The following is a 59,173-nucleotide window of genomic DNA, read 5'->3' as shown; positions in this document are numbered from 1 at the left end:
GAGCAGCCAGTGCTCTAACTGCTGAGCCATCTCTATAGCCCAATCTTGCTATTTGGGGGGGGGTGTTGTTGGAGGGGTCTCGAGACAGGGTTTCTGTGTAGCCCTGGCTGTCCTGGAACTCACTCTGTAGACCAGGCTGGCTGTGAACTTAGAAATCCACCTGCCTCTGCCTCCCAAGTGCTGGGATTAAAGGCATGTGCCACCACGCCCGGCCCAATCTTACTATTTTTAATATCTGGGTTTTTTGTTTGTTTGTTTTTTTGTTTTCACTTTGCCTGACACAGGGTCTCAAGTAATCTGAAAAGACCTTGAACTTTCTGTGTAGCTAAAAATGACCTTGAACTCTTATATTCCTGTCTCCTCCTCCTAAATGCTAAGATGGTAGTGGGCATAAAACAGACACTTCTGGGGAGTTTTGGTTGTTTCATTTAATTGAAACAAGGTCTTGCTGTAGAGTCCAAGCTGGCTTCAATATTGTCTCAGCTTCCCTCATCTGGGACTGCAAGCCTTACCACTATACTCATGTGATTATAACTATTTTTCTTATTGTTTTTTCTAATAGGATATTGCTATGTATTGCAGGCTGGCCTTGAACAGTTTCTCTGGTACTAGGATCAAAGGAGTGCACAGCATGCCTGAAAATATTGATTTATTGGAAATAGTCTTACTATGTAGCCTTGGTTTTTCTAAAACTCACTGCATAGACCAGGCTAGCCTCAAACTCACAAAGATCTTCCTGCCTCTATCTTTTAAGGGCTAGAATTAAATACACCATTGCTGGCACATACTGATTTTTTAAAAACTACCTGTATCACTTATATCATCAAAATCTAATTTTATGTACACGTTATATATGTGTGTATAAAAAAATGTGTACAGAGGGGCTGAGCAGATGGTTCAGCAGGTAAGAGCTCTTGCTGCAGACAAGCATGAAAACCCAAGTTCAAATCTCCAGCACCCACGTAAAAAGCCAGGAATGGTTGCTGAAGCAACACCAGACATCCTTCCCTGGCCTCTGCGTGTTTGTGTGCCTTATTCACACACAGTAAACTCATAGACATACATATATGCTCACAGCTCACGTAAACAACCATATATAATATAAGTACATACTCTACACATATATTATAATTTTCTTTTTCAAGGCTGGGGTGAAACCAAAGGCTTTGAAAATACTAAGGAAGTATTCTACTACTGATTGTACCCCATGACCTTGCTTGAAATCAAATGGAAAGTCCCAAAGGCTACAGTTTCCACAGGAGAAGCTGAAGGTGACATGAGCAGGAGGAACATTCTGGCACTATCCTCAGTGAAGGGAGAGACCACTGAGAGTGACAGCACTGGGCCAGCCTTACAGGAAATAAGACCTTTATTGATTTTTCATAACAAAGCCACTGTCCTCCTACACACATGGAAATTAGACTTAGAACTAAAAAACTGCCAGAAAAACCTCCCCCCCCCCCAGTTCAAGCCCCCACCTTTTTGCACTGACGCTTTAAGCAGTTGAAACATTAGCTCTCCCAACTCTGAGAAGTATTTCCTTACTGTTGAATGGCAGCAAGGAACTCGGGCAGGTCACGGAGAAGGCCTGGTCTGACCACAACCAACAGCGCCCCAGATGTTTAGCAGCCCACCAATCCCGCCTGCCTCCACACCCACCAAAGCCTGGAGACACACGCTCAGGCAGCCACCTAGGGGCTGTCCCTTCCAGCTAAGCATTTCCGGATTCATCAGTCACGACTTGGGAGAAATGCCTGGGAATGGGGTGGAGTATGGTGGGGGCTCCCCTCCTCCACTAACTCAAGAGACAGAAACACCAGTAAGCAGCCTTTGACAGGAGCTGGCTCACAGACAGGGCTCAAGGGGGCCAGGCAGAGCCTGCTGCAATGTTTGAGGGCTTCAGACTTCTGGTTGAAGTCTGGGTGAACTGGGATGCTCTGAACATCAGGCTGAGGGGATTATTCTAAGTACAGAAATGACTCGAAAGCTGTCCAGCCCTGAGGTTTTTGTTTGCTATTGGTCTTTGAGACAGGGCCTCTGAGTAGCCCAGGCTGGACATGAACTCCAGATCCCCCTGCTGAGATGTCAAGTGTGCACCCCCATACCTGGTTTCTGTGGTGCTAGGAATGGAACCCCCAACTTCAAACAAGCACTCTACCAACTCCACTCCAGTCTATGCACTGTTTGCTCATTAGTTTTCTTTCTTTTTGTGAAACAAGGTCTTAAAGAGCCCAGGCTACTCAAATTCACTATGTGTGTAGCAAGGTAACCTTGAACTTCTGATCCTACCTCTACCTGCTCAGTGCTCAGATGACTCATAACATCATGCTGTGTCAAGAAGTAATTTTATATGCATATACATATACATACATATTGTGGTGTTGTGTGGGTGTGTGTATTTGCACGTGTGACACAGAGCCCATGTAGAGATCAGAGGACAACTTTTGGCAGTCAGTTCCCAAAAACTCAGTTTGCTGAGCCATCTCACCTACCCTCAAGCACTCTTTATAAAAGTTCAAGGACAACCTGGGTTACAGTGCAAGACTTTGACTCCAAAACTAATCAATAAATAAATACAATAAAATGAAATACTAGAAATAAATTTAAAAGCCCTGTTAAAACAATAACAGACCAGATGGTAGCCCACACTTTTAATCCTGGCACTTGGGAGGCAGAGGCAGGGAGATCTCTGTGAGTTCCAGACTAGCTGGCTCAACACAGTGAAACACGGTTTCCAAAACCAAGCCACCACTCGCACTACACCGGGGACGAAAATAAAAAATTTAAAACCACAAGTTAGGTGGACTTTGCTTTGGGAGTGAAGCGATGGTTGCGCGACAGGGACGGGGAGAGGCACGCAGGTGCACGTGTGTAGCAGCCGCGTCCGGGTGGCACCCGAAGCTTGCACCCAAAGCGTCCACCCGGGTTCCGAAGGAGGGACACGCAGCGGGCTGAGGAAGATCAGGTCAGCGAGGCACGCATGTTGGGTGCGTAAGCGGCCACCTCGGCCTCACAGGGGTTGTCACTCGCAGGGCAGCTCGGTGTGAAATCAGGGTTCGGCCTGGCCGTAGGGACCCCGAGGACGCGCGAAACACAGGGTGTGTGAGGGGATCTGTCACCTCTCCACGCTCGCGACACTGCTGTCACAACGAAACGGCCCCATGCCGCGCTTCCTCCCAGCCCGGGCCGCGAGAACCCCGCCACCCCGCGTCGCCCCTTGGCGCCTGCGCTCCTTGGGTAGCGCTCACCTGCCCGGACGCGTCGCCGCCGCCGCCGCTGCCGCTACTGCCTCGGCCGCCTCAGCCGCCTCAGCCGCTGCAGCCCCGCCTCGCGCGGGCCCTAAGCTCGAGGTCCGGGAGGGGCCCAGGCCCTGCCGCCATTGGCCACGCCCTGTCCAATCAGCGCTGGAGACGGCAAGAATTTGTAAGCATGGCACAAACGGGCATCCTTTTAAACCAATCGCTAAAGGAAGGGGCGAGGCTACGTGGAGGGGTGGCCCTGGTTCTTCTGAGCGTTCTACACCGGGTACGAGGCGGAGAGGCCTGGTGGGGAGCGCTCAAGAATTGGAACCCGCAGAAAATGGGCAGAGCTCCCAGCCAATTGCCAAGGGGCATAGGCGGAGCTAAGGGGAAAGGCGGCTCTTGGTTTCGGAGAAATCGGGGCACAAGGAGACAGAAGCGAGGATTGGATTCTGCAGAAAATAAGCAACGCTTTGGGCCAATAACTGAAGGGAGGGGGCGGGGCCTGGAGACAGCCCTCTTAGCCAATCGCTGAAGAGCAAGGTCAGCGCTCGGAGTAAGCTGGCGCGCTGGGCAAGGGCGAAGCTCGAGGATCGGAGGGTGTAGCCCGGAGGTCGACGATGATTGACTGTGACACTAAAGATGTACAGGTTCTGGGACCAATCGCAGAAGCTGTAGGCGGTGCATCTTCCAGGGGTGGGCGCGCTAGGTACAGACCATAACTATCCTGTCTGCCCTGGATGATCTAGTATGTTCCGCGCAGACTCCTCAGGTTCCCATGGCGCGCAGAAGCTTTACTCTTTCCTGAATTTAGACTTTGACAGTTGAAACACTCTCAGTTAATTCTCAGCCCGTCCCTCCTTTACTGTTCCTCTGCAGATGATACAAAGGGCAGAAACTCAGATCACTCAGCCTTTCTCTGCTACTTGAGCTCGTGGGCAAAACATGGGAAGCAAAAGTGCAATCCTGCTGACGCGATCTGACTTTCAGAAAGCGACGTCTCTGGGTCCAAGCTTTATCCTTTACGAGATCTTATGACATCCCTGTGTTTGTGGTAACTCTTCGGTGAATTAACCAAACAATAAATACAACCACATGTCAAAGGGAACACAGAAACTAACACAGAGAGGTCAAGCTCTTTGACCAAGGTTACAGAGCACTTTAGCTGTTCAATTTGTATATTGAAGCTCTGAACCCCCCCAGAAAGGGTAGAAAAGCAGTGGGGAATGGAGTGACCTGCGTTACTCAGTCTGCTCAAGCCTTGGACAGAGCAATCCTTAGGTTCAATCTTGCCTCCTCGACCCCTTTGTGGAAACAGAAGGAGCCAAGATGGCTCAATGGGTAAATGTTAATCCTACAGATTCGAAGAGAAAGACCACCGACCCAAATCATGGCCAAGAAAATTAAAGCAAGCAATTAATTAAAGCAAGCTTGTGTACATGAGATGTCTCTTCCTAAAAACCAGACATCAATCAACATTGAAAGTGGGGAAGATACATTTGTTTTATTTGTTTTTGTTTTGAGACAGTGTCTCACTATAGAGCCCTGGTTGTCCTGGAACTCACTATGTAGACTAGACGGGCCTCAAAAACACAGAGATCCATCTGCCTCTGCCTCCCAATTGCAGGACTTAAAAGGAGAATGCCACTATTTGGGTTAGTAGATTAGGTCTTTATAACTCATGGCAGGGGGTTTCCAAATGAGGATCTGGCAGGCAAATAGGGTTACAGCCGCAGAACATAGGGTAACAAGTTGGTCATAACACCCACGGGAAACAGAGACATTGTTGCAAGGTGGCCATAACAGGGTAACAACCTTTGAAACTAAGACATGGTTTTTCATTTCCTGGAACAGGTAGTACAGAAAGAACCATTTGTAGTTAAGGTTACAGTGGGATATAGCCCATGTCCTGAGAAACAAAGATGTAATCATAAACAGGAACGAGCATGGTTTGTTTTACTATAAGATGCCTTCAAGCCCAAGATGGAAGCAGCCTGGGCCTTCAGAAAGGCTCTGACCTGGCCACCAGCCACAATGGCCTGCATTTAATATCCTAACCCACATGGTGGAAAGAGAAAACAGAGTCCCAAAAGTTGTTTTTTTGACCTCTCCACACCCATGCTATGGCATGTTCATGCCCAAGGTCCTGCCTCTCTGTGGAGCTGAGGACCATGAGCAGGCCCTGCAGTTGCCCACAGCTGAGGGGCACACATCATCCTATGCTTCTTGTCCCCAGAACCATCTCCTCTCTGACTTCCCAATAACATTTTCTTAACTTTCAGACATCAAGAAGACAGAAATGAACTCTTATTTCCCACATGTTTGGGTGGGGTCAGTAGAGATCAAGTTTAGCAGCAGAGGATCTTGGGAGGAAGCCAGGATAAGCTTAATATTACAGACTCAGGTTTCAGGGCTGTATAAAGCCCTGAACTCTTCATCTGAAATGTTAAAACGGGCAGGCTCACATCATGCAAGCCACTATCTGGCCACCGTTGGGACTCCCCATAGACTACTTCACTGTAAACTTCCTGGCAAGGATGAAGATATTCTAAAGAGATGACTCAGAGGTTAAAACCACTCTGCTCTTGCAGAGAACCTGAGTTTAGTTCTCAGTACCCACATGACAGCTCACAACTGTCTGAAACTCCATTTCCAGAGGATCTAATGTCCTCTTCTGGCCTCCACAGGTACCTGCACACACATTAATTCATCATAAATTCATATGGGTGTACGTACATACACAAAGGAGGCATCTTTGCCCTTCTCTTACCTATCAGAATATTTAAACAAGGGCCTCCAAAACTTTAGAATTTCTCCAGGGACCAGGTGGTGGTGGCTTATGCCCTTAATCCCAGGACTTCGAAGGCAAAGGCATGTCTATGAGTTTGAAGCCAGCCTGGTCTACAGAGTGAGGTCCAGGACAGCCAAGGCTACACAGATGTAGAGAAACATTGCCCCTCCCACTGACACCCACACAAAAAGAATTTCCCCAGGAACCTAAGCCTGATGCAGTCAACACTGAAGCTTAACTTGCCTCTGGCAAAGAGTCCACACAGTTCCAACATCCTGTCAGACTTGAGGAGAGACTGAAGCTGAGCCAGCAAGGTGACAGTGACAAGCAAAGAGCCGTGGCCTGAAGAGGACCACTTAGCTGTTTACAGCTCCTGCCTTCTGTTCAAATATGAATCTTGGGCTTGTGAGAATATGGCTCGGCTAGTAAAGGGGCATTGCTTCAAAGACTGACAACCTGAGTTCAATCCCTGGGCCCCACCGTGGAAGGAGAGAACTGACTCCTGAAAGTTGACCTCTGAGCCCCCCCCCCCCACACACACACGAGCTGTGTTGTGTGAGGTGTATACTCACAATAAATTGAATACATACATAAATAAGTGTGATAAAAATGTAATCCTTCACCTTGTATCAGGACCCTGAAACTGGACTTGGGAATCAGCAGACCTCTTTACTTGCTCCTCTTCACAGTGCAGCCCTTCCCTGCCTGTTTGTCTGTGTGTGTACCCTGTGCAGAGGCAGAGAAGGAAGCTAGTGTCTTGCTGTCGAGCTCTCTACCATTTCCTGAATCGGGATCTCAAGGCTGCTCTGACAGCCAGTGAGTCCCCAACATCCTCCAGTTTGTACTCGCCTGGAGCAACCTTACCATGACAACCATGTGCAGCCATGACCAGCATTTTCGTGCGGGAGCTGGGGCTGGGGATCCAGAGCCTTACATTTGCATAGCATAGCAAGCCATCTCTTAACCACCAACCCATCTTTTTCAGCCCACAGTGCCTTTGATGAGACAGGGTATCACTATGTAGCCGTGGCTGGCCTAGAGCTCATCACATAGACCAGGTTTGCCAGAAATGAATTTCTGTGATGGGGACCCACCTGCCTCTACTTCCCCAGACTAAGAGTGAAAGGCTTGCACTGCCATGCTATGCCTCCCATGTTTAATTTTTTTGTTTTTTTGTTTTGTTTTGTTTTGAGACAGGGTTTCTCTGTATCGCTCTGGCTGTCCTGGAACTCACTCTGTAGACCAGGCTGGCCTCGAACTCAAAAATCGGCCTGCCTCTGCCTCCCAAGTGCTGGGATTAAAGGCATGTGCCACCACTGCCCATTCCATGTTTAATTTTTGACACAGGATCTCATGTAGCTTACACTGGGCTCAACTTGTTATGTATCCAAGGATGATCTTGAATTCCTGATTCTCCTGCCTCCACCTCCTGAGTGCTGAGATGGCAGCTGTGTGCCACCATGTCTGCTTTATGTGGTGCTGGGGATGGAATCCAGGATGTCACACATGCTAGGCGAGCAACAGGCCAACAGAGCCCGGAAGTGCCAAATGGGGCGTGCACCCAGCCTGAGACTTACTTGTGTCTTCTATTGGACCACTGGGGATGAGTGACTTGTTATGGCCACCAGAAGCCAGACTCCACCCCTAACAGCTCTAGCAACAATAGGGTCAGATGGCCAAGCAAAGAGGATGATGTCCCTGTCAGAGAACAGAGAGCCTCACTGTGGTCCTACCAGGCTTTGAGGCAGAGAGAGGGAAAGAGGAGGGAGGGATGAGGGAGGGAGAGAGGGAGGGAAGAAGGAAAGCTCCCAGAAGACCTCATGGCACCCTACTGATGCCAAGTGAGGCAAGGGTCAGGCAGTGGTCCAGCACTGAGCTGCCTCTGCCAGAGGCACCAGCAGGGTCTGGCATGGTAACAGCAACAGCTGACACTCCATTATGGCCCCACAGTGTAGAGCACTTGGCCGGGCACCAAGCCTTTCTGCATGCTTGGACCCAGCCAAGACACTGTGTCCATTTCCCTCAGTTTCCTCTCCCTCTGGGAATCCCCCCGGGGGCAGGTGGGAAACCCAGGGCCTCAGTGCAGTGTGGCCTTTGGAATAGGTGCAAGTCTTTGTCTCATCTGGAAGACTGGGGAGGGGGTGTTTGTCTCAGAGATTTGTGGCAGGGAATGCTGGGATCCCAGCACTTGGGAGGCAGAAGCAGGAGGATCACTGAACTTGAGGCTGACCTGGTTTACAGGGGAAGTTCCAGGAAAGACAGGGCTACACAAAGAAACCCTATCTCACACAAACAAACAAACACACAAACAAAACAAACCTCAAAACAAACAAACAAAAATAAGGTCAGTGGCTAAGAGCACACACAGCTCTCCCAGCAGCCTCCAGTTCTGCTCCCAGCACACATATCAGGTGGCTCACAGACTGGACCTCCAGCTATACAGGCTTTGATGCCCTTAGCCTCTACACGTGTCTGCACACTGAGTGAAAAGAGACAGACAGACAGACAGGACTGCTCCCAGGTATGGTGGAGGAGAAGGTTTGTAGATATGAGGGAGAATGTAGCCAGCACAAGGACATCTGGCAAAGTTCAGAATGAATGTGACCCTAAGCCCAACCATGTGAGCAGAGAGGGGGAAGGAAACAAGAAAGGAACCCCTCCCCCAACAAGGATGTCCCAGTTATATAATGGCTGAGTTATACAGTGACCAGGAGCTTGGTGGAGAGGGAATCTCAGCCCAATGCCTGGGCTGCAGAGTTCAGGGTAGGGAATAAGGTATGCCAACCAGGAGGGCCCTATACTGTAACTGATAGGGACTGAGGGACACTGGGAGAATTTGGTGCTTAGTGTCTGCTTTAATATATTAATGGGCTTGAGACCTAACACACACATATGCACATAATTACTACTTTTTTTGTCTTTTCATTTTTTATTTTAAAAACAATTCCATTTGCAAAATATAAAAAAATAGGCTTATTTTCAAAGAACCCTTTAAATACAGCTTTGATCATAATGATTTATTTACAAAAAATAGAGGCGAGTGCAACAGTACTGACAGTTGCTCATCAGAAGAGTTAGCATCAGTCTAGCATCCTTCGGGAGCAGGCCTTTTACCTGGAGATCTACAATGACATAGAAATCAAACCAGTAATGGCCATGGACAAATGTAATTTGTATTTCAACCTGAATTTGAGCAACCAATGCAGACAAATAATTATTTGGAGTCTGGAACCATAAATCTAAAAATGAAGGGAAACTAGAATGTTTGTTTCTATTTAGTTTTTCAACAAACTTACAGCAAACATTCCATCTCTGTGAAACATGAGCCAGCATTTCTGATGAGTGATTTGTAGCCACACATGCTAAATAAAGGCTTCACCGGATGCTGGAAGTTCAGGTTTTATACACCCTAACCACACACTAATGTGATGGCCAAAATACAAGGTCTGTGTCCAGAATCTCACTGTAAATAATTAAGCAATGGAACGGCAAAAGGTGCTAGATATTTCTTAGAGAAATCCATGACTTCTCCAATTTCTGTACTTAGTGTGTTCCAGCTGGATTACAACTAAAGCACATCTATAGCAGACTTTTTTCTAACAAAAGTATCCCCATTCAAAATGGGCTAGTTAGATAATACCTTATTTATAAGTTCTCCAAGTTTAATTTACCCTTGGAATATAGTCATTCTTGTAAGAAGCCAGTTCCTCGCTATTGCACATGGTCAGTTTTAAAGCCAATCCAGGCAAGAGAGTTCAGAAAAAAAGAACATTCATCAAATTATTTACAAATATTGCAAATGAGCTTCTCCCTGAATAACAAAATGGAAGATTCTGTACATTTTTGCCGTGGCTATCAGTTGCAACGTCAGGCAGATGGTACCCACTCCAGGTAGGGGCAGTCAAGCTCCACACACACGAAGATGCAAAGAGCAGAAGACATCAAGATGACTTAGCAGTTCTTTAAAATAAATCCAAAGCTTGGGAGGCAGAGGCAGGTGGATCTCTGTGAATTTGGGCTATCCTGGTCTATATAGCAAGTCCCCGGCCAGCCAGGTCTACATGGTGAGACTCTGCCTCAATTTACAAAGAAAGAAAGAAAGAAAGAAAGAAAGAAAGAAAGAAAGAAAGGAAGGAAGGAAGGAAGGAAGGAAGGAAGGAAGGAAGGAAGGAAGGAAGGAAGAAAGAAAGAAAGGAAGAAAGAAAGAGAGATTCCTGGCTGCAGATACCCTGAACATAGCCAGGGCAGGGCATCTTTGGATCCAGACTATGAGAGGTGATTTCATTCTTCTTTTGAGACTCAGAGGAGGCTACTTCTCCAGCAACACAGAGAAGCCAAACCAGACACACAGGATCTTGTAGTAGATCCCCCTTCAGCCCATCTCTCCATGTTATTAAAGATAGCAAGTGTTAAAGAGCAGAAGGGACCCTCCTCAGAGGAGGGGACACCTTGTGAGGGGTGTCCTCTGAGTTGGGACTCTCTGAGAACTGAGGCTATGACACAGCTAGCTAAAGCAGGGGAGGTGTAGGTCTGAGGTGTAAGGCGACATGGAGGTGGTGTCTCCAGCCCTTAGTGAGGCCCCCCAGGCCTGGCTCTACAGAGCAGCAGGCACAGTGCCCTGCGGGGCTGCCCCAGAGGAGGCTACTGGAGCTGCCTCATGGAGGCAACCACAAGGAGTGGACAGACAAATATGGGAGGTCACAAGCATGGCAACCTCTGCTCTGTTTGTCCAGCTCCATGAGATTCAATGCCCTCTTCTGGTCTCCATGTCTCCCCATACACATACTCATAAATAAAATTAAAACAAACACAAAACATCAACAACAACAAACTGGGTTGGCTGAAGAATAAACAAAAGACTGAGGGGGAATGGTGTGAGGTAGGAGTCTGTGGGGTGCAAGCTGCAGTTTGGTTTTGAATGCAGGGCACAGGGAAGCCAGGGGCAGGCTGGGAATGTGATGGCATGAGAACCACAGAGTCAGCCCCTCCTGCAGTGTCCCTGCAAGTATCCCAGGAGCACCTATGCCTGAGGACTGAGGAACAGGGTTTGAAGTCTGCTCACAGTCACGCACATCACTGACCCAGACACCAAGTTATGCAATCTAGGCAGTATAAGACTAGGAGACCCTTCACCTACATCTTGTTGTGTCTGTCCCCTGAGAGTGGAGAAGGGCGAGGTGACCCAGTCCAAGGTTCATGTCTGTCCTTGAGCTGGCAGGGCCTCTCCCTGTCCATTGGGGGAAGCTCAGACATCTGAATGTCTGAGTCAGGATAACTCTCCTGCCATACCCCCCCTACCCCTCACACATACACTTTGCAGAGCTGCCAGAAGTAATGGCTGGTTCCCATGGAAACTAAGAGCCTTCTGGGAAAGGCATACCTGGTCCAGACCTACCAGAGGGGGGAAGGGAAAGTTCTGAGGTCACTCTGAACCCCACGGGTCACACAAGTTCAGGAGCAGCTAGCTGCTTAGGGGCCTGCAGAATGTTGGGTAGGTGGTGTGAGCATTTGAATTGGTGACAATGGTGTATGTTTCACATTGGGGAAACTGAGGCTCAGAGAGACATGGACTGCCTAAGACGGTAAGGGATGAGGGTGAGGCTGCTGTGAGGCAGCATTCCTGGGACGACGGGGCTAGAGCTGATGATCCCTATTCCTCTCCATGTCCGACACAACCCAGTGTTTCAGAAACAGAGAGGTGCCCACAAGTCAGGCTACCTGCTCTCAGCCACAGATCTCACTCAGAGCAGATAGATTGTCCTTGACCCCAGCCTCAGTGACCTATATAGACCAGACTCTGGCCCAAATACCCCTGGTGCCTGTAGCTACCTCAGGTGCCAAGTGCCCTGCTCTAGATGAGGACACAGCACCAACAGAGCTATGAAGAGACTCCTTTAGCCTGCATTAGCAGGCTGCAGTACCAGGGACCAGGGTCAGGGCAGACCCTGATGGATGAATTTGAAATCCCTGCCTCTACCAGCAGTGCCAGGAATTCTAGACCTATTTTACAGGTGAGAAAAATGAGAAGCTTTAAAATTACACTCACTTATTTATTTCTTTGTTTGTTTATTTAGCTAGCATGTATGTGTGCACCACGGCACACATATGGATTTCAGAGGACAAATTTGGAGGAGTCACCTCCCTCTTCCCATCATGCAGATCTTGGGGAATCAGTCTTAGCTGAAGCACCTCTACCCAGGGGGCCTGCCCAAGGAACAGGGTTATCAACTGCTTGGAGTGGTGCCCGGATTGCAGGCTGGCCCTGCTGGGACACCAGCTTGTGAAGGCCTCAAACTCCAGACAGAACGCTGCAGTTCCATGTGCCCTTTGTCCCAAAGCTGCAGAGAGCAGCTGTGGTAGAAGGGACACTGGCAGTGGTGGGCCACCAGGTCATCACTGCTTCTGCCCTCCCCACCCCTTGCCCTGCTAGCACACTTGTGTTCTGGGTAGCATGGGGAGGAGGACAGAGAGGCAGGGCCCCATAGCCACCCATGTTCTGGAGTCAGAGTTCTTTGAGCTAAGGTCATAGAGCCAGGTCACCCTTCTTTCCTGTCCACAGTTCACGAAGCTCCACACGGCAGCCTAGGTCTCGCAATGCGGCCTTAGCCACATCTTCACAGTCTGGGTGAGCAGCTCGGGCTTGCAAAATGAGCTCCTCTGCTCCCAGGTCCAGGATGGGCTTGGAGAAGACCTGGCTGCGGGACACCAGGTTTCGGATCAGCATGCAAGCCTGTTTCTGGAAGACAGAGAGGCTGTGACTAGGGGGAGCAGCCTAGGTTAAGGTCCACTCTGACCTGTGTACTCCTCAGAACATGAGGAGACAAATATTCAGTAGCCAGCTACACTGGACCAGGCCAGACCGATGGTCCCATGTGACCTTCTCATGTCCCACATCTCCCAAGTGAACACTCGGGACAGAATCTTGGACCCAAACAGCCAGCTACCCATGTCCCCTGAGGCAGGCTTTGGAGATGGTGCACAGAGGACATGGATAGAGGATTCCAAAGTCTATTTCTCAATGAGTCACCCATCTGGGTTGGTTCCAGGACCCTTCATCTAGTTTTGTTTTTTGTTGTTTGTTTGTTTTGTGAGACAGGGTCTCTTTGTGTAGCCCTGGCTGTTTCGAAACTCACTAGGTAGACCAGGCTGGCCTTGTACTCAGAGATCTGCCCATGTGTGTTTCTCTTGTACTGAGATTAAAGGTGTGTACCATTACATCCAGCCCTCCTTTCATGGATTTTAAAATCACTGATGCACAGGCACCATCTTCCACAGCTGGGTCTGCAGAGACCAGGTTTTCATGCTCCATGGACTGTCCTCATGGCTGGGTGGCTCAGAACACCTGACACAATGGGGAAGCTGTGTGCATGGTGATGTTTAGTAGTGACAGATGGGTAAGGTGGCACACGCTGAGGAGCCAGCACCTACGGGGCTGAAGACGTGGGACCCTGACCTCCATGCATGCAGGAGCTATAGATCTAGAGCTTGTTTCAAAGGAAAGCTGGAGTTGGGCTGAGTCAGAGGTCAGTTGGTACAGTGTTTGTCTCAATCCTAAGTGTGGTGGCACAGGCCTGTCACTCCAGCACTCACTGGGGAAGGCAAGAAGACCAGGTGGTGAAGGTTGTTCCTTTGGCAAAAACGCTAGAGGCCAGTTTGCTGAGCTACTCTGTCTCAAAAAAAGAAAAAGGAAGAGGAAGAAGAAAAAGGGGATAAACATACAAAGAAGAAAACTTTAGGCACATGTGCTTGTGTGCGTGCGTGTGTGCATGTGTGTGTGTACTAAAGTCCTTGTTGTGTATGAAAGTGCCCAGGCTGTCCTGTAATATAGGCTGCTCGGTCTTGAATTCATGCCTCTTGTGGGATTATAGCCACCACATCTGACTCAACATGCTTAGCTGATGAGAAGGAAAGGGCCCTGTGGGCACGGTGGCTTACTCACCTGGACACCAGCCTCTTGTGGATGAGCCTTCATGGCCTGCAGAGCAGCCAGAGCCCCGCCGCCCTCAATAATGACCCGGCTGTTGTCCGGCTTTCGAAGGGCTAGGACGCAGAGTGCGGCACAGCTTTGCTCACATACCTGTGAGTGTGGACAGGCAGCTGAGACTCTGAGCAGACAGATCCTCTCCCCATGTGTGTCAGCATGAGTCACTGCCACAGCCTGGATATTCTGCACTTCCCTTCAGTGGGTCCTGCAGGCTTATGTGTCACAGCAGTGGTGGGTTGGGTGCCCAGGGGTGGTAGAGCACTGACCCATGAGGACTCGATGGGGTGTAGCCTACCGTGGGGAACAGAAACTCCAGTCCTTCACCTAGCCTTGCTGACAGTGAGGAGGCAGCCCCTGTAAATCTGGCCATTGTCGCGCCCATGTGTTTGAGGTGGGTACCTGGGGGCTGGCCAGGTGCTGAGTCATAGCAGCCACAATGGACTCCGTACCACCTGCCCGGACAATGGCATCCTTTACGTCGTCGTTGCCTGCGATAGCCCTCAGGGCACTGAGAACTTGCTTCACGAGGTCCTGTGAGGATGGAAGGTGAGATCACCCTGGCTTGTGTGTTATCTGCAAGCCTCCTACTTGCTTGATGGTGGGAGAGGGCACTAAACAAAGCACTCTGACTGTTTCTCAGTTTGAACACATGTGGCCACCCCAGGGTCACAGGCCTGCCTGTGACAACAGGATAATGACCCACCATACGGAGGAAGGGCAGGTTGGAGAAGGGCAGGCCAGGTCTAGTGATTTGCTGATCCACCTCACATGAGTTGGGCATCAGACACGGCTCAGGGAGAGCACTGAGCGGCCTGAGCTGAGGAAGTTATTCCCATGTCCTCACTCCTGCTCCCTGCTGGAGAGAGTGTAGAGGTGGGGCCTGGGCAGCGGCTCAGGGAGTACTGTGTCTGCCTTGCACGCACAAGGCCCCAAGGTCTAGCACCCTGAACAACCACAGGGAACCTGGGCAAGGTAGCACAAGTGGGTTAAATTAAAGCCAACTAAGATTACACGGGCCCTTTCAACCTGTCTCACTGTCTGTCCATCTCTCTCTCTCTCTTACATACATGCACACACACAGTGTGGTAGCTCACGCCCACCATCCCAGTACTTGGAAGGCTGAAGCAGGAGGATTGTAGTATCAAGTCAGCCTGGGCTACAAAGACTAAAAAGGGCTGTGGTGTGATTTGGTGGCAGTGGGCTTGCATGCAGGAGGCTCTAAGTCTCACCAATATGGGGAAACAAGAAAAAAGGAAAGAAAAACCAGCCAAAAGAACCACGACCCTGAGTGTGGGCAGGCCTTCTTCATTCAGACTTTCACCCTTGCCTCGGTGGGGTCAGTCTGGCCAGCTGTGGCCTGAGGGGCCAGGAGCCCTGGGGAAGGAGGGAGACTCTGGGCTCCACCTGGTGGTCATTGCAGTCAGCCAGCAAGGTCACAAGGATGCCAAGGCCTCCGAGGTCTATAACCTCCTGGCAGAATTCATTCCGAACAGCCAGGCGGGATAGGGTGCTGCAGAGTTCGCTCAGGACCCCTGGGTTGTCAGAGAATGCTGTGCAGAGGAAAGAAGTGAGAATTAGAGCTGGAAGGGACCAGGGACAAGCAGCTGTATAGACAGGAGCCTGTCAGTCTCGGCAGAACTTCCCACTTCACAGGCTGGCTGCAGTCATCCAATAAGCCCGTGGGAGAATTAGCCCCTGGCTGGGCCTGCCACACCCCATGCCAGCAGCTACAGAAACTGACAGCACAGTGGCAAATAACTGCTAGACATGTTCCTGGCATCCCCTAAGCAAAGAAGTTAAGGGCTCGGCATTGTGCACACCTTAATCCCTGGCACTCGAGAGGCAGGGACAGGGGAATCTTTGTGAGTTCCAGGACAGCCTGGCCCACATAGCAAGCTCCAGACCCTCATCGTGAGACACAGTCTCAAAGAAAGGTAGGAAGGAAACCAAACAACCAGGGCAAGGCTTCCGACATAACTTTGAGGCTCCTGTCTGAAGTTTTCCACACACCACAGGAAGCTGGTGAGGAACACATGCAGACCAACCGGCGATGTCCTGGCGGTGATGGTCAGCAGTTACCATTTATAGGATCACTGTGGCACTTGCTACCTGTGCCCACCTGGCATTCTCTTTTCCCTGCACAGGTTGATATGAACAGGCTTTAAGTAATGAGAGGATGTGGTGGGTGTAGGTGGCCCATCCAATCAGGTAAAGGCTTTGTTTGGGAGGTGGGACACTGAGGTTTCTCAGTGGAGAAAGAATGTCTGGGGGCTGCTGGGAATCTCTGGTCTGCCCTAGGGCCTTCATACTACCAGAATGTGAGCCATTCTCTTTAAATAACTACTTAGGGGTTGAGGAGCAGCTTAAAGTTGGGGCCTGGGCTCAGCACAGAGTAGTTTGTGCTTAACATGAAGCACTCTGTGCTTGGTCCCACTGCAGCACTAGGAAGCAAAGGACAAGACAGACAAGGCTCCGACGTTTACACTCCTGCTCTATTTCTTTTTTTTTTTTTTTTTTTTGGTTTTTTCGAGACAGGGTTTCTCTGTATAGCCCTGGCTGTCCTGGAACTCACTTTGTAGACCAGGCTGGCCTCGAACTCAGAAATCCGCCTGCCTCTGCCTCCCAAGTGCTGGGATTAAAGGTGTGAGCCACCACGCCCGGCCCTGCTCTATTTCTAATTAGCCTAATTCAAGCTGCCACAAACAAGCCTATTCAAGAAGCTGACTGGCTTTACAGATGGTCAGGCCTCATTTCTCAGCCACTCTGTGGGTACAGAACAGGGCCTGAGAAAGGCTTTCCTATCTCTCAGATGAGTGGAGATCCCATGCATAGGCCCGCTACAGAGCTGGAGCCACGGGACAGGCTGGGAACTTATCCTCCCAGCTGAGAACCATGCCCACCCACCATCCTCTTCCCAGGGCAGCTCCTACCTCTGGCAGCCTCAATGAGCACCTTCAGGCCTTTGTTCTCCTGAACAATCATCTTGGCGTGCTCATGGGCATGGCCAAAGGGCACTCGGATATCATCATCAAAGGTCATGACCCGCAAGGCCCAGCAGGCCTCCCTGACCACATCGGCGTGCTGGCCATGCTGTGTAATAGCCGCTGTGAGCAGGGGCAACACGCCAGCTTTCACCAAGTCCTGCCGATTCTGTTCGTGCTTTAGGCAGACATGGCGCACGCAGCGAATCCCACAGCACGTGAGTTCAGTGTTGGCGGCATTCTGTGCTAGCGTGGCCACGAGAAGATGCAAGCCCTGGGCATCCAGGAGGTCAGGCTGGCCATCAGTCAGCACTGCCAGAGCATTGAGAGCCTGGAGCAGAAGACCCTGGTCACTAGTGGCAGCCAGCTGCCAGGCAGCCAGGAGGATTGGGTAGGCTCCCTTCTGGGCTGCCAGGTAGCGGCTGGCCTTCTGCTGCTTGCACTGGTCACAGAAGCGGCCAAGGTGGGCTGACACCTCCTGGAGCCGAGAGCCAGTCAGGGACTCCTGCAGATCATTGAGGGCCTGTGGAGAATGTCACAGTATTAGTTGCTGTTGATAGGCTCAGCACCACTGGCAGTCTCAACCCAGAATCTGGGACCAGGATGGAAGGTAGGGCCAGATCCATCTGACATTTCTACACCTATACTGATATTTTAAGATACCTATACTATTATTTTAAGACAGAATCTTTTTTTTTAAGTGTGTGTGTGTGTGTGTATAAGACTCTCAGAAAAGGAGGTAGGATCCACTGGAGCTGGAGTCACAGGCTGTTGTGAAGTACCATGTGGATGCTAGGAATTGAACCTGAGCCCTCAGTAAGAGCAGCACTCATAACTGCTGAGCCATCTCTTCAATACCAACATAGGGGCTTGATTCATAGCCCAGGCTGGCCTTGAAATTATGTTGTCTAAGCTGGCCTTGAACTCATAGGAAAACTCCGGTAAAAGTGTCCGGAGTGCAGGGACCCCACCTGTGAGCCATCATATATGTATAATCAGCCTATTTAAAAAAAAAAAAAAAAAAAAAAAAAAACAAAAAACTTTGAGTGCTATTTTATGTGTATGGGTGTTTTGCCTGCATGTCTATCCAAGAACTGAACCACTTAAAAGTGCTTGACACCAGGGCTGGAGAGATGGCTCAGCAGTTAAGGCACTAACTGTTCTTCTCGAGGTCCTGAGTTCAATTCCCAGCAACCACATGGTGGCTCACAACTATCTGTAATGGGATCTGACGCCCTCTTCTGGTGTGTCTGAAGACAGCTACAGTGTACTTATATACATAAAATAAATAAAATCTTTTTTAAAAAAATCTTAAAAAAAAAAAAAAGGTGCTTGACATCGGAGGAGGCCAGAAGAGGGTGTCACATCCCCTGGGACTGGGGTTAGAGATGGTTAATGAGCACCTGTGTGGATGCTGGGAACTGAACCCAGATCCTCTATAAAAGCAGTCAGTGTTCTTAACTGCTGAGCCAGCTCTCCAGTGCCTATATTTTTCTTTTTCTTTTTTGTTTTTTGTTTTTTCAAGACAGGGTTTCTCTGTGTAGCCCTGGCTGTCCTGGAACTCACTCTGTAGACCAGGCTGGCCTTGAACTCAGAAATTCGCCTGCCTCTGCCTCCCAAGTGCTGGGATTAAAGGTGTGCGCCACCACTCCCGGCCAATAAATTATTTTTTATCACAGTGAAAACAAGTAAATCCAGCCAGGCATGGCTCCGTGGGTGAAGCACGGTAGCTGGCAACCAGTCTGATAAAGGGAGGTTCAGTAGAAACCAGCAGCCTGGTGGGGGGGGGGGGGGCGCGCAGGGAGGTAGCGGGTAGGGAGTGGGGTGTTGGTTCAAATTCAGCTACCAGAACAGGCAAAGACATTTGTTGGCCAGCCCTGCCCAAACAGGCCTCAGAAACCTGGCAGAGCATGCAACAGTAGAATGGAACATTAAAGAAACCAAGGGGCAGACTGGAGAGATGGCTCAGATGGTTAAAAGCACTGACTGCTCTTCCAGAGGTCCTGAGTTTAATTCCCAGCAACCACATGGTGGCTCACAACCATCTGTAATAGAATCCAATGCCCTCTTCTGGTGTGTATGAAGACAGCTATATTGTACTCATACATAAAATAAAGAAATCTTTAAAAAAAGAAAAAAAATTAAGCCAGGGGCCAGGGAGGTGCAGCGCTTCCTACACAGGGCTCATGACCTCGGTTCAATCCCCAAGACCTACAAAGGGGAAGGATGTAACACTCTGACCTCCATATGTGCACCTCAGCATGTGTGCCCCCCCCAGTTAGAATTTTGCTGTTGTTGAAACAGGATCATATTATGTGGCCCTGACTAGCTTGGACTCAACAAGCCTCCTGAAAGGGTGGGGGTGGGGCATATATTCAAAGCATGTGTCATTGTTTCTATAAAAGTCAAGACTGGGAAGGGGCTGGGTGGGGGCCATGAGCACTTGCTGTGTAAGTACAGACCTGTTTAGATCCCCAGAACCCACATAAAGCTGGGCCAGAGACCCTTGATGTACGTGTGCCCGTGACTTGGGCAGTGAGATCATGTAGGTACTTGTATGTCTCAAATATCCTCCAAGTGGCTCAGCTGTCCCGCAGAGGCTGTGCTGCCCTCACATGAATTTGGGACACATGGCTGTAGACTTCCACTGGTCACAAGCTGGACAGACCACTGACATTTAGATACTGACTTCTGCCATATGGAACCCAGGGAAGAGACACCCACCCCTGCAGTCTGTTCCACCAAGGTGGTGGAGACGGAGGCTCCTACCTGCAGGACACTATGTGTGGGCTCCTGAAGGCCATCCAATGATACTTTTGGTGTTGCCTTCACAATGTTGCTCAGATCAACCCCTGCAGAGAGGAAGATGGGACAGTGCTGGAGTCAAGTGACAACTATCCTTCCTCAAGTCCCCCAGGCAGGAGGTCCCTGCTGGAGGCCTTCCTTCCAGGGTTCTTCCCAGTATTGCCCAGCCACAGGCTACAAGCAAGGCCATGCCACAGATGCTGTCTTTGAATAGTGAAGTAGCAGCTCTTACCTGCAGAAAGATGGGAAGGGGACCCCACGGAGCCTTTCTCACAGCCCTACCGGTCCCTTTTGGATCCTGCCTCCTGAGGCCTCAAAGACATCCCCTCTGTGATAAGTATTTCATGCATGCATGCGTGTGTATGTGTGACTTAGAAGAATTTTGGGTTTTTTTTGTTTTGTTTTTGAGACAGAATCAATGTAGCCCACGCTGGCTTTGAACTCACTATGTAGCCCAGGCTACCTCAAACTTATAGAGCTCTACCTTCTTACATCTCCCAAATTCTGGGATGACGAGAGTGTGGTTAAGGTGTGTTTCAGGTAGTCTTGTTATGAAGCCCAGAATGACCTAAAATTCACAGTAACCCTCCTACCTCAGCTTCCCAAGTCCTGGCTCAGCAGGTAGTGTTGATGAGCACTTATTTTCCCAAGAGCAGGAAACAGAGGCAGAAAGACCAGCATATCTGATACTAGCTAGCTACATAATGAGTTAAGAGGTTAGCCTAGGCTATAGGAACCAGTCTTGATACAAATAAATAAACAAAACCCAGTAACAAAGATAAAGAAGAGTTGGGAATCATAGGCTTTTGCTCCTGGGCTAAGCCTTGTTAGGTACTATGTGTGTGTTTGTGTGTGAATGTATTTGCGTTGTTCATGTGTTAATGTGTATGGATGGTCATGTGGGAGGATATTCATGTGTAGGGGTGATGGAGGCCCAGACCCAAACTCACGTACCATTCCTCAGAAGGTGTACTCATTTCTGAGACAGGGTCTCAGTGGAACCTGAGGCTCACTAATTAGGTTAAGCTGCAAACCAACAAACCCCTATAATCTCTATCTGTCTCCACCTCAGTGCTGGGATTACAGACACACCTTACTGAACATGTACTGCTGGTTGTGTGTCAACCTGAAGAAGCTAAAGTCATCAGAGGAGGGAATCTCAGTTGAAGAAATTCCTCCCTGAGATCCAGCTGTAAGGCATTTTCTTATAAGTGCTTGATGGGGGAGGGCCCAGCCCAGTGTTGTGGTGCCATCCCTGGGCAGATGGTCCTGGATTCAATAAGAATGCAGGCTGAGCAGCACGAGTCCATAGCTTCTACTTCAGCTCCTGCCTCAGGGTTGGTGTCGAGCTTGAGTTCCTGTCCTGACTTCTCTCAATGACAGACTGCAGTGTGGATGTGTAAGCCGGATAAACCCTGTCCTCCCCAGCTGCCTCCTGCTCGTGATGATTCACCACAGCAACAGACATCCTAAGATGCCTGATGGGAGGGGAGCACACCTTTGAGCCCAGCACTCAGTAGGCAGAGGCAAGTGGATCTCTAGGAGTTCCAGGCCTACCTACCTGGTCTACAGAGAAAATTCCAGGATAGCCAGAGCCACACAGAGAAACCCTGTCTTGAAAAACCACAAAAAGGGGCTGGTGAGATGGCTCAGTGGGTAAGAGCACCCGACTGCTCTTCCGAAGGTCCAAAGTTCAAATCCCAGCAACCACATGGTGGCTCACAACCATCCGCAACGAGATCTGGCGCCCTCTTCTGGAGTGTCTGAAGACAGCTACAGTGTACTTACATATAATAAATAAAATCTTTAAAAAAAAAAAAAAAAAAGAAAAACCACAAAAAGGACACACACACACCCCAAAACTCAAATACACCTCATTATGGCTTGCTTTTTACATGGGTTTTGGATCAAACTCAAGGCAAACTCAGCAAGTATTTTAGCAAGTGAGTTACCTCTCCAGTCACATTCCCAGTGTTACCTGATTGTCCTCTAGGGCACACATTTGTGTGTCCTAGAGGTAGGGCCTTGTCTTTCTTCCCTTCTGGCTGGCTTCACTGGGCCTATATTCAGAGTGAGGCATAGACAGGAATGGGCTTGCCGATGACGAGCGCCCTGTCTCTAAGGGCCTGCTGCACGTGTGCTCACTCATCCTGAGCCTCTGCTCCTGCCAAGTGGCTCAAGGTCTCCAAACCTTTGGTCTCCTGCCATTGCCACCACCATCACTCAGCAGCCCTACCACCCACAGTCCTCCATGACTTTCATGACTGACTCCTGGACATGGCATATGCCATGTGGCGTTGTGGCTGAGGACTGCCATGCCTTTTTTATTTTGAGGTGAAATAGGATGCTGGTGACAAGATGGAGACAGGCAGCAGGGGCGAGGTCAACAGCACGTCACTACTGTGTTAGGCTGAGGGCTGTGGCCTCTAAGAGCCAGTACTGAAGTCACTGCCCTACCTTGTGATTCAAACTGCTCCACAGCCTCTCGAATGGCCTCCTCAGTGCCCATCTCAAACTCCTCAATGTTCTCCCGCACTGCAGCATCAAAGGTTTCCTGGGTGATGCGCTTGGAAGCCATCACTGCCTGTTGAGTGGAAAGGAACATTTGGTTAGGGGACAGCAGGCAACTGGGAGTCTTCTACCTTAGTAATCCCAGCACAAGGGAGGGCAGAGACACAAGGCTCCTGGCCAGGAGGGGACCAGTCTGGACTACATAGTGAAACACTATCTCAAAAAGTTGAAGAGATAAAAGAAAAAGGCCAACTGGATAGCTCTGTGGGTAAAGCCTTGCTACCAGGCGTCAGGACCTAAGTTTAGTCTTAAGAACAAACACGGTAGAGCCTGGACTCCTGACAGTTGTCCTCTTACTTGTGTATGCAGGCTTGTGCATTTGCATGCCCACAATATAAGATGAATAAAACTTAAATTAAAAAAAAGAAAGAAGAAATGGGCACTTAGGGCACTGTCTACCAGGCCCCAAATAACTATAAGACTGCTCTTCCCACCTACTATACCTGATCTATCTGCACAAGAGCTCAGGCCTGCTATCCCAGCACTGGGGAGCTGAGAGGCAGGTGGATATCTGGGAGTTCAAGACCAGCCTCATCCACATACAAAGTTCTAACCCGGACAAAGCTACACAATGAGACCCTAACCCAAAACAAACAAGACAAAGGCAAACAAACAAACAAACAAAAAAATCCAGGCTATGTGAACCCTGGTCTCAATAAGCAATCCACCAAGATGAGGGAAACGGGTGGTATTCGATTAAACACCAAGGCATAAACAAAATACAACAGATGGCAGTGTTACTTGGCAGTGGGGGATGGTGCCCAGGGTCTCACTCATGCTAGCATGTTCCCTACCAAGCCTGATTGTTCTACAACACTATTTTATTTAACTTTATTTAAACTGCATTTTATCCACTTGCAAGTGTTGGCTTGCATTTGCTGTGTCACAGGCGGAAAAGAGTCTGCAGCTCTCTTCAACATGGAGATCCTGGGGGTTGAACTCAGGTCCTCGAGCTTGGCAGCAAGCACCTTAGCTGCTGAGCCAGCTCACTGAGCTGAGCACTATTTTCTACTGCACAGTCCATAGCCAACATTATCAAAGTTTTCTGATGCTCTTCTTTACAACAGTCTAGAATCACAAATCGGGTGTGGTGGCATGCAACTGTCATCTCAGCAGCAGAAGGCTTGGGGCAGAAGGATGGGAATTCAAGGGTACAAGAGATTGTCCAGACAACAAAAACAAAAATTCCAATCCTGAAGCTCACAAAGCCATAGGAGAAAATTGACTCCCACAAGTCCTCTGATCTTACATGAAGGCCACAGTACAAATGACACATAAATGTATAAAGATCGAATTTGTAAAAGCCACACTCTGGTTAGGGTCTTATGGTACAAGCCTGTGATCTCCAGCCCCAAGCCAGCCTAGGCTACAGAGTGAGACCCTGTGTAGAAGGAACGAGTGTAAAGGCTGAGGTGCTGAGGAAAAGGTGTTCAGTCAGCAGGTGAAGGTGTGCCGCTCCATCATCACAACTGAGTTCAGTTTCAGCACACACATCTGGTAGTTCACAACTTGTGCATACATATGAACATACAATAGTAATGATGATGTTAAATAATATTGATAACAAATAATTTATTAATAATAATAGTTATTAAAGCACGAATGAAGCAGAGGCAGGCTAACCTCTGAACTGGAGGCCAGCACAGTCTACAGTGCAAGTTCCTGGACAGCCAGGACAACACGGAGAAACCCTGGCTTGAAAACAAAAACAACAACAACAAAACAAGAAACACTGATACCAGAACAACTGAGGCAGAAATGGTAGACCTCTGTGAGTTTCTGGCCAGCCTGATCTATACAATGAGACTCTCCTGACCCCCTCCCCCGTCCTGCCCCTCAAGTAAACAAAACCTGTCTAGTTCAAGCAGCCTTACTGTCACATAAAATAATTCCCTGTTTTTGTTTTTTATAAGTTAGGGATTCATGTAGACCTGACTGACCTTGAACTCCTGATTTCCAGTCTCCAAACAACCCCCTGGCTTATCTGTTGTTTTTGAGGCAGCGTCTGGTCTTGTAGCCCTGACTGGTATCAAACTCGCAGCAATCCTTCTGCCTCTGTTTCTTGAGTGCACCACAACGTCTGTTCATTCTTTTGACTGTTTTTATTCTGAAATATTGGCTGGCTATGTAGCCAAAGCCGGTCTAGAACTCATCAATCCTTCTGTCTCTGTCTCCCTAAAGCAGTCATGACAGGTGCAGCAACCACGCCCGCTCCATCACTACTACATGAACAGCAACACCAGCGTCCCCTGAACCCAGAGCCACACCATCTTGAACCTCCTGTACTCCTTCCTGGCTCCACTGCCTAGAATACAGCCGACCCCGTAGCAGGTGCTCAGGTGCACACAGGCACAGCACGAATGAATAAATGAATGAAAGAACCTACACGACAAGAAAGGCGAAGCATTTGCTTCCCAAGTATCTTTGGTACGATTCTCTCCTTCCCCCAAACCAAGTCCGCGAGAGTCGTGCAAACACCACCACCCCGACCCCGCGGCGCCCACTCCCCACTGCGCCAGCCACAAGCACAGGCGGCCGGTGCTCCTCACCGGGTCTAAGCAGCCACGTGGGGAAAGGGTGGGGCTCGCAGCTGTCACCCGAGACTTTGCCTTTGGCTCCTTCGAGCCACCATATAAGCGCAAGCGCAGAGGCGCCGCCTCGCCTCGGCGTCCCTCCTTCGGCTGAGAGGCTCCTTCCCGGGGCAACGAGGGCGACCGCGAGCACAGGTAAAGCGAAGGGAGCCACAGAATACGCGTGAGCCTGAGACTCTTGCAGTCCTCTCAATGCTACTCCTAGGTGTCGCTTCCCCTCAAAAGAAATAGTTTTCACCTAGGTAGACTCGGCCCTGAGACGTGAGCAGCGCGCCTGCGCGAAAGAGCGAAGATGGCTGCCCTCGACGCTTGCGCATGAGGACCTAGGCGGTGGCAGCCAGCGCCTGCGCACCAAGGCAAGGCAGAGGCTTGCGCCTGCGCGACGCGGCGCTGCGGAAACCGTTGGCTCATTTGCATCTCCCCGCCTCGCCAGGCTGTGGATAAGGGGCCCGAGGCGGCGGCGGCAGCGGCGGGGGCGGCACCGCACGCGGCAGGCTCCGGGTGAGGCCCGGGCCCTGGAGACCTGGGAGGGCGGGCCCAGCGGGCCCGGGGTGGGAAGGACTCTGGGTGTCTCTGGGGCGAGCGCGCTCCTCCAGCCTGTCTGGCGGGTCCATTCATTACGCTTGAGCCCTCAGTCGGCCGGGCGAGCTGGGCGTAACGGCGAGCGGGCTTCAGGCCTCCAGCTGCTGGCAATCACTGCAGCCCCCGAGTCTGCCAGTGCCATAGACGGGGAAACGGAGGTGCAGACAGATTAGGTACCTTGATTAAATTTCAGGATCAGCTGACCCGGAGGAGTCCCTGCTCTTAAATGACAGAGAACAAGGGACGTCCTATCGCTTTCCCAGGGTGTGGGGAAACGGGGTGATGGTTATAGAAATGACCAGAAGGGAGGTTTACCTCTTGAAGTTGGAAGTGTCATAGGAAGGCTGTCACTCATATATATGCTGCCTTATTTTTTTTGAACATACAGAAAGTGCCCTCACAATGAATGCCTTGTTGGTCAGGCTCAAGATTAGGATGCCTAACCTCGTGGTTCACTTCTTCAAGTCTGCTTTTCTCCCGTGTGTGAACATTTTTTTCTTTCATTCCTTTTTTTCTTTTTCTTTTCTTTTTTTAGGCAGGGTCTCAAACTGATTATGATGGCTCACCCCTGTAATCCCAGTTCCCAGGAGGCAGAGACAGGGTGGATTTTCCTTTCAATGCCAACCGTGTGTGTGTGTGTGTGTGTGTGTGTGTGTGTGTGTTTGAGGCCAACCAGAGGTGTGTAAAGAGATCATTTGGAATCCCTCCTACTCAACCATGCTACCAAAAAAAAAAAAAAAAAGTAAAATAAATAAAACTAAAAAAGACTGGGTCTGCAGAACCTGGCAGTGCACCCTGGCAATCCTAGTTCTTGGAAGGCAAAAGCAGGAGGATTAGAGTTTAGTGCTCATGCCAACGTGGGCTACTCTGTTGTAGTTGCAAAAATCCAAACAACAACAAAACAAAACCCTCACGCACACACAAAACTGGGTCTTGCTATGTAGCCTAGGCTGGTCTGGAATAAACTAGGTAGCTCACACAGGTTTTAAACCTGCAGACCTGTTGCTCAGCCTCTTAAATGGCTGAGATTACGTGCTTGTACCACCAGATCCTATCCTCTGTGTGTGTATGTGTGTGTTTGTGAGAGAGGGAGGAGAGAGAGAATGAGTGAGTGTGTGTGTGTGTAAGCCAAAAATTGATGTCTGGTTACTGATTGGCTAGTCTGGCTGATCACCAAGCTCCAGTGATCTTTCTTCTTCCTTGTCTTCATCAGAGATTACAGGAACATATGTCCTTATGTCCAGCTTTTTTCCTGCTTCATTTTGGGTATTTCTGGGCATGTGTTTGCCACAGCGCATGGGTGGAAGTCAGAAGACAACTTGGCCAGTTTTGAACACAGGCCATCTTGTTTGGCCCCTTACTGAAACCAACTCAGCCTCTATTCCCCTTTTAAGATTTTACTTGTTGGTTGCCCAGTGTGTATGCTGGGTTCTGAACTGAGGCTCTCTGCAAGAGCAGCAAGTACTCTTTAAACACTGAGCCATCTCTCCTGTCCCTCACTGTATTTTCTTGGTTGCCCTGGAACAGGAAATCTCATTGCCTCAGCTGGAATCTCTGCCTGCAGCAGCACACCCAGCTCCTTCTGTGCTATAGGGACTCAGCTCCTGGGTGTGTTGCTGAAAGAAGCAAAAGACATCTTGTACTGAGACTAGCCCAGAGTATACAGTTGCTAGCTTATTATCCTCTTGTGAGAGTGTCACTCGCTCTTCCAGAGAATTCTCAGAGGTGAAGAGCTCTGGGAAACCCTTCTCTAAACTGTGAGTCTGAGTGGCTACACCTTTCCCAAATACTTTTTTCTAGGGTCATTCTTCCAGTTCTGTTACCCTGTTTTGGGTGGTGATTTTTGACCTGAGGCAAGCTGTCTTGATTAATGTGACTTCTCTCACTATAGGAGAAAAAAACCATGGCAGCAAGGCGGATGGCGCAGGACTCTTTGGACAGCGTATTACAGGAGAAATCTAAACGGTATGGGGATTCCGAAGCTGTTGGTGAAGCTCTCCATCTTAAAGCTCAAGGTAAGTTAAGATGTTTGGCCTGTGCAGGAGGAGTTCTGTGGACTGTCATGCTTTGGGTGCAAGCTGAGCTGCTGGGATCCTTGCTGGATTTGTCAAGAAGAGATCATATTTTCTTGTGGCCCACTTGCCAGCTATGCAGAAGGTACTGTTGTCATTAAGTAGAGTATGTCAGCCAAACATCCTCCTCACCAAAGAATTTGAGCATGGCCTTACTTGTGCGGAAGCACATACTCTGCCACTGACTATCCCCAGCCTCTGCAGAGGGTTCCTTTGTGTGTGTGTGTGTGTGTGTACATGCACCTGGAAGTAGAGGTTCCAGGGACTGAACCTAGTTATCAGTCAGGCTTGTGGCAAGTGCCTTTACCTTTACTCACTGAGCCATCTAAACAGCTGTGTTTCCCCCCCACACACCTTTTTTTTCAAGACAGGGTTTCTCAGTGTAACCAAACCTGACTGACCTGGACTGGACTTGCTGTGTAGATCAGGCTGGCCTCAAACTCACAGACATCCTTCTCCCTCTACCTCCCAAGTACTGGGATTAAAGGCATGTGCCACCATGCCTGGCTAGCTATCCCCTTTTAAATGACACTCCTCAGCCTCCAGCAAACTGGCTGAACTGCAATCTTAGTTCTTTCAGGCATATCTAAACCACGACTTGTGGATTGCTATGGAGTAGCCTTATACAAAACTATATATAAACTTACTGAAAACATAAGAGGTTGTTGTTTAAAGGGTTTTTTTTTTCTTTTTTTCAGCTTGATTAGTTTTCCAGTGTAAACTTTATAGATTACAACCTAACATTGCAATATCAAAAGATTGAACATGCCACGATACTCAAGTGCCACAGATCACGTCTGTGTTTTCTGATGGGTCTTCAGCAACTCCTCTGAAAGAGGTCCTTACCTACAGGTTCAAAAACACTGCTATATGTAGTCCTACCTGTCATGGAGCTTGCTATGTAGACCAGGCTAGCCTTGAACTCAATGAAATCCTCCTGCCTTTGCCTCTCAAGTGCTGGGATTAAAAGCCTGACTAATCTACTAGTTTTTGTTGTTTTGGGGTGGGGAGAGGGTGGGGGGGACACACAAGGTTACTCACTGAAGCTGAAGCTCCCTGTTTATCTCAGCTAGACTGGCTGGCCAGTGACCCTCACTCTAGTGCTGTGGCTGCAGCTTGTTCAGACATGGCTGGCCCTTTTGTGGGTGGTAGGAATTTTAACTTGCTTGCACAGCAAGCATTCTTAACCATTGTGCTATCTCCCTACACATCACGTCTTAATTTCCTCAGGAAGACTAGTGAAGGCTTGCGTTCTGATACATAGTAAGGAGCATGAGGCAGCATGATCCCTGTGGGTTTGAGGTCAGCTTGATCCTGCCTCAAAAAGAAAGAAAACAAAACTGATTGGCAGAGAAACAGCAGGCCTTACAGAGTGCCGCTTGGTTTTGGAACAAGGCTGTATGTTATCAGTCATCCTTTCTTTGGCTTCTGCTTGATCCTGGACATTTCTCTTTTCTGTAAACCTGGCGTAGGAAATGCATGATACAGCCATGATTCCTGCCTCTTTTTTTGTTTGTTTGTTTTGTTTGATTGATTGATTGTTTTTGTCTTCTGAGACAGGGTTTCTCTGTGTAGCCCTGGCTGTCCCAGAACTCACTCTGTAGACCAGGCTGGTTTCAAACTCAGAGATTCTCCTGCCTCTGTTCCTCAAGTGCTGGGATTAAAGGCATGCGCCACCACTGCCTGGCTCTGTTCTTGCCTCTTAACTCTGCCACCTTGACTGCACCAAGACCACAGTCATGCCCAAGAATAATTTCAGTTTTGCTGGTGGGGCTCTATGTCTGCCCCCACCCCTCCCCTTCACACATGATGAGAGTGTCTTAGAATAGCATTTCCCACTGTATTCCTGCCCATTGGATCGCCCTGCTTGGCACCCACCTTCCACCAGTGTATGCATATGCATGGGGGGTGGTGTTCTTTTCTGAGCTCAGAGTGAACTCAGGACCAGATATGTACTAGACAAGGGCTCTGCCACTGAGCCACCTCTTTCCCTTGGTAATGGCAATGCCTACTGTGTACGCTTCTGTGCTTGCTAAAGAAGGGGACTTGTATTTGCCCATGAGTGTGGGTTTTTGTGTTTTCTTCAATTACTCTAATACATAGTACCTGTTCATTTTCTTGCCTTTTTATTGGGGGGGGGGCAGGGGGTATCTTAGTCAGGGTTTCTATTCCTGCACAAATATCATGACCAAGAAGAAAGTTAGAGAGGAAAGAGTTTATTCAGATTACACTTTCCATATTGCTAACCAAAGGAAGTCAGGACTGGAACTCATGCAGGGCAGGAAGCAGGAATTGATGCAGAAGCCATGGAGGGATGTTTCTTACTGGCTTGCCTCCCCTGACTTGCTCAGGTTGCTTTCTTGTAAAACCCAAGACTACCAGCCCAGAGATGGTCCCACCCACAATGGTCCTTCTCCTCATTTGATCACTAATTGAGAAAATGTCTTACACTTGGATCTCATGGCAGCATTTCCTACTTGGCACCTGAAGCTCCTTTCTCTGTGATAGCTTGTGTCAAGTTGACCAAACCAGCCAGTACACTTGACCCCTTGTCAAGTTGACACACAAACTCATCGCTATTAAGCCTCAATCCTCACTTTCTTATTCATCCCCAAGATCTAAATAACTTTAAAAGTCCCACAGTCTTTGCAAATTCTTAAAATTTCAATCCCTTTAAAATATCCAATGTCTTTTAAAATTCAAAGTCTTTTTACAATGAAAAGTCTCTTAACTGTGGGCTCCACTAAAATACTTTCTTCCTTCAAGTGGGAAAAATATCAGGGCATAGTCACAATCAAAAGGAAAATCAGACTCCAACTGTCCAATGTCTGGGATCCACTCACGATCTTCTGGGTTCCTCCAAGGGCTTGGGTCACTTCTCCAGCTCTGCCCTTTGTAGCACACACCTTGTCTTCTAGGCTCCAGCTGCCTGTACTCCACTGTTGCTGCTGTTCTTGGTGGTCATCTCATGGTACTGGCATCTCCAAAACACTGCTGTCTATTGCTGCAACTAGGCTTCACCAATAACCTCTCATAGGCTCTCTTCATGGTGCCAAGCCTCAACTCCATTGCATGACCCCTTCAGTCCTGGGCCATCAATTGCAACTGAGGCTGCACCTTCACCAATGGCCTTCCATGGCCTCTCACAGTGCCAAGACTCAGCTGTTCTTCATGACCCCTTCATGCCTTCAAAACCAGTACCACCTGGGTGACTCTTACACATTACTAAGTCCAGCCACAGCACAAGGTACAACCTTGGCTGTCTCTGGAACATAGCCTCTGTGCTCTCAGAAAATACTTCCCAGAAAATTTCACCTCAATGATGCTGGTCTCTTCTTAATCACCACTAATTTCTTAGCTCCAGTTAGCTAGCATCAATAGCCCCAGTAATGCAAAAATTTTGCTTTAGTTCTGATATCTTGTTAATCACAGCTGATTCTTCAGTCCCACCTAACCAGAACCACAGGATCTTCACAATCAAAACAGCAATGACCCTGATAAGAGTCTCTAATCGTCCCTCTGAAATTTCACAAGCCAGACCTCCATCTTCTGCACTGTTCTCAACATTATCTTCCAGGCTCCTACAGAACATCCCATAGAGCTCTTAACATCCCAATGGCTCTTCTAGCTCAAAGTTCCAAAGTCCTTCCACAGTCCTCCCCAAAACATGGTCAGGTTGTCACAGGAATATCCCACTTCTGGTACCAATTTGTTAGGGTTTCTATTCTGCATAAACATCATGACTAAGAAGAAAGTTGGGGAGGAGTTTATTCAGCTTACATTTCCACATTTGCTGTTGATCATGAAAGGAAGTCAGGACTGGAACTCAAGCAGGTCAGGGAGCAGGAGCTGATGCAGAGACATGGAGGGATGTTTCTTACTGGCTTGCCTCCCCTGGCTTGCTCAGCTTGTTTTCTTACAGAATCCAAGACTACCAGCCCAGAGATGGTACCACCCACAAGGGGCCCTCCCCCCTTTGATCACTAATTGAGAAAATGCCTTACAGGTGGATCTCATGGAGGTATTTCCTCACTGACTCTCTGTGATAACTCCAGCTTGTATCAAGTTGACAAAAAAACAGCCAGCACAGAGGGGTTGTGTACATATGTTCATGTTTTTGTGCATTCATGTAGGGATGCACAGGTTGACATTTGGTATCTTCCTCAATCACTCACCACTTTGTTTTGCTTTTTAAAGATTTATTTTATTTTTAAGGTACGTTTTGTGTGGGTATATGCACCTGAGTGAAAGTACCAGAAGAAAACGTCAGCTCTCTTGAGCTGAAGTTACAGGCAATTGTGAAGCTATGTAATTTGGAGAACTGAGCCCAGGTCCTCTGGAAAAGCAGCAAGTGCTCTGGCCATTGAGCCATCTCTCCAGCCCGCCTTGTGTTCTGAGATACTAGGTGCTTACTGATGTGGCTAGATAGGCTAGCCAGTGGGCCCTGAGATTTCCTGTCCTGCCTTCCCACCACTGGGGTTACAGACTTGTGCTGATACATAGATTAATATGGGTCCTAAGATGGGCACAGGTCTTCTTGCTTGTTCAGGCTAGCCTGAAACTCAGCCCTATCTCCCTCAGCTCCTGAATGATGGCCTTCCTTCCAGGTGTTTGTAACCAGTACCTTTTTGTCAGATTTTTTTCTTTTTTTTTACTTTATTGTAGGTTTTGTTTTAAAATCCAACTGCGAGAAAGATGCCTGGGCCCTGCTGCCCCCATGGATAGCTTTTGGGGACAGCTTCTTGCAGCGTTTCTTTTTGTGTCCAGACGGAACTCCAATGATATCTGTGTACCACCCCCACCCCCCTAATCCCTGAATGACACTTGACTCTCTGACATAGCCTTACTTAGTGTGCCTTCTACTTGCCTCTGGCTCTATTTCAGCCCCAGAGAGAGGAGGGTTAATGCCAGGCAGGCCTTTCTACCACTTTGGGGTCAGGGGTCAGACCATGGCCTGCTCAGCTGTCCAGCGTGTGGGTTAGGGTTAGGCTGCTGCTGCCTCCCAGTGGCAGTATGGGATAGGAAGTCCTCCAGGAGGCAATAAGAGTGGCAGCCTTATAAAACTTCTGAGACAGAAGTGGCGCATGCCTTTAATCCCAGCACTTGGGAGGCAGAGGCAGGCAGATTTCTTGAGTTCGAGGACAGCCTGGTCTACAGAGTGAGTTCCAGGACAACCAGGGCTATACAGAGAAACCCTGTCTTGAAAAACAAAACAAAACAAAACAAAACAAAACAAACAAACAAAAAAGAAATGAAAACTCTGAAGTGGGCCAGGCACAGTGAAAGATCCAGGCTTCATAGACCAAGTCCCTTCTCTAAAGTGTGGGTGGAGTGACGTTGGGGTGGGGGCTGGTGATGAGTTTGGGAGCCTGTGCCTGATGCTAATGTGTGCCTCAAGAGTCACCCACTGTCCTGTCTTGGCTAATGGCCACAGCAGGTAGCAGGTAAGCACAAGCCTGGTGCTTACAGACACATAAGTGTGATCAACTCCTCAGTGCCCATAGGACATGGGTGTGGTTCTCAACCTCCTGTGTACACAGATGTTGCTGGGAAACTCAAAGAGTTGAGAACAGGGGCTCCCATCTTCCTGTTTACCCAGGCATCGCTGGGAACGGTGACAAGTTGGGAATGAGGCCCTGAAGGCCTGTGATGAGCCCCTGCTGTGTGTGTGTGGGGGGGGGGGGGGTTCATGGTAGATGAGGATGCCTGGGAAGGGATGTTCATTGGCTACACTTGGAGGCCCCTGGATCCCTCATTAACATGGAGAACTCTAGGTACTACACTGTGTGACCATTTGTCATGCTCCACTTACTGTGGTTCCAGGACAGGAATCTGATCAAGAGCTAATTTGAACTCCTGCCGTTCTCAGTTATGAGCTTTATCAGGGTTCTGAACTTTGCCACTACCTTACATGGCCTCCTGTCTGGTGGCCCCACCCAGCCACTGCCGCACACATGGATTTCTAGCCCCTATATAGTGCAAGCTTAGAAGATGCTTCCCCTTAATATGCAATGGCATGGCGGTATCTGCACAGCACAGAGGTGCGCCTCTTCCATGTGTTTTGAATCCTCTCAAATATAACCAGGAACTGTGGGTGGCAGTGCTCCCTGCTGTTGTATAGGGAGAATGCTGGGAAAGGCCATACTGATGCAGGTACAAGTTTCCCAAGTGTTTTTACTCTGGCTTGGTTGAATGTATGACTGCAGTTCTCAGTGGGTCAGTACAGATTGTCCAGTGGAGAGCTGGAGGTGGCACCATAGACATTTTCTTATTGGGGTGGGGGGAGTGGGGATGTGCGTGCGCATGTTGTCTGTGTACACCTGCGTGCTCAGTGTGTGCAGGTATCTTCCCCAGTCATTTTCCACTTTATTTATTGAAACTGTGGCTCTTCCTGAACCTGGAGTCACCAGTTTTGGCCACTGGCTGGCCAGCTTGCCTCAGGGATTCCTTGTCTCTACTTCCTGAGAATGGGAGATTACAGGCACCCACGCCTGTTTGGTTTTACAGTGGGTTCTGATCTCATGTCCTCACACTTGCGTGGTAAGCACTAAGCCATCCTGATGCCTCTCTACCCATTTTAAGCAATATTAGAGTAGACTGTTTGCACCTCACACCTGTCTAGAGTCCATGCTCTAAAGTGCCTTCTGTTTGTCTGGCCATCTATTTCAGATCTCCTAAGGACAGGCTCAAGAGCCAGAGCAGATGTCTATGAGGACATTCATGGTGATAGCAGGTATTCTGCCAGCGGATCTGGAGTGTATTCACTAGACATGGGAAGAGAGGGTCTGAGAGGTGACATGTTTGTGGGACCCTCCTTCAGATCAAGCAACCAGTCTGTTGGCGAAGACAGCTATCTTCGTAAAGAATGTGGCCGGGATCTGGAACCAGCCCATACTGACTCCCGGGACCAGAGTTTTAGCCACCGGAATCTGGGACATTTTCCTTCTCAGGACTGGAAACTTGCGCTCCGTGGCTCTTGGGAGCAAGACTTGGGCCACTCAGTTTCTCAAGAATCCTCCTGGTCACAGGAGTATGGTTTTGGGCCCTCATTGTTAGGAGACTTGGCCTCCTGCAGGCGGATGGAGAAGGAGAGTCGGGATTATGACCTGGACCATCCTGGGGAGATGGACTCTGTGTCGAGAAGCAGTGGGCAAGTCCTGACCAGAGGCCGAGCTCTTAACACAGCTGACCAGGAAGGCACTCTACTAGGAAAGGGGGACGCCCAGGGTCTGCTTGGAGCAAAGGGTGTTGGGAAGCTTATCACACTGAAAAGCATGACCACGAAGAAAATGCCTGTTGCCAGTCGTATTACTTCCAAACCTCAGGGCACTAACCAAATCCAGAAACCCACCCCAAGTCCTGATGTAACCATTGGGACAAGTCCAGTGCTAGATGAAATCCAGTTCGCTGCTCTGAAGATTCCTTTGGGGCTGGACCTTAGGACCCTTGGCTTGCCCAGAAGGAAGATGGGTTTTGATGCCATAGACAAGGCAGATGTGTTCTCAAGGTTTGGCATAGAGATCATCAAGTGGGCAGGATTCCACACTATCAAGGATGACCTGAAGTTCTCCCAACTCTTCCAGACTCTGTTTGAACTGGAAACTGAGACCTGTGCCAAGATGCTGGCCTCCTTCAAATGCTCCTTGAAGCCGGAGCATAGAGATTTCTGCTTTTTTACCATCAAGTTTCTAAAGCACTCTGCTCTGAAAACGCCCCGAGTTGATAATGAGTTTTTAAACATGCTTTTAGACAAAGGTGCTGTGAAGACCAAAAACTGCTTTTTTGAGATCATCAAGCCCTTCGACAAGTCCATCATGCGGCTCCAGGACCGGCTGCTGAAGGGCGTCACGCCCTTACTCATGGCCTGTAATGCCTATGAGCTGAGTGTCAAGATGAAGACCCTCACTAGCCCATTGGACCTGGCTATGGCCCTGGAGACCACCAACTCTCTTTGCAGGAAGTCCCTGGCCCTCTTAGGCCAGACCTTCTCCTTGGCTTCTTCCTTCCGGCAGGAGAAGATCCTAGAGGCTGTGGGCCTCCAAGACATCGCCCCATCTCCGGCCTACTTCCCAAATTTTGAAGATTCCACTTTGTTCGGAAGGGAGTACATAGACCACCTGAAGGCCTGGCTTATGGCCAGTGGCTATCCCCTCCATCTCAAGAGAGCTGTGCCCCCAGAGTCCCGAGAACAGAAAACCACAGCTCAGACCTGGGCTTCAAGCACTCTGAGCCAAGGTAAAGGTTTTATTTTTTTTTAACAATGTCATCATTACCAATGCTACAGTACTTTTATTCACTGTGTGTGTGCGTGCATGTGTATGTGTGTAGGTATGAATGCCAAGGCACATGTTTAGAGGTCATCAGAGAACAATTTGAAGGAATCAGTTCTTTCCTTCTGCCAGAGGGTTCCAGGGACTGAAATCCAGTCATCAGGCTTGACTTTAAGCACTTTGACCCACTGAGTCATCTTGCTGTCCTGAGGTTTTGAAAGAAGTGTGCAGGGTGCAGGCAAATGCTTATGTCTGAAGGCTACAAGACAGCCTCAAGTGTTGCTCTTCAGGAAGGCTGTCCACTACCTTTAAGCCATGGTCTCTCACTGAACCTGAAGCTCACTAATTAGGCTTGACAGCAGGGCCCAGTGGGCCTCCTCTCTCCACCTTCCTGGTTCTCCTATATGCATGCATCGCCTCACCTTGCATTTTTTATGTCAGACCTAAGATCAAATACAGGTCCTCACTGGCCCTATCCTCTCTTTTGAGATGATATATATGTATAAAACATTTGCTTTTTTACATATACTTGCCTGAGTATGTACACTACATGTGTAGGAACTGATGAAGATCAGAAGATCCTCCAGCTCCAGGTTCTGTGGAGCTGGAGTTACAGGCATTTGTGTGCTGCCTAACGTAAGTGATGAGAATAGACCTTGATCCTTTGCAAGAGTAGTAGCATGTGCTGTTACCTGCCATCCCTCTCTGAGGTTTTTATACACCTTTTTCAAATGTTGAGACTAGAACTCAAGGACCCAATTATTTTTCCCTTTGTTTTGAGGCAGTCTTATGTAGACCAGGCTGACCTCAAACTTCTGATCTTTCTGCTTCTACTTTTGAGTTCTGAGATGACAGAATGTACTACGCCCCCTGCCCCTACTTTCTGGGGTCCCAGGGATGGCGCCCAGGGCTTTGTACATGCTACACAAGTGCTGTATCCACTAAGCCCAGATCCCCAGCTTCAAGATTACTTTGAAAAGAGACTCATGTGGGAAGGAGGTACAAAACTGGCTGGCCTTCACTAGGAACAATGTATGCATGACCCCTTCAGCATGGGATGGAGGTTAGGATGCTGTGTGTTCCTAAGTACTTTGTCCTAGGTGTCACCGACGGGAGAGAAAGCAGGACGTCAAAACCTAGTGGATCCTGTGCCTGGGTGGTGGGAGGGGTGGTTACTGGGGAGGCTATGATTGGGTACTGAGGGGTATCAAGGAGCAGCTGAGTCATTCCAGGTGGTATTGGTACCTTTCACTCAATTCCTTGTAGACAGCATCAGTGGCAGCTCTGGTGTTGGCCAGAGAGTAGGATAGAAAAGCAGCTTGGCTACTCTCTCCTCCTGTGATCCCAGCATGCTGTCACACCCAGCCTTCCCAGGCATCAGAGGACATGATACCCATCTTTTCTTTCCTGGAACATTACCTCTAGCCCAGGAAGTGTCACTTTTGTCCCTGCCCTTCCCTTTATGGAGCCCTGATTGCACCAGGCAGCAGATGTCCCAACACAGATGAGTGACCACACTACTTCTAAGAAAGGTTCTTTCTAGAAGCAGGCTGGATGCATTTCCTTTCCTATCCTCAAGTGCTGGAAGGGAAATGAGGAGAGCGAGCATCGGGTGCTATGGGAGGCAGGGCTACAGGGCCTTGGGCTTACCCGTCTCTCCAGGCAGGGACCAGGCACTGCAGCAGCACACACACTGTCCTGAGGGTGCAGCTGCCTCTCTTCTCTCTTTTTAGGTGGTGGTGGTGGTGGTGGTTGTTGTTGGTGATGACGTTGTTGTTGATGTTGTTGTTTTAAAGAATCCTTTTATTTAGTAACCCCAACTGACCTAGAATTCACTGTGTGACCAGGCCTGTCTCAAATTCAGAGAGCTCTACCTGCCTTTGCCTCTGTGCTAGGTTTAAAGGTGTGTGTAGCCCCACTCAGGAAGATAATTTTTTTATTTGTGTGTGTGTGTCCATCTATCTTTTGAGTGTATGAGAACAGAAGCCTGAAATGGGTATAGGTCCCTTGAACTGGTGAAGAGATTGGCTTGTTACTTGGGTGCTGAGCTCTGCGCTCTGGTCCTCGTGAGCACCAGCACTCACTGCTAACCAGCCGTGCCCTTCTTTGCCTTTTTTTTTTTTAGTTGGAGTCCTGAGGCTAGTTAGCCTGAAGCTTTAGATCCCCTGCCTCAGCTTCCCCATATGCTGAGAGGTCTGATACCTCAGCTTATCTGAGTTTCCACAGCACTTGTTACAGCATGACACTGACCATGTGTAAATGACCCCACTTTCCCTCGGGCTTCCACTGCCTGGTAATAGTAGAGGTTTCTGAAGCAGAGCTGGGCATTTTCTTGGCGGCCTCTACTCAGAGTGCACAGCTGTGTGGCCAGCCATAGCTGCTTCAGCTAGTGTTACCTGTTCCTCTACAAATGCTCAGTGCTCACTGAGTTTGGCATGATGGCACGGGCCCATCATTCTAGCCTGGGCCAAGAGAGACAAGATTGCTGAAAGACCTTGACTCGGAAAGCAGAAGGAATGCTGAAGAGATGATTCACGAGTTAGAACACTAGCTGCTCTTCAGAGAACCCATATGCTAGCTCACAACTGTCTGTGACTCAGTGTAGGGTGACCTCCACAGTCATCAGGTACATAAGTAGTACCTAGACATGTAAAGAAAGCCCCCATACATGTAAAATACAAATTAAAACACTAAAAGAGGACCTGGTAAGACGGGTCTTTGGTTAAAGACACTTGCCACCTAGTATGACAATCTAAATTCAATCCCTATTTCCCATATGAAAAGGGGAGATACAGGGCCTGGTGAGATGGCTCAGTGGGTAAGAGCACCCGACTGCTCTGCCGAAGGTCCGGAGTTCAAATCCCAGCAACCACATGGTGGCTCACAACCATCTTTAACAAGATCTGACGCCCTCTTCTGGAGTGTCTGAAGACAGCTACAGTGTACTTACATATAATAAATAAATAAATCTTTAAAAAAAAAAAAAAAAAGCCTGGCATTGGAGGCGCACACCTTTAATCCCAGCACTCGGGAGGCAGAGGCAGGCGGATTTCTGAGTTCGAGGCCAGCCTGGTCTACAGAGTGAGTTCCAGGACAGCCAGGGCTACACAGAGAAACCCTGTCTCGAAAAAAAAAAAAAAAAAAAAAAAACAAAAAAAAAAAAAAAAAAAAAAAAAAGAAAAGAAAGGAAGGAAGGAAGAAAGAAAATGGGAGATAACTGACTCATGTTGTCTTCTGGCTGCTACCTGTAGGCTTGATGCACACGTCCTTTCACACATTAATTAGTTATATATAAAAAGGGGGGGCCAGGACTGGAGAATTAGCTCAGTGGGTAAGATCACTTACTGAATTAGCCTGAGGACCTGAGTTTAGACCCCAGCAACTAACTGTAGCCGTACCCATAATCGCAGTTCTGTAGGACCAGAGACAGGGGGATGGCTGTGGTTTGTTATCCACTGAAGCTTGCTAGCTGCCAGCCTAGCTCCATGTTCAGTAATAAGTTCAAGGAATAAGGTAAAGAATGACATCCTCTGACCTTCACATCTGGGCACATGTGCACATGCACCACATACATTTACCTGTGTATAGATGGTCCTGGGTAAGAGGCATGCACGAGGGGTCCTCCGAGTTGTGCAGCAACTGCTCTAAGTGACTAAGCCCCATCAATGATGTCTTTTGTATTTTTTTTGTATTTTCAGGTATTTTGTTGAGTTTGTTTGTGTGTGTGTGTTTACATATGTGTGTAAGGGGAGAGTAAGAGTGTGTTCTATATGTGTGAATGCACAGGCTCTTAACACTCTCTGTCTTACTCCCTTGAGACAGGGTCTTAGTTAATCTGGAATTAGGCTGGTGGCCAGCAAGCTCTAGCTGTCCTCCAGTGCTGCCTCCCACAGCACTGGGATTACAGGCATTCACTGTCTGTAACACCCAGATTTTTATTTGGGGATTTGAATTTAGGACCTCAAGTGTTCCCAGCCACTGAGCCATCTCTCGATCGCAGGGTTTTTTGTTCAGGCCAGTGACTCTTACTACTTACGGCTCAGGTGGGACATCTTTCAGCAGGACACTTTGTTCCTCAGCCAGGCTTTCCTCTTTCCAACACTAGTGTTCTATGATTGAAGGTTCCAGCCGATGGCCTTGTGGATTTCTGCTGCCTTCCAGTTCACTGTTCTGGTCTCCAGGCCTTTGTGGTCCACCATTCTTTACAATATCCATTCTGTATATTGCAGCAGTTCCCCAGCGGGCGGATCACAGGGTGGTGGACACCATTGACCAGCTTGTCATGCGTGTCATCCAAGGAAGGCTATCTCCCAGAGAGAGAACACTTCTCCTACAGGACCCTGCTTACTGGTAGGCATGGTTATTTTATCTTATTTTTTTCTAATCATTTATTTTTTTAAAGGACATGTTCTTATTTAAGACATAATTATATTATGTGTATGAGTATTTTGCCAGCATGTATACCTGTGCACCACATTCATGCAGTGTCTGAGGAGACTGGAAGTGTGTGTCAGGTCACCTAGAGACAGTTTTCAGCTGACATTTAGGTGCTGGAAATTGAATTGAGGTCCCCTGGAAGATCAGCAAGTGCTCTTAAACAGCTGAGCCATCTCTCCAGCCCTATTTTATTTTTTGCAAAAAAGTTGAGCAGCGCTCACCTTCTCTGCTGGACTGACCTATTGTGCAAAGAGACAGGTACCCAAAAGCACATGATAATGAGGGGAGGGTTTTTGTTTTGTTTTGTTTTGTTTTGATTTTTGTTTTTTGTTTTTTAAGATTTATTTATTACTTATTTTTATATGTAAGTACACTGTAGCTGTCTTCAGACACACCAGGAGAGGCCATCAGATGTCATTATGGATGGTTGTGAGCCACCATGTAGTTGCTGGGATTTGAACTCAGGTCCTTTGGAAGAGCAGTCAGTGCTCTTAACCACTGAGCCATCTCTTCAGCCCATGAAGGGAGTTTTACAGCCCTGGGAAGCAAGAAGGTCAGAACTGGCAACCAGCCTAGACTACAGGATAAAGACTCTCTGTAAAACACTTCATGCTAAAGAGTGTTTTGCCTGCATGTGTACCATATGCCTGGTGGCTGGAGAGGTCAGAGGTGGCATTGTATCTTCTGGAACTGGAGTCATGGATGGTTGTGAGCCACCATGTGTTTGCTAGGAATCCAACCTAGATCTACTGCAAGAATAGGAAGTGCTCGCAATCACTGAGCCAACCCTCCAGCCTCTCTGGTTTTCTTTATTGTTTTTAATTATAAGAGATAGGATATAAAGTTGTGGCTCAAGCTATGCCGAAACTCTCTGGGCTGAAGGAATCCTCCTGGCCCAGCCCTGGTTGCTATTGACTCTGCACTGCTCCCTGTGAATTTCTCTGTAGCTATCCTTGCTTTACAGAGAAAGGCACGGTGCTTGCAGGATGCATAGCTAAAATGAGCAGAGATCCAAAAACAGGGGAGGAAGCTGGGTGGCCTTAGATTGCTGAGGTAAACTGAAACCACTTGATAAGAAGGCATCCTGCCCGAGGTGGCGCACTCCTTTAATCCCAGCACTTGGGAGGCAGAGGCAGGCACCATGTCTAGCAAGTAATAAAAATTTTAAACACGCTGGGCTGTGGTGGTGCACACCTTTGATCCTAGCACTTGGGAAGCAGAGGCAGGCAGATTTCTGAGTTTGAGGCCAGCCTGGTCTACAGAGTGAGTTCCAGGACAGCCAGGGCTACACAGAGAAACCCTGTCTCGAAAACCCAAAAATAAATAAATAAATAAATAAATAGACCCTGTCTCGAAAAAACAAAAAAAAAACAAAAAACAAAAACAAACAAAAAAAAGGCATCCTGGTATAGAGGCCTAGGGGTAATGTCACCAGAGGGACCTGATCTAGAGAGGACTGCCTCTGCCACACAGACACTGGGTATAGCCTAGCAGCTGATGGTTACCACTAGAGGTGACAGATAGAAGCCATACTTGGTAGTGTGTGGTGGAGGAGCTGGCTTTGAACTCTGGCATTCTTCCTGCTTTAGCCTCCACTGCTGGGGTAGCAGGTGAGGCAAGGGCACACAGGTGCTAGCCTCGCTTCTATTTTCTGCTGGCTCTCTCTCACTTTGTAATTTGTAAGGGAAGTAGGGCTCTGCTCTGCCAGTTGTTCTGTTGGCCTTTAGGGACCTCTCAATCACTGTTCCAGGGACTTTTAATTGTCACCTCCAGTATCAGCAAAGGGCTGGGCTCAAGACCATTGGGCCCTAAAGTCTGGGTGTTCAGTGTCCCGTGCAGAACAGAGTCCTGTCTGCATGAGATACATGACTTCCGGCATATTTTTTGCTTTGAATTTTGAGAGTCTCTTTGTAGTCTGATCTGGAACTTGACATCCTCCTGCCTCAGCCTTCCCAGTACTGGGGTCGTATGAGTGTGCCACCTCATCCACTGTCGTATGCTTTACATAGTCTCTAGCTAGCTGGAAACACCCGAAGCAATGTGACTTGTCCATAGCATCATAGATAAGGAAGGGCAGCAGCAGCAGGGGTCTGTCCCTTCTCTGTGTTACATCCAAGCTCAGTTGACTCCCAAGCAGCAAACTTGGGTGTAGAGGGCCAACTGTGACAGTTGTTTGGGTTTTCATTGTTGCTGTTTTGGTTTGGTTGTGGTTTTGGTTTTGGTTTATTAGCTGGTGAATGCCAGGGTCCAAATGGAGTACACAGGTTCCCATTCCTTCTGTTCTTCACAGCCAGCAGAGATTTGACATCCTTGTACCTGAGGGAGGTGGTGAGGTGACCACTTCAGCCTGGCTTATTCAGCTGTCCCTAGTACATCTGCAGGTGTCTCAGACTCCCCCTCAGTCTTGTCATACCTCCCTCAGTGGCACAGGGAAAGCCCACAAAACACTTGACCAAGTGGCCATGTAAGAGGCGCCCCACTCTTGTTTGCTGTGGTACTGCAGGGCAGTGTGAGCCTGCTGCTTCCTAGGCTCTGAGCTCCCTCATGGCTGCTCACCAAAGTGGGAAAGAAATCCAACAGATGTTCGATTGCACACCTTTAATCCCAGCACTCTGGAGACAGACAGATCTCGATGAGTTTGAGGACAGCCTTGGTGTACATTGTGAGTTCCAGGCTAGCCAGGGCTACATATCTATATAGTAAGGCTACCTCAAAAACAAAACAAATAAAAAGATAATGTCTCACCAGGCAGTGGTGGTGCACACTTTTAATCCCAGCACTCTGGAGGCAGAGGCAGAGGTGGGGAGATCTCTGAGTTCAGGCTATCCAGGTGTACAGAATGAATTCCAGGACAGCCAAGACTACACAGAGAAACAGAAAGAGAATAGCTCATTTTGTAGTCCAGGCTGCCCTTGAATTCTTTGTAGTTCTCCTGCTTTGGCCTCCCCAATGTTAGGACTAAGAATAAACCTCTCTCTGCACCCAGCTGGATCAAAGCTCCTGACTTTTTTAGGTTACCTGGGCAGAAGAGGGCAGCAGGTGCCTCACTCAGGAGGGAGCTGTGCCTTGCTGAGCACAGTACTGTTTTCATAGTGCTCTGCCCTGTGTCTGCTTGGCAGGTTTCTGTCTGATGAGAGTAGCCTGGAGTATAAGTACTACAAGCTGAAGTTGGCAGAGTCACAGCGACTGAACCACAGCTGGCCCATCGTGGAGCGGAGGCCAACACCCGCACAGTGTGCGGTGCGTGCCATGCTGTATGCACAAGCTGTGCGAAGCCTCAAGCGCAGACTTCTCCCATGGCAGCGCAGGCGGCTGCTTCGCTCCCAAGGTCCTCGAGGCCTGAAGGCCAAGAAAGCCACCACTGCCCAGCAGACATCCCTGTCCTCAGGCACTCGGCAGAAACACCATGGCCGCCAGGCTTCTGGCTCCTTGAGGGTGAAGCCACCACCACGGGATTCAAGTGATGCTGCCCAGGACTGCCTATCAGAGCCTGCCAAACCCTGTCCTCAACCCTCCAGCCCTGGAGCCTTGGGCCCGTCTCCTCGGCCAACTGGAGGGGATGACTCAGAAGCCCTGCCGGCCTCTTCTCGATGCCCCTCTGCTAATAGTAGGTGTCCACCCTACCCCATCCTGTCCCATGATCATCTGGGTCCCTTGGGGTAGTAGGAGTTGGGGTGCTAGGTGCTCAGTAGTCTGGGCAGATAGCAAACTAGAGTGGACAGAAGAACTTAGACAGGATGGGTACATGGCCACACTGTCCTTCCTATTCCTCCTGAGCCCTGACTCCTCATAATACGTCCTTGCTGGGTACTTCCCATGGGGTGCTGATATTGGGGCAGCCAGGCCAGGCCTGAGTCTCCATCACACCACCATTACCCTCATGTATACCAGAGTCCACGGAGGTAAAAGTCATGGAAAAAGACAGTTTTCAGAGAACCTTGCACACGCCCTCTTATTACTTTGCTTGGTTTGGGTTGTGTTTATGAGGGGTTTGAGACAGGATCTCTCCATGTAATTCTGGAGCTCACTATGTAGACCAGGCTGGACTCAAAACTCACAGAGATCTGTCTGTGTCTCTGCTTTTAAGTGCTGAGGTTAAAGGCATGCACCACCATGGGCTGCAAGAGCTCAGACTCTGTCTGAGACAGAGTCTCTGCATCCCTGGTTGGCCTGGCATGTGCTGTAGCTGGGATTGGGCTGGAACTTAAAGCCACTGACTTGCTACATCCTTGTCTCTGTGCCTGGCCTCTACTACATTTTTATCCTGCCTGGGTTGCTTACAGCACCTAGCAGCACCTACTCTACATGAAGCTGGCTGTTTTGGGGCACACCTGTCACCCCAGCACTTGGAAGGTGGGACTCAGGAGGACCCAGACTTGCATGGTCAGCCTCACCTATGTGAGACCTTGCCTCAAATAATTATTCCTGTATTATTTGGGGTGGGTGAGAGTGAAATATGAACAGAGGCAGCTGCTATCTAAGTGTCTTCATTAGTCTGGGTTCAGCAGTGCTAGCCATTGAATGCAAGGCCACAGGTCCGCTCAGCAGACACCACCAAGCTGTACCCCAAGACCATTTCAGGTATTTCCAACCCGGCCAGGGTACATCAAACCCTCCATAGTGTTTCCTTAGATGCCTCTGTGTGCACTCTGCCTCTGCAAAGCTGCACTGCTGCTGCTGAAGTCCATTTGGTTGCCACCAGCTTAGCCTTTTCTCTGCCCAGGGATCCCATCCAGCTTTAGGTGGGGACATGCGCTGACTGCACAGTGCTCAGGCCTCACCATACACTGCCCACGCTTCTCTGCTCCTGACTCCAGGAGTGTCCTGAGCTGTTGGCTGGGTGTCTGCTGACCTAAGTTTCGAGAGTCTGAGCCACAGGTCGGCTGAGGTGATGAGAGTGATGGCCTGTTCCCACACAGCCACCCCAGGTGTTCATGCGGCTGCTGATGCTTCTGCCACAATCTGCCTATAGGCTAATTATGACAAAGAGAAGACTCCAGAGTCACACGATACAGAAGGGTAGACAGCTTGAGTCAGGCTAAAGAGCCACAACCACTGCTTTCTGTTTTGTAGTGGATGCAAAGACCATGGAGACTGCTGAGAAGCTGGCCAGATTTGTGGCTCAGGTCGGCCCTGAAATTGAGCAGTTCAGCATAGAGAACAGCACTGACAACCCTGACCTGTGGTACGTGCCTTGGACTCCACCATAGCCCATAGCCCACATGCTGTGAGCAGAGAGCAGGCAGGATGGTTCCACCTTCAGCTGAGCCTAGCCCAGAGCTGTCATCTGTTGGGTCAACCTTCACCCAGATCATCAGGAAATGCCTTGCCCTCTTTTCCATCCACCCTCACACAAGACAAAAGGGCTGGGAACTCCAGCAGCACTTGTGCATGTGCCTCACAGGTTATCTAAAAGAAATCCAGAAACCGCCCCTGAACAGCCACAGGTGCTGTAGAAGCTCTAGCTTGTGGTGGAAGGCCTCTGTGATGAAGATGCCTCAAGGCTCCTCCACAGGCCATTCGAGCCCTCCCCACCTCCAAGCTTAGCAGGGAGAGCTGTGTCATAGTCTGACTGAAAATGTAGTTGAATGTTTGCTGGGTACACGAGGCCTGGTGCTGCAATGGAATGCAGTTGGAAACTTACAGGTTTGAACCAGGGCTAGAATTAAGTTGATTCACTTCTTGCCTGGCACACACCAAGCCTTAGTATCTCCTGAGCACTGCATAAGGCACATGATGTTCCATACCTGTCTTGTTAGCACTTAGAAAGTAGAGGCAGGAAAATCAGTAGTTCAGTGTCATCTTTGCTACATAGGGAAGTTGAGGTCCTGCTTCTAAAAGCACAGACAGAGGGATGGAAAGCACACAGGATGGACAGAAGGCAGACAGGCTGGCTTACATGTCTGAAAGAGCTTATGGTTCCAATACAAACAGAGCATGCTGCTCTGGCTGCCTGGGCCTAGTGAGTGTGTGCTGTGTCCTGCACTCCTCAGCCCTGGCCCTTGATTGTCCTGCCCAGGCTGCCTCCTGCTCCCGGGAGAGCCAGCGTACCATGCTCAGAGCCACAACATCCAGCTTGCTGCGCACATGTACTGCTGTGTTATCTCCTGAGTCTGAGCTAACAAAGGCTTCATTTCAGGCTGTTATTTGGGCTTTTTTTCTAATTCAGTGAAGATTACAGTTTGAAAAGAAACCTTGCTGTTCTTGTACTTGGGTTTCTATACAGCAAACACTCGTTTGTTTGTTTGTTTGTTTTAATAAATTTTTCTTTTTAAGATTTATTTATTATGTACACAGCGTTCCTCCTGCATGTATGCCTGCAGGACAGAAGAGGGCACCAGATCTCACTGTAGATGGTTATGAGCCACCATGTGGTTGCTGGGATTTGAACTGGAAGAACAGCCAGTGCTTTTAACCATTGAGCCATCTCTCCAGCCCCACAGCAAATGCTCTCACCTATAGCTATAGCCCCAGGCCCCAGTTGAGTCTGTTTATGTTTACATGGTTTATTTACTTTGGTGGACATATGCAAATGTGAAGGTCAGAGGACAGCTTACAGGACTTATTCTCTCCTTCCACTATGGAAGTTCAGGGTTGTCAGGCTTGGAAGTAGACAATACCTTTATCCACTGAGCCCTCCAGAGTGTGTGGATTAAAGGCATGCACCATCACACCCATCTGGAACTTTTAATTACTCTTAATGTTGTTCTAACGTAAAATCACCTATAGAAGTCCTACTCACCCTTCTCAGTAACAGGGAGCCATCGTGTTTGTTCATCTTTCATTTTCCTTTGCACAGCTCAGTGCCGAGCACGTTCCCACTTAGGCTAGCACTGCAAGAAACGTGTCTAGGCCTGTCTCCTTTCTACCTGCGCATCTGTCCTCCACTACCAGCCAGCCTACGGTGTGTTATTCATAATACTCCTTTTACAGTACTGTCCACTGTGTTCATGAAGGGAACCCCAGGACCTCTGGAAGGTCTTGCCTCTCCCCAGTACCAGAACAACTGCACAAACAACATAAAGCCTCATGGCTTCTGAGGTCTCAGTTTGAGGTTGGTCTGGCTTCACTTCTCCCACTTAGAGACAAGAGAGGTACAGTTGGCCTCTGGAGGCCAGGAGTAGAACAGAGTGCATGTGTGCTACCAGTGGGCTGCCTTCTCCTCACCTCTGCTCCATCTGAGTCCTCCATTGGATGGTCCTGCATGCTCTTGCAATAGGCTTTCTCATACGTACTGACCCCACAGCCATTTAGCTCTGCCCCCCAAACTCTTTGTACCAGCCAAACTGACCATGCCCCTGTGTGCTTTCCCACCCTTCTGTCTGTCACCTTTTCCCTCCCCAGGCGGCTGCTCATCATTGTCACTATTGGTCTGTACTTGCTAGAACTACTGTGTATGTGTGTGCCTGTGTGTGCTGTTATATGTGTATGTCCGTGAGTGTTGGTGCACTTGTTTATATGGACACACAAGGAAGCCAGACACTGAATGTCTTCCCAAATTGCCTTTCCTCCTTAGTTTTTGTTTGATGTGTGAAATTTTAACTTTTTTAAAATAATATGTATGTGTATGTAAGTTAATGTGAATCACATGTGTGTGAATGTCCATGGAGTCCAGAAGAAAGCACTGCTAAAATCATTACAGGAGTTACAGGGTGTTGTGTGAACTGCCTGGTATAGGTGCTGAACCTGGACTCCAGTCCCCTGAAGAGCAATACACCAGATTATTAATGTTGGGACATTTACCAAGTGGCTGCTGTGAGCATTTGTACAGGGGGTTTTGGGGTAAGGTACTGCTAGGTCCTGTGTCCAGCATCATTGAAGAAAGAAAGGCTTTTTGTGGCAACTTGTTGGTATCTGGAGGACAAATCCTGATGTCAAGAAAGGCTGGTTCTTAACACTGGAGAGAGGGCTCAGAGGTTAAAAGCACTGGCTGATCTTCAGAGAACCCTGGTCCAATTCCCAGCACCCACATGGCAGCCTACAGCTGTTTGTAACTCCAGTTCCAGGGGATCTGACACCTTCACATAGATATACATGCAATACCAATACACATAAAAACAATAAAATAAAAAGGAATCATCACAAAATCATTAAAGAAAAAACAATGGCTAGTTCTTAGTGTGCCTGCAGGCTGGAGAGCACCAGCTCCCTTGGCCACGCTGTCTGTGCTTCTGAGCCTTTGGATCTGTGTGTGAGCTTCTGGTGCTACTCAGGCACCGCAGATCCTTCACCCATTTACTTTATTTATTGTGTGTTTGCTCTGGGTGTTTTTAGAGGTCAGAGGAGACAGGTTCTAGGGTCTGAGCTCAGCTTTCTCTCAGGTCTGTGTGTAGCAAGTGTTTTTATTGGCTGAGCTGCCTCACAGACTTCTTTTTTCTTTTTGAGTTTCGTAGGGATGGTATGGGGGTGCCTCTTGCAAGTTGCAGAAGCATCTTGTCATGAAAAACTTGAGAATCATCTTGTCCCTCCAGAGATTACTCGACTCATCAGTCCTAGTCCTGCAGGAGTCTAAACATTATGTCTTCCATTAGCTGCTCTGGGAAGCCATAGCAGGGTCATGGGGAGGCCTGGCCTCTGTCCTGGGCCAGGAAGGAGCTTCATGCTTGTCAGCTCAGCAGCTCATTTTCCCCTCAGGTTCCTGCACGACCAGAGCAGCTCAGCTTTCAAGTTCTACCGAGAGAAGGTGCTGGAACTGTGCCCATCCATCTCCTTCCAGTCCACTGGTGAGGCAGGGGACTCAGTACAGAGCCCCACAGCTGGCAAGGAGGGTAAGGGTGAGCCACAGGAGGGGCACCCTGAGCAGGAGGCTTCACTGGAGGGCACTGAGGTGCTGCCTGAGGAGGAGGAGGAAGAGGAAGATGAGGAGGAGAGCGAGGACGAGGGTGGAGAGGAGACCTCCACTCTCAGGCCACAGGCAGAAGCTGCCAAGTGTCCAGGCTCTGAGGGCAGTTCCCCTACTGACAGCATCCCTGGAGAGGGGTCCAGAGAGGACCAGGCCAGCACCCCTGGCCTGTCCCAGGCCTCCTCTGGCAGCTGCTTCCCCAGGAAGAGAATCAGCAGCAAGTCGCTGAAAGTTGGCATGATCCCTGCCCCAAAGAGGGTGTGTCTCATCCAGGAGTCAAAGGGTGAGTATCCCATAGTCCTGTGAGGGACACACTCAGTAGCCATTCTAGCTGTGCCAGCCACAGCCAGTCATCCTGCCTCCTGCCAGCACCTGCTGGCCTTGTGTGTGTGCAGTTGGGCCCAAGTACCTGGCACAGTGCACAGGGTTCTCTGCTCTCAGGACTTAGAATTTGAGTGGAGTTTGGGGTTTTGTGGTGGTTTTCTTTGAGACAGAATACACGTGATTAGTCTGTGCTGGCTTCATACAGTAATCTTCCTGGCCAGCTCCCACAGGGTGAAACTGCAGGTGTGCCACCACAACCAGGTTCTCCTTGGTTCACAGTGCTGGCAGGGGAACCCAACCAGGCCAATTCTGTGTGGCCCCTGGGCCTATGCTTTGGCTTGTAAGTATTCTTAGCCATTATGCACTGCACTCTAAGGTGTTAGCCTGAGACCTGCATGTCCAGTAAGGGGGCTTCCTTCCTTACAAGGATCTCTGTCACAGGGCTGGAGAGATGGCTCAGGGGTTAAGAGTTAAGACTGTTCTTCCAGAGATCCTGAGTTCAAATCCCAGCAACTACATGGTGGCTCACAACCATCCGTAGAGGGATCTGATGCCCTCTTCTGGTGTGTCTGAAGATAGCTACAGTGTACTTATAAACATAAAATCAACCAATCAAAAAAAAAAGAAAGGAGCTCTGTCACCACTACTCAGACTGCTGTTCCCCACACTTGACCTTAAGGCACCCCCAGTTTCTCCCCGTACCTATAGCGAAGCTGAGAAGACAGTAACCATTGGGCCTTGCTGTTCTGTAAAACTCACTTTATATCCTTAGCGCTGTAGTGGATGGCCAGTAGCCCCACGGTAACCCTGTGTCCTGTATCTGTACAGGGGAGCTGAGCCATACCTCAGATACCTTGGTGCTTTGCACATCCGTGAGACAGGCCTTCCACGATGAGAGCTTGGTGCTCTCCTAAGTTCTATGTTCTCACATTGGACAGTTAAGGGCCTTGACTAGGAGGGCCCAGTGCTGCTGTGGCCTGCCCGCAGCAGAAGTGTCTTCCTGTAGCCATGGAAGCAGCCCAAGCAGCAGGTCTCTGTGAGGGCCAGCACTCTGGGGTTGAGTGGTGCCCTTGGCACTGACAATGCTGCTGGCTTCATCACAGCCATTCACAGGACGTAGAATATTTGAGAGCTGGAGATGGGATGGAAGCCAGCATCAGCCATGTAGGGCAGACACGGGCGTGGACTGTCTTTATCAGGCAGCATTTCTGTCTATCTCTAAGGGCACGGGGCAAATGTTCAATGTGAACAGATCTCTCCCTTTTGTCTTCCAGTCCACGAACCAGTTCGAATTGCCTACGACAGGCCTAGGGGTCGTCCCATAGCCAAAAAGAAGGTGTGTGTGACTGCATTGTGACACCTCCCTACCCCTGCAGATTCAGCATCAGAATGGTTGACTTGCTGCTTGTGGTGAGGCTTCAGGCACTTTGCAGAGCTGGGTGTGGAGCATGCCTGTGTCCCAGGTGTTCAGAAGGCTGGGGCAGGATGATTGCTTATGCACAGGAGTTCCAGGCTGGCCCAGATATCACAGCACACTCCATCCCCAAGAGAGCAGCCAGGCGTAGGCATGCCTGTTATCACCTCACTGCCTCCGGGAGGCTGGGCTGGAAGATCTCAGGTTTGAAGCCAGAGAGTGAGAGTGTTTTTAGCCCTACAATATAAACTATGCAGTACACGGGAGAGCAGTCCACTCATAGAAGAGGTTGGCTGCCAGAGGGCCATTCATCCTTACAGGTCTCTTATTCAGTCACTTCTCCTTTAGCCTGGGCCCCACCCTCCTCATAGAGTTTCCCTCATAGTCTTAGTACAGGGCAGCAGCATGCCACCCCACTGCCTGTTGGCTAGTTCTAACCCTGGGGTAAGGGACCTGGCCTCAAGAAGTCCCACCCCCAGGGATGTTTGAGGGAAGCTGGAGGTGAGTGGAGCTCACCATTCCAGGCATCGAGGGTTAGAACGCCACTTGGAGATCCAGTATACACTGGAACAGAGTGGTCTACCCACCCACTTTCTCTCCTCAGAAACCCAAGGACCTGGAATTTTCCCAGCAGAAACTGACAGACAAGAACGTGGGCTTCCAGATGCTGCAGAAGATGGGCTGGAAGGAAGGCCATGGCCTGGGCTCCCTTGGGAAGGGCATCCGAGAGCCCGTCAGTGTGTATGGCATGGCTGGGGGAAGCCTGGGGAGCCTTGGGTTGGGGCTATACAGAGTATACAGCTAGGTCATTTTTTCCTAGCTGCTCACTCAGGTGCACAAGAGTGACCAGCTCCTTCCTACATAGACCTCTGAACAGCTTCTTGACTCTTACATCTAAGCAACATTTAGTAATGGCACAGGTGATTCTGGAAGCCATTACAGGCTGCAAGGAAGGAGACACAAATCCTCAGCCCCTCTTCATATGTCCAGAGGGTGTGTTCCTCAGCACCAACACACCCCTGGGTGAGGTGGCCTGTTGTGATCAGGCTGCAAACCCACAGAGGGCTCCAATCAGGCCTAGCTAGAGCTTATCTGTGATCCTGGAAGACAAGCAAGAGGCAGGGAAATGGTAAGTTCCAGGCCAAATAGGACTCCATAAAAGACTGTCTCACGCACAAAAGGCCATGCTCCCATGATCTAGTGGTTTCTTTGTCTTGTTTAATTTTTGTTGTGCTAGGGAGAAAACTCTGGGCCTCACCGCATGGCAAGCACTCACTGAACAACGCCCTAGCCCTGTGACTCTATTTCCTCTCTGGATATATGTCCCATGTCCCCGTGCACCCTAGTTGACTCCTGATCCTAGCTCTGACTGTCACCTCTGCTCTGCAGGGGTACTCTTTCAGAAGGAGAGGGCCTGGGAGCTGATGGGCCTGAGCAGAAAGAAGACACCTTTGACGTCTTCCGCCAGCGCATGATGCAAATGTACAGACACAAGCGGGCCAGCAAATAGGTGTGTGCCAGGACGCAGACCAGCAGCTGATACTACCAGAAAGAAAATCTGAGTAAGGCAGGAGGGCCATTCCTGCCATGTGCCACATGCTCCTGTTCAGGCACGCGGGGGAGGAAGCTCCTCAACAGAAGGGTAGCTTACTAGCCCCAGCCCTCCCACCCTCCAGTGCCTCTGCCTGGATTTGTGCATGCTGTCATGGGACTGGGCCACCCTCGGCCTTACCTGTTTCTACTCCAGGTTTCTCTCGAAGATGACAGTTCCTTGCAGGGGCCAAACAGGATAGACCTGATGAGTGGCCTTGCTCGGCCACCACACTCCTTCCTGAGGGCCTCAAGTGCTGTTTTGTGAGGGGTCTATAGGCCTCATCCTTCCCACTCTTGGTTTTTTGTTTTTACTTGTATTGTGTGTATGTGAGTGAGCAGGTGTGTTACAGTGCCCATAAGAAGAGCAAAGGACAACTTGTGAGTCAATTCTCCTTCCACCATGTGTGACTCCGGGATTGAACTCAGATCCTCAGGCTTGGTAGCAAGCACCCTTACCCACTGATTCCTGTTGCCAGCCCTCATTCTTGGTTCTTGACCTTCTTACCCGTCATACTTCATACACAGTTCTGAACAGCCATTCTCTTCTTAACTAGATCAGAGCCACTGGCGACAGAGATAAGCCTCGAAGCAACCTTGCCCTTCCCGTCACCCTGCCCCGGACGCCTGCAGCCTGAGCCTCGGTGTGTACTCGGCCAGCTCCACATCCCTAGGTCAGGTCCCAGCAGGCCTTGCCACTCTGCAGAGCAGCAGCCACTCAGGCACCCTTGTCTGTCCTGCTTCTGACTCTGTCCTTCATCTTATTCCTCTTTGTAGGGTGCTTCCTCAGCCTTGGTGCCCAGGGCCTGGCTCCTCTTTAAGTTCTCCACAAAGCCCTGCCTTCCAGAGCCCTGTGCTGCTGTGTCTTCAGAGCTTATCTGGAAACAGACGGGCTCCAGTGGAGAGGGAACACTGTGGATTCTTGCTTTTGAGCAATGGTGTCTCAGCTCCTACAGAATTCTGAGAGCTTTGCAGGCTGAAGCAGGGGGATCTAGGACAAGTTAAAGTCCTGCCTGGCTGTGTAGCAGGACCTGTCTTGAGAGACTTCTCAAAATCTTAGCCCCAGTTTAATATAGTTGAGGCTTATAATACTCCTGTTTCTGTCTCTGGGAAGTGCGTTCTGAGGAAAACCCCAGTCTTTCCACCTCCAGCCTCCACTGTGGCTCCTGCAGGCCAGTGCTATGGTGCTGTAGCACAGTTTCCATGTACAGTGTCTTTCTGAAGCCTCAGGAAGGGTGGCGTGGCTCAGCTGCCATGGATGTCTGCTTTGGAGCCCAACTCCACCCATGCCCACCACCCCTGTTTGGTACAGATCCTCTCGATGCATCCCAGCCTCCCCGCCACACTGCTGGGCATTTGAAATCAGTCTGTGGAAGTCTGGAAAGGCTGATGTCAGGGCTGGGGACATGGTGGTCAGGTGTCAACCATGAGCACAGCAGGAAGATCTTGCTGTAGTGATACTCAACTCTCCTCTCAGCTTAGCTCTACTTTCTGTTTCCCAGCATGCCCTTCTTCACAGCTGCTGCAGCTCACACCACCTCACTCTCTTCTGGTGTCTTGGCAACTAACAGGTCTTTGTAGCAATGGAGATGCACTGCCAATGGGTCACAGTCTGACTCTTGAACACAAATCTGTAGGGTGGGAGATGACAGGTCAGGGACCCTAGGCTGCAGTTTCATCGTCAGGTCTTTCTTTCACCTTCTAGCAGCTTCCATGTTGGCTGTGGGTTGGAATGGGACTCTGGTCCATGGTGGGCTCTTAAGAGGAGTTCCCATCCATAAGTGGAGCACACAGACCTGGGTGTGCTGCTCACTCCATATCTCCAGCTTCTCTCCAGTCACCTGCATTTGTGCTGCTCCATTGGGGCTTCAAGATGATTGAGGAATTGTGGGTAGATGGCCCTTGTGCCAAGACTCTGGGAGGTGAGACTGTCAGGCAGCCTCCCACGTTGAGAATGACATTCCTGGGCACTCTTCTCGAGACAGGATGAATAGTGGGGAGAGAGAGAGCACATATCTTATGCCCCTTAACGTGAGCCATCTTGATGCTCCTCACACACACCTTGCCATCCTTGCCCTCCTGGGGCACCTTGCTCTCCAGCCAAGCTGCTCTGTGGGCAGGGCTGTGGAGGACACCTGATGTATACTCATGTGACCTTGTTCCTGTCACAGTGTTTGTCCTGTCATTCTAGTTCCAGGGTCACATCCACAAGGACCATGGATTCCAAAAGTTGTGCTGGCCTGGCCTGCCCTGGCTCCAGTCTGTTCCTGTTCCTGGATGTGCGTCGTGCAAGTTGATTCTGTACCTGGTAAAACCTAGAACACACTTGTGATGTCACCTCTTGGATGTAGTTGTGTTTGTAAGGATCTAAGAAGTCATGGTGTTGTCGGTGTTGAGTGCTTGGAATAAATGAAGAGCAGACCCGCTGCCCGGCTCCTGTGCTGCCATCACTGAGGACTCATGGGGGCGGAGGCCTGAGGACTGTGAGGCCAGCCTGGGTTATATCATAGTCTGTATTGAAGAAGAGAAAATAAGTCGGATAGGGTATCTCATGCCTATAATCTTAGCACTAGGGAGACTGAGGCAGGGGGATTGCTTTCAGTTCCAGGATATTCTGAGCCCTAGAGTGAAACTGTCTCAAACATGTGAGTCCTGTGAGGAGAACATGAGAGGTAGCAGTGCACACCTAGGCCTGACAGTGTCTAATGGCCCGAAATGGGATCTGAGCCCTGATGGCTGCTATTCCCAGACTCCAGCCCTGACTACAGACATCCCCAGGCCTGACCAGACAGCAGTCCGTCAACCCAGATCCAATGACAAGTGTCCCTAGACATCTCTAGCCCTCATGAGTCGCCCCCAGCCTGATGACAGTGTCACCAGTCCCCGAAATAGAGGTCTTCCAGGACCAATGACACCAACCCCTTGACTTTGACAGATCTTCTCCCAAGCCTAATGATAGGCTCTTTCCTTTACATGATGATCAAGTATCCCCATGTCCACTTTATTCTAGCCTCTAATGAGTAGATTTGTCCTATAGGTGCCTTCTGTGACCCAAGCTGGTCTTGAATTCAAGATCTTCTGCCTCATCTTCTAGAGTCCTGGGATCATGGGTCTGTCACCAGACATAGTCTCTGAGAGAATGGCTGTCCATGGCTTACCTGCCTTGTCCCTACCTGGGGCAAGAGCACTGAATAGTGGGGCCTTAGATGTGATTTTGTTCCCTAAGGAGCCTTTGCCTCTGGCTTTTTTTACCAGTACTTCCCTGTCCCTGTCCCTCAGCAGGAGGGTAGTAAGGATACCAGGCTGAGCATGGTTCCCAGGACAGGTGATGCTGCACTCAGGAAAAACCCTGGGGGTGGCCTAGAGACCAGCAGCACAGGGCCCTTCAAAAGCTTCACCTCCTCTGCTTTATCCTAGAGGAATTTTGACCATGATGGTGGCCAGCCAAGCCCTGCCACCTGGCACCCTGTCTCCTGTTTCCACCCACCCAATTCTCCTCAGCACAGCCATTGTGGGGGCCATGTAGACCCAGGGCAGAGTCTCTAGCCACGGGGGAAGAGGCCCTGGGGGACCTTACCATTCAATCTTTGACCTTTGTTCTCAGTTTCCTCTGGCAAATTGTAAAGAGCCATCAGAAGGTAAAATATCCCCTGTGTCTTAGTGTTTGGGAGAAAAGGGTTTATCTAATATACACTTCCATATCACTATTCATCATTGAAGATCAGGCCAGGAACTCACACAGGGCAGGAACCTTGAAGCAGGAACCCAGAGGCAGGAACTAATGCAGAGGCCTTGAAGGGTGCTGCTTACTGGTTTGCTCCATATTGAGTACTCAGCCTGCTTTCTTACAGAACTCAGGACCATCACCCCAGGGATGGCTGGGCCTTCCCCATCATAAGAAAATGCCCTACAGGCTTGCTTATAGCCCAATCTTATAGAGGCATTTCCTCCGTTGAGATGACCCCAGTCCTTGTCAAGTTAACATAAAACTATCCAGAACAGCCTTTTGAGTTTAGAGCTGTGTGGTAGTTGAATGTGTCTCATGCAGGAGATTGTTCCCTCACTCAGCTTCCCAGGTTCAGGGAGGCTGAGGATGTAACTAAGCAACAGACTGAAATATGTAACACAAAACCCAGAGAAGAAGCTGTGTGGAGTGGCCACACATATGGTCATGACTGCTTGGAGCACTGAAACAGGAGGGTCACTTAGCATGGAAATTGTAGACCCTACATGGAGGTCCCAATTCAGCACAAGCCAGGTGCATGCAGAACAGAGCACAGGGGTCCCCTTCTACATCCACAAAGTAAAATGACAGGCACACATGATCCCAGCGACATGAAACAGCCAGGGGGTTCTGAGTCTGTTTCTTTAGGAGTGCATGGCAGTGTGGAGCAGCACAGAAGCCTGTGCCCTTCCAGGGTGTTCCACATGCATTGCTGCAGAGACAATAAGTTGGAGACTGCTGGACTTGGAAGTATGATACATTTTTCACAGCCATTTTATTGTCACAAATATTTTTTTAATTACATTTATTGGGATTAATGAAATGGCTCAGTAACTAAGAGCACTGGGTATTCCAGAGACTGGGGTTCAGTTCCCAGCACCTACATGGCAGCTTGCACCATTTGTGACTCTAGTTCCAGGGAATCTGTCACCTTCTTCTGGCCTCAGGCTCTGCACACACACACTGTGTACAGTGTGAAACACCCATACACATGAAATTTAAATCTTTAAGTTAAAAATTGGTGGCCAGGCGTGGTGGCACACGCCTTTAATCCCAGCACTCGGGAGGTAGAGGCAGGTGGATTTCTGAGTTCAAGGCCAGCCTGGTCTGCAAAGTGAGTTCCAGGACAGGACAGCCAGGGCTACACAGAGAAACCCTGTCTGGAAAAAAAAAAAAATTGGTGGGCTAGCGTAGTGGCTCAGCAGTCAGGAGCACTGGCTCCTCTTCCAGAGGTCCTGAGTTCAATTCCCAGCAACCACATGGTGGCTCACAACCATCTGTAATGAGATCTGATGCCCTCTTCTGATGTGTCTGAAAACCAGGACAGTGTACAAGTGCTAAATAAATAAATCATTAAAAAAAAAATTGGTGCAGGTAATGTATGTATGGTGAGTGAATGTGGCTGTGTATGCCATCAGCCTGTGTGGGGGATGGGAGGTCAGTTCTCTCTGACCATGTGGGACGGGTTACACTCAGGTTTTCAGCTTAGCAGTGAGCACCATTACCCACTCTACTGGCCATCATTTAAAATACTGGGCCTACATGTATGTCTATACCATGTGCATGCCTGGTACCTGCAGAGGCCAGAACAAGTCATCAAATCTCCTGGGACCATAGTTACAGATGGTTGTCAGTCACCACTAATTTGCTGGGACTCAAATCCTGGTCTTCAGGAAGAGTGGCCAGGGCTCTTAACCACTGAGTCCTCTGGTCCCTTAGAATAATCTTGTGCTTGTATTTGTTTTTCATTGTTATTCTGAGGCAGAGTGTCCATTGTCCTGTTTGTCCTGGAACTCCGTATGTAGGCCAGAACTTGAACTCACAGAGCACTGAGATTGAAAACGTGCACCATCATTCTCAGCCCCTTAAAGTATTCTTTTTTGTTTTTGTTTTTGTTTTTGTTTTTTTGGTTTTACGAGACAGGGTTTCTCTGTATAGCCCTGGCTGTCCTGAAACTCACTTTGTAGACCAGGCTGTCCTCAAACTCTGAAATTCGCCTGCCTCTGCCTCCCGAGTGCTGGGATTAAAGGCGTGCACCACCACGTCCGGCACCCTTAAAGTATTCTTAAGGGAAACATTTATATATTGCGGCTGAGCAACGGACTAGCTGCCAGTGACATTTTTTAGTTTTATTTTTTTAATCTTTTTGTTCTTCCAGACAGTTTCTCTATGTAGCCCAGCACACACAGAGCCTTGGAACACACTCTGTAGATCAGGTGTCCAGCCCAGAGATCTCTACTCGCAGAGATCACCTGCCCCTGCCTTCTTTGTACTGGGAAGTGTGCCACTACCATCTGACTATTTTTATTGTATGTCTCCATGTATGTAAGTGTACCATGGCATGCCATATCTCAGGAAACCAGAAGCTGTCAGACATCCCATCCCCACCCCCATATCTAGAATTATAGTTGATACTGAGCTGCCAGGTGGGTTCTGGGGATCAAATCCTGATCCTCTAGAAGAGCAACCACTGCTCTTAACTACTGAGTCATCTCTCTAGACTCTTAGTTTAGTTTTTGAAACAAGTTTCACTACACCAAACCACTGGCCCGGAAGTCTCTGTGTATATCAGGTTACCATTAAACTCATAGAACTCTGTCAGCCTCTTAAGTGCTGGAGTTAAATGTGTATCTTAACACATTGTAGAATAACGTGATAGTACACATGCATACACAGGTTGTCATGAAACACACCTCTTGCATCTATTTGGCTCTTCTTGCCAAGCCTCTGGCAATGGATCCCAGAGTTGAGGGACCCTGCCCCAGTGCCCAGCTCTCTATCCCACCCCTAGCCTTCTACTATCTGAAGTGGGGTGATGGGCACAGGGAAAGGGAAGCAGGCTCAACCTGCTCCTTCCTACAGTCCATACAGTCCTGCACTGACATCACTGGCCTGTAGTCCAGAAGCCCCTGACTGACCCTGCAGGATCTTGAGTCCCTGGTGGAGTAGCAGGGGG

At 49.3% G+C, this 59,173-nt stretch overlaps 2 protein-coding genes across 7 annotated transcripts; one reads left to right on the top strand and one right to left on the bottom strand.

Moving 5' to 3' along the window:
* Positions 1-12,029: 12,029 nt before the first annotated feature.
* Positions 12,030-25,035, bottom strand: Armc6 (armadillo repeat containing 6). Of its 3 annotated transcripts, none has more exons than XM_021169551.3 (8): positions 24,921-25,035; positions 22,258-22,384; positions 19,765-19,847; positions 16,945-17,518; positions 15,419-15,564; positions 14,414-14,545; positions 13,970-14,107; positions 12,030-12,766 (listed from the first exon to the last, which is right to left on the bottom strand). In XM_021169551.3, the coding sequence occupies exons 2-8, from the start codon at positions 22,376-22,378 to the stop codon at positions 12,554-12,556; spliced, it is 1,407 nt and encodes a 468-aa protein (XP_021025210.1). In that variant the 5' UTR covers positions 22,379-22,384; positions 24,921-25,035; the 3' UTR covers positions 12,030-12,553. The 3 variants fall into 3 exon arrangements, with proteins under 3 accessions (XP_021025210.1, XP_029336458.1, XP_029336459.1); XM_029480598.2 differs by lacking the exon at positions 24,921-25,035 and adding an exon at positions 24,758-24,883; XM_029480599.2 differs by lacking the exon at positions 24,921-25,035 and adding an exon at positions 23,995-24,067.
* Sugp2 (SURP and G-patch domain containing 2) lies at positions 25,022-57,527 on the top strand. 4 transcript variants are annotated; one of them, XR_015048633.1, is made up of 13 exons: positions 25,022-25,097; positions 25,205-25,463; positions 27,436-27,559; positions 34,286-35,851; positions 40,116-40,236; positions 43,443-43,930; positions 45,397-45,508; positions 48,958-49,448; positions 50,764-50,825; positions 51,508-51,644; positions 52,293-52,413; positions 53,051-53,137; positions 54,685-57,526. XR_015048633.1 is itself a non-coding variant. In XM_021169548.2 (11 exons), exons 2-10 carry the CDS (start codon positions 27,448-27,450, stop codon positions 52,411-52,413), a joined length of 3,210 nt encoding a protein of 1,069 aa, XP_021025207.1. In that variant the 5' UTR covers positions 25,251-25,463; positions 27,436-27,447; the 3' UTR covers positions 54,685-57,526. The 4 variants fall into 4 exon arrangements, 1 of the variants encoding a protein (XP_021025207.1); XR_015048635.1 differs by lacking the exon at positions 25,022-25,097 and having other exon boundaries at positions 25,251-25,463; positions 40,119-40,236; positions 54,685-57,527; XR_015048634.1 differs by lacking the exons at positions 25,022-25,097; positions 25,205-25,463 and adding an exon at positions 25,527-25,717.
* Positions 57,528-59,173: the final 1,646 nt, after the last annotated feature.

The sequence above is a fragment of the Mus caroli genome, unplaced genomic scaffold, assembly GCF_978045245.1.
Source record: "Mus caroli unplaced genomic scaffold, Mus_caroli_1 scaffold_10, whole genome shotgun sequence".
Taxonomy (NCBI): Eukaryota; Metazoa; Chordata; class Mammalia; order Rodentia; family Muridae; genus Mus; species Mus caroli.
This window is presented reverse-complemented; position numbering and strand designations above follow the sequence as displayed.

Bases quoted from the DNA above. Each gene is read 5' to 3' on its own strand.
- Sugp2 (XM_021169548.2), top strand. From the start codon at position 27,448: ATGGCAGCAAGGCGGATGGCGCAGGACTCTTTGGACAGCGTATTACAG. The intron at 43,931-45,396 runs GTAGGTGTCCAC...TCTGTTTTGTAG, and splicing joins TCGATGCCCCTCTGCTAATA to TGGATGCAAAGACCATGGAG. The intron at 49,449-50,763 runs GTGAGTATCCCA...TTTGTCTTCCAG, and splicing joins TCTCATCCAGGAGTCAAAGG to TCCACGAACCAGTTCGAATT.
- Armc6 (XM_029480598.2), bottom strand. From the start codon at position 24,778: ATGCTTCGCCTTTCTTGTCGT. The intron at 22,385-24,757 runs GTAGGTTCTTTC...TCCACTCAACAG, and splicing joins TGCTTCGCCTTTCTTGTCGT to GCAGTGATGGCTTCCAAGCG. The intron at 14,108-14,413 runs GTACCCACCTCA...CCACACTCACAG, and splicing joins AGCACCTGGCCAGCCCCCAG to GTATGTGAGCAAAGCTGTGC.